The sequence below is a fragment of the Larus michahellis genome, chromosome 5 (genome assembly GCF_964199755.1).
Source record: "Larus michahellis chromosome 5, bLarMic1.1, whole genome shotgun sequence".
NCBI lineage: Eukaryota > Metazoa > Chordata > Aves > Charadriiformes > Laridae > Larus > Larus michahellis.
Genome location: NC_133900.1, coordinates 25,112,512 through 25,184,600, shown reverse-complemented (window position 1 = coordinate 25,184,600; position 72,089 = coordinate 25,112,512). Strand labels below are relative to the sequence as shown.

Below are 72,089 nucleotides of genomic sequence, written 5' to 3'. Positions count from 1 at the left end.
ATCCTTTGCCAGGTTTAATTCCAAGTAGGCCTTAGCCTTCCTCGTTGCATCCCTGCATGCTCTGACAACATTCCTATATTCCTCCCAAGTGGCCAGTCCCTTTTTCCACATTCTGTAAACTTCCTTCTTCCATTTGAGTTTTTCCAGAAGCCCCTTGCTTATCCATGCAGGTTTCCTACCTCTTTTGTCTGTTTTCTTACTCCTAGAGATGCACTGATCTTGAGCTTGGTGGAAATGGTGCTTGAATATTAACCAGGTCTCTTGCATACCCCTTCTTCCTGGAGCCTTATCCCATGGGATTCCTAATAATTCCTAATGTTTTGGATTAGTCTGGATGATATAATGTGACAGTCAATCACATCACTAGACATTTATAAATGAAAAAATAAAACATATAAACTAGTCTTATTCTTAATCCCACTCACTGCAGTGCAGTCAGCAGCACATTGTTAAGTCAATGTGTTGCCAGTTCATTGCCTGACGAGGTGCTGGATGGTTTCTGATCTCTAAGAAGTTTCCAACAAGTGGGGTTGCTATCATGAAAGGAAAACTATATCAGTGAATAATAGTCATTATATCCCCAGTGATGAATCAGAAATGCCCTCAAAAATGCTTTCCTCTTAGATGAAGAGCTGGTTTGTGTTCTGTTGAGATGCTGCTTTGAAAAGACATGGTCATTCTTCATAGTGTGCCGGCTACCCCATCTTCAAGAAGACGCTGTTCTTTGGAGGCGTTCCAGTGCCAGATTGAATGAAAACCACTCAATAGGATGGACTAATTGTGCATGATTTTCTAAAACCATCTGTCTGCTTGATAGCTGCAAGGCTGAGTCATACCTTTTGTACTCCTCTTTGTGAATGTGATGGTGTCACTGTTTACATTATGAACGAGAGGCGCCACTAAGGTCCATTTCATTGCAGCTTGTGTTGTAAATAATTTATACTTCTCTATTAATCTATATAACAGAACATATGCAGTGTTCCTTCAGTAAACACATTAGTCAGCAAATTGTTCAGTCAGTTGTCAAATTATTCAATGGATTTTTGGTGTACGCTCAGTCAGCTTTAACGATAATTAAACCACAAAAAATATTAATTTAAAAGAAACTGGATGCAGAGTTCTCTTGATGCATTAGTAGAAGTAATAATAAATGCATTGAGATTGATATATGATTTTTTAAAAATATGATTTCTTTTTACTTCTTTGGAAAATAAAAATGCCTTCAGTGCAAAAATTGAAAAATTATCTCTTGATCCCAAATCGAAATATAGAAAAATCTAGATATTTAAAAATGTAACATTTTTAGGTTGGAAAGGGGAGATTTCTGTAATTCATCAACACTCAAGAATGATGGATTTTAAAATGTCTTATTTGTATAAGATAAAGCTTTCTTTTTCTTATATCTTTTATCTTTATATATTTTCTTTTATCTTATATCTTTAAAGTATCTTATTTTGATAAGATAAAGTTTTCATTTCATAACAAATTCTTCCATTTATGATTGACATTTAACATTACCATTAAAAGCAAAAAAAGTTTCTCTTCAAAATTTTAGTCTTCCATGGGTCTTCTGTTTTAATTCTAATAAATCTTTGCTTCAGAATGTGGGGGAGAAAAAGGACAAAAACCTCATTTTCCAGCATTTTTATGAAGTTTGAACTGATCATGACCTTCCCTTAAAATACTTGAGCTAAAATATTCTGCCTCAAGATAACTTGCTTTAAAGAATGCTGTTAAATTCTACTCACTCATTTTTAAATAGGGCTTTGGACAAATATGTTGTACTTCTCCCATGCATTTCATTTAGAACAACTGCAGTAACTCGGTAACAGTCAACTGAATTTAATCAAACACAGTTTATTTTGTGAAACTTGAGGAGGCTTCTAGACTACACATCGGTCAACAATTATTTTCGTTTATGCTTAGAAAGATTTTTTTCTTTTATCATGTCTCTTATGAGCATTGAGGATGCACAAGTCTCATGACTTCAAGATGGAATTCCTCTTCACCTCTTCCACCAATTCAAAATTGCTCTCATTTCAACTTAAATTTTCTAGAAAAAGCTTTCAAAGTTTAGGTCTGGCTGGAAAAGAATAACCTTCTGTGAAAACATGGGAATTGATAGCAATTCCTTACGGATTAATGCTGTAAGACTTTAGAATATTTAAGGCTTTTTTAATGTTTTGAAGCAACAGCAGATCACCGGCCAGATTATTGTGAATATTTCACTGAGCATATTAGGGTCTACTTTTCCTTCGAGTGGGAAGGAGCAATCACAGTGCCATCGGCTGAGAACAGAATGAGGCCAGCGCTGAGCCGTCCTGAGCAGCTCGTCCTCTGCCTCACGCTGTTTACGCAGCAGGTGTGGCATGACTGGTCTGCCATTCCTCACCTTCCTCTCATCTGCCTGGTGTTTCTTTCCATATAAACCCGCTCCCATGCACCAGTGCTGAGAACAGGAACTTTTACAACGTTACAAGATTATAGCTGGACCATATTAGAATTAATTGCCACAAAGTTTTCCTCCCCTGCCCCCCCCCCCCCCCCCGCCATTTGATCCGTATTTGGGTCTTGTAAGCGGCAGACCAAAGTTACCATTCTGTCAAGAAGAACATATCTACCCTGACCAAAAATTATAGGGTAGAGTTCAAGGCAGCCAACATCGGAACAAGGCTGGTGATACTATATTTCAGAAGTATTTTGATTTCTTCTAGAATAAAGAAGTATTGAGAACTTTAGCCTTTTTGAAGTAGAATTTCTGCTAAGTGTAACTTTGCTTTTGTTTCATGAAACAATTCTTAGCAATGAAATACATTTAATGTTTGGCATACATGTGGGGGTTTTTTTCTTTTTTTTTTTTTTTTTTTCAGTGGATGGATTTCATATCCTTACATTAGTCTGAGATTTGTTTTGATTTGAGAGTTTTCACTATGGACAAACAGCAAAAAAACCAAAACGAAACTGCCACATGTAGTTAGATTTGGGTGTAATGAGTTTAATAGAATAAACTACTTTAAGGATTACTTGGTATTCTATTTGATTTTTAGCCAACAGAAAACTTTTTACCAAGAGAGAAGTCTGAGATTTAACTGTAGAGGATGAGAAAAAAACTCTATTAATTTTGCCTCAGGAAATCAATGATTTGAGTTTTAATCTTTTTTAGGGGCATCTTTATTCTTTATCTCCCTGTCTGGCCTCAGAAATGAACTCCCCATATACTTTGTCATATGATTTACAGGTTGTTGGTTTGAGACACAGGGACAGTAAGTCAATAGCCTTTCTCTGAAAATCCTGCTCAGATTTAGCATTGTCTAATATGAGATGTGCAATCAGAGTCAATCTGCTGTCGAGAGGAGTTGTATTCTGTACTTTATACAGAAACATCAACTGGAATAATTTCCCTGGAGTGTTCTGAAGGCTTGTCTCTGAAAGGCACGAGGAAATTTGGATGGAGTTCTGGAAAGTCATCAAGGGCATAAGAGTATGACCTTGGTAAATCTTCATTTTTAGTTTCATTGCAGAGGCTGGTTGAGTTGATCTTAAAAAGAAAGCAAAAAAAGAAAGCATGATATTCTTGTATGCTCAATGTTTATATGGCAATATTTACTGTAAATGACTTCTTATAAAAATATGCCATTCCAATTAAAACCAGAAGTTTAACACTGACTTCATGTTTAAAGTTTTGGTCCAGTTTTGACAAAAGAATATACAGACTCTCTTGCCTTACTTTCACTTAGTTGACTATATTGTTACCTATAACAAAATCTTTCCAAGTAAAAGCCTATCATGTTTTTTTCACAAGGTGCTCTTGGGTTAGTCTTACAATATCCCCTGAAATGTACAGCAGGGGGAAGTTTAAATAAAAATAAAATTAATTTTATGACATTTTCCAAAAAAATGGCTTTTGACTTCTTGAGTTTCTTTGGTGCCCAAACGGAAACACTTTAATGAAGTAAGTAGCTTCATCCTTCCTGAGAATACAGCTAAATTAGTATACTGTAAGTTTCTGAAGATGATTTGGGAAGAAGTAGAGCATTTTCTTTTACTTTTTTTTTCCTCTCTTGGGAAGGTTTCAGGACTTTGAAGGGCTTCAGCACAGGAAACTAAATGAGCAAGAACAACTTATTAATTCTTGGTTTTTTATACAAGGGATTTTCTTGTAGAGAAGAGAATAACGTACAGGATTCCAAATGCAGTGAGGTTACTGTGGGCTTTAAAGAGATTTAATTTTGAAAAAAAGAAATCATGTGGACTTATTAAAATGGATAGGAAATGAGGTATTACTGCAAGCAATATTTGCTCTTCACTGTGGGAAAAAATATCAACAGGGTTTGGTTTTTTTTTGGTGAAAAATATAATAGACTTGAGCTGTCAAAATTTTGCTGCACATCTGAAAAGGTGGTGTATGTGAAGGAATGACAGAGAATTCACAAGCTCATGCTACTAGCAACGCTAACTGTGCTGTATCTTTTATTTCTTGCCAAAGAGAGTGAATATTTTTGAGAAAACTATCTCAAAAATATCAATAACAAAGCCTAACAATACAAGTTGCTGATGTGAGAGATGTCTTGAGTTTGTCAGATAAAAAGTGGAACTTGGTGTCCAGAATAGGTAGCAAGGCACGGGAATATAGTGCTGTTCTTTATATGAAAATAATGTCATATGATGTCTCATAGACAAAAAAATAACAGGCCTCAAACTCAGCATGCAAAATTTGTTAGGAGTTAAAATATTTCTTTTCTGAGGAGATTGAAGTTGTTAGCCCAATGTCTATTGCCTGCAATTTTATGGATTGGGGGACCTCAGAGACAGAGTCAGCTACATATAGCTGGGAGCCTTGATTCTCTTCCCCACTTGGAAATCTTTGCATGAGATGCCTAAACTAAAATTTCATCAGTAAGCCCTTCAGCTAACTTATTTTGAAGTTTATTGTGAGTGAATAAATAATTAAGGGATGTGATCTCCCTGATTAAAATGAATAAACCTTTGGAAATCCTGGTTACATTTTTGTCATGTTGCTGTAGAAAAGATTTTGAAAGTCAGCTCAACATGACAGTGTAATAGGAAATGATAATTATCAGTTGTTTCTTTTTCTTTTGCTTTACAGCACGCAATGTAATACTATTTTCAAGTCATTCCAGTAGCCCCGTGCCTAATCTATAATTACAGGCCTGATCCGATTGTACTTCAGTCAATTGACTGCCTCTCATAACAACTGAATTAGGATAAATAAAGATTAAAAAGTACTTTGTATTCCCAAAAAGACTTCAAAAAGTTTTATGGAATTAGTAAGATTCTTAGAGGGGTTTTAGTAAAACTACAGTGGACATACTCACCTGAGTCCAAGCTGTTCTGCCAGCCTCATCATTGGGAGCTGCCAAAGATAAATTTAACCTTCATAGATCAAAAGCAGTGATGGGTCCTGTGACAGTTTTCTGTGGATTGCAGTTCATGATTAATCCCTCTGCTTTGATATTAGTGAGCTAGCAAAGAGTTTGATCCCTCATAATCAATGATTCTTTGGCAGCTCCTGAAGTGAGCCGTGCTGGTTTTAGTTCCTGAGCCAAATGGGAGTTCATGCTGCCATTTATTTACTGTTTGCTGAAGGGAACATTTTAATCAATGGCCTCATCACATTTTTGATATTTCATTGGCTCATGACAGTTGTTATGCCATTTTCTGGATTTTAAATTCCTTATTTGTTTTAACCACTGTACAAATTAAATGAATAAATAAGGTTTGAGTAATTTAAACAAAAGAACAGCTGAGCTTTAGCTCTAGATGTTCAACACAAAAACACATTTTTTCTGAGTCAAGATTGAAATTTCTATAGAAGTAGCGAAAGAGGCAGTTCTGGAACACCACAAGCAGAGTTTGATACAACTAAGTGGAAAGGCAACATGGTTGAGAATTTTTTTCGATGTCTTTTGGCATTTCCAACCTTGTCAACAAAACCAGAATTGATGGCTACGGGGAAAGACTCAGAGGGGTAGAAAATCTTACCAAAACTCACAATTCAGGTCAGCTTCAAAATTAATCTCCCTGTTCAAAGTCCAGTGTCTTGTGAGGACATGCCTCTCGGTGCTACTCCTGATCTTTGAGCTTTGGGCGTGAGTGAAGCCCCAAGCAAAGAGCTGTCTGGTAAAGTCAATTTGTCCATATCTCTAGAAATGGCTCATCTGACAGAGTCAACTGCATTGTCATGAAGCAGTGGTAATTAATAGTGTACTTCTAGATGAGAAGCCTCCTCTCTGTTTTGTGATACTCTCTGTTATAGTTTAATAGAATAAATCCTTAATTTATGTCGTCTTAACAGCTTTGTCTTTTAAATTAATTGCCTTGTGGAATTCACTACATATTAATATTGAGTAGAGCTTCTCTTGTTATGAAATACCAGAGTACTGATCCGAAGAAAATTAATGATATGAAGCATGAAACAGCACTTAACAAATTGTCTTTATAGCACCTTGAAATCTTGCTCTATGTGTTTCATTTCAATCTGTGCATTGGTTTGTAACCCTTAGCCCTCACTGTGAGAAGAATATGTAACCTTCCTGAGCTGTTCAGTTTGCATTTGGAACTCCATTTTTGCTGAAAGATGTGTAAAATCCCAGTAGCCAGATGATTCCGTAGTGAACACACAGCTGATAATACTGAAAAGCCGAAGCTATTCAATTAAGTGTTGGCATTTATTTATGTTTGCAGCTTTCCCTCTGGATGCAGCTCTTTGTGATCTGGTAATATATTTTAGGTTTCTGCTCATAGAGATTTTTTTTGCATTTCTTGAAATCACACCTTCTAAATAAAGGGGATTTTTCAAGCAGCTACAATGGCAGATGAAAACGAAGATATTCTTGGGTAGCGGTGCCTTTGTTACCAAATGATATAATTCAGGGGAGAAATTAATCAGAAGACCTGACTTTTATTCTGAATCTGTTTAAACAAGGCAAAGAAAATACTTTTTTCTTTCCTTGCTCTTACATTCCTCATCTCTTGGATCTGTCTGGGTAAAAGGTTTCCAGCTATAGATTACCGGAGAATAGTCAATGGCACCAGGAATAGTTAGGTCTTAACTTATGTCCTCCTTTCTTCTGTTCCCGTATCTTACCACCCTTTTCCAAAGTAGGAATACTTCAATTTTGTACTACCCATTTCCTTAATCTCCTCCGGCATCCCCTACAAATTCTTAAACCAGGAACCAAAACCAGTTTAGGATCAAATGCATCTTGGGATCAATTGATTTAGTTTAAAATCTTTTTTGTTATTTTTAGAAAGGTTTGGTCTAAAAAGCCCCACAGTCTTAATTATATTTATAAACAATAAAAGCCATGAAGTACACTTGCTGGGGTCACTTGGAGAAAAATGTGAAGTATGTTTCAGCAGAGTGTTCAGATCCAAACTGAGTGAAAATACTCCCAGTTTGGAACATAGACCATTTGCTCTTCTACCAAACTCATTTTTCCTTCCAGAATTACATTACCTGATTCCTGTGCTGCCAGTTTAGTCCCTTTTTCCTGTTACTTTGGCTGCATCTTGAAAATGATTGTGAGAGGAAATTTAAATAATAAGAGAACACCATTTCATAACAACTGCAATCAGACCATGATTTGAAACTTGGGAGCTGTTTTCATATTTTTGAGAAAAAAAACCCAAACAAATCACCACCATCAATCAGTTCAGAGCATGAATGGAAGAAAACTAAGGGCCAGAAGAATATAGTTTTCATATGACGTGGACTTTAATTACATATATTTCTCTGAAAGGAAGGAAATGTGTAATACTTTTTCTTCAGTGTGAATGGAAATAAGGACTGCGGTCTGTTGCATACAGAGCTCTTCAGAGAACTTAAAAGTTTGGAGAGCTTTATTACCAGTACATGTGTTATGTATGTATGTTATTTGGTGCTTTACCTAAGACTGTGTTTGAGGATTTGAGCAGTTTTATATCTGTGGTTCATACGTCTTCGCTGTGCTCCACTACCTGTGGTGAAGGAGGACGTCACACATACTCGAGAGAGAACAGTTTGCTCTACTCAGGTGGACCATACCCAGTGAGAACAGCTGTTTCTCCCAGTCTTTTCCTTCCTGACAGATAACAGAACAGATTTCCTCTTGCTATCTAACAAAAGGTTTCTAGCAGCTGTACTTAGAGAAGCTTAACTTTTCTTACCATTTCTGAAAATTTCAGCATATTGAGTCATTTCATTTGACACACCTAAACCCCTCCATTATATTGTCCGTTGTACATTGGGCAAAGAGATTTGCTTGTAAAGAGAATGGAAACCAGTCTGTTTATTTATCTCTTCCTTATGGAATTGTATTGTATTTTAAAGCAACCAAAACATCCAACAACCTGTGTGAAGATGCACATTACCTGGTTGGTTGGTCTGTAGGAAGCTGCAGATGGTTATTTACATGCTGTGATGCATTACTCTGTCTCTTTTTACGGTCAAGGGATGTGATGGATCTGATTTCATTGCATAGAGTTGCTGAAGCACTACCATGGGACTGCAGCAGTAACTGCTGAGCCTTGTTTTAAAGTGTGAATATGCTTTGAAGCCTTCCACTGCAGTTTGTTCTTTGATTTCTAAAGGTCAAATAGTGACTGCATAGATCAAAATTTGACTTGTTTTCAATAAGGATCTAGCTTAGTCAATCAATAGGCTGCCATCTTTTAGACTGCAGTCCAAAAGCCCTTGAAAAAGCTTTCTTCTGTTGCCATCTCACATCCCTATTCGAGGACAGTTAAGAAGCATATCATAGTTCTTCTTTCTCTGTAACAAAATAAGAAACATTTAGAAATACTTTTATTCTGGAACATCAGATAGGTTAGATTAAATCTCCAAATGTGAAGGCCGTTTGTATTGAGTAGCTTTGTTAGGGCTGTCTAGAGCATCCTACAACTTAATGCGTGCTGAACTTGAACAACTTAATACTTGCCGAAATACAAGTTGTGATCATAAACCACTCACTGAATATTTCTTTCCTTTCAAATCTTATTCTAAACATTTTTTCCTGCTTGGTAGCCTTAAAGTGCTCTTGTCCTCTGTCCTGGGTTTTACAACTGAACAAATTAATCACCTGTTGATACACTCAGTTTTCTTTCTTGTTGTTGGAACAAATTTGTATGACGTCAGCAAATTAATAACTTACATGATATTTAAATATTATTTTTTTATGAAACTTCCAGGAATGTGTAAGAGCTGATTCCTCTGAATTAAAGTAAGTTAAAAATTCAGGGTAGGAAACTATAGTTAATATTTTTTTCTCTTTAATCACTCAATTATTCTGCCTTTTATGCAACAACCAATGCAGAGAATAAAAGTGCAATCTGAATTAATTTCTAAGTATTTTTAGACCATGAACACATCCTCCTAAGCTTGTGTTATTTTTTCCTTACCTATGTAATAGATCTTATTGGTATAATTTCCTGACTTTGTTCAAAATCTGTATTTAATCCAGAAAATAGTGCTTAATTGTTAGGAAGATAGCATAAGAAATCCCAGCCAAGGCAATGCTCTCATTGTGTTTGGTGTGACATAAATGAATAACAGATACAAAACCCCTATATATTCATTTTTTTGGAAGCCAAGAAATTTAAGAACAAGTTCTAACAATGGACCTGGAATAGCTTTCACCTACTTACCTGAGTGTCATCATTTCCAGCTCCAGCACTTCAGGGATGATGAACTTCAAATCACTAGTCTATGTACTAGTTATGGAAGAGGAGCCAGAAGCCTGCTTACTGCAAAGGGCATCTGTCCTTCTCATGTGTGGAAAGTGTTTAGTATGGCTCCTGTCTTCAAAAGTTTCCCCGGAGGTTCTGTGGCATTTAAAACTTGGTGTCTTGAACTTGTAAAGCCAACTGGGGTTTTATATTCTGAGTCCCAAAAAAAGAATTCTTTTAAGTACCTGCTCAACAACCAGTTAAATATAGAGGTACCTGAAGTCCAACTTTTAGGGCTGAATTTCCTGTAGATATTGAAATACGTGCTTTAGCACATCAGCAGATGCATCTTGTTTGTTGCAGGGGCTGAGTCGGTTAGCAGCTGTCTCTTGACGTGTGCTGTTGAGATTCAGAAACTAGGCATCTATTCTGTCTACCTGTTTTGTCTAAAGGACTTAATCCTGGCATCTTTTCTGATGCACAGCTACTGGTTTGGGCTCTGTACAAAGAAGTGTTTGCTGTGGGTAATTTTCTTCATATTGTATAGTACTTTCATATCGCAGGACAAAGAAAGGTCACTGTGCCTCTTTTTCTATATGGCATGCTGAGAATGTCACACACCAGCCAAGTAGATACTGGGCAGCTGTCTGTGGAGCTGCAACATAAAATTAATTAGTACTGGCACATGGAAGTAACTATACCATTTGCAGCGTGTTGTGTAGATGCACCAGTTCACTTGGGATTGGTTTCGAAATCTCTGAAATATAGAAGTCCATGTAGATGGACTTTTCTTGCATCAGGATTCCACCATTGGCAGAGGGTATTGCTCTGCGCAGGCACTTGCATCCTCAGTTTTGATTTTGTGGAAATGCTACCAAACCGTGGCCGTTAATGGGATTAGAGAAAAAAGCAAAAAGCGAAAAAAAAACCCAAACATTGCTTCTGACACTGTCAAATTCAGTGGACTGAGATGCACTGCACATAGCGTGAGGTATTTTAAAAGAGAACTGAGACCTCCAGACTGATTTTACCCTGTAGTTTTGTTGGATAGCTTTTGGAAGTTCAGACTCTGGGATGCAGTTTAGAAGTAATTAAATTCAGTCCTCTGTATCTCAGAGGTGCTCTTTGAAAATTTAATCTTTAACCTAGGAGGCTCTAGCCCTTTTAATCTGTTGTTTTGTAGAGAACTGGTTATGAGGGGGTTACTTTAACAAATGCTGCTCAGCAGGGATGTACAGAATGCTGATCTGATAGGGATGGTGCTGGGGAAACGGTACGAGGCATACCCACACCGTGGACTAGATGGGAAAAGAGGAGACCTGACATTTCTTCAGTTCGTGTTGCTTTTTTCCGAAGAGCTCCCTGGCTGATCATGATTTTATTGACTTCCACTTCCATCTGAAATGTTCAGTCTGTTAGCTGATTTTGCATTGGCATGTCTTTAAAAATTAGTTATTTGAATGTGTGATACCAAGTAGCCTATGTAATACCGATGGGAGAGATTTAATTTCCGACTATTGCTTTAGACACAGTGCATTTTAAAAAAAACCAAACCATAATATGCTGTGGAAATCAGAGAGATTTTTAAACCGAATGAGACTAGTATTAATGACTGCAATATTTAACTCGACATTTTGTGTATGTCTGTCTATGTTTTTTTTAAGAATCCCATTTCAAACAGTTACTTAAATGGTCATGTTTAATATCACATCAAAACTCTTCCGAAGAGATTTATTTTTGTTCTGGTGCTGGTAATGTTAAGCAAACATCCTGGGTTCTGGTCACTGGCTTCAATTCATTCTCTGCCTACACGTTATATTTGAACTTATTAAGATATTTCAATCTTCTTTGACAGCTTTATGTTTTAAAGGACTACCCCAGTTCTCTTATCACTGAAAAAGCACCATCATGATGTGAAGAGGCTTCCGTCATGTGTGTGAAGTATGCGTGCTTTAGTAGAAGTGCAGTAGTAGTCACAAATGTGTAAATGAATAACCAAAGGAAATGAAAGCACAGAATGAAAAGTAACATATTGTAACACTGTTCTCCTAAGCAGTGAAACTGGACTAACGAAGGAAGTTTTTAAACACAGAAAATCTTGATAAAAAAAACCAAAACAAACTAGGGCAAAGAAGATGCAGATAAGATAGCTTATGTACTGAAAAGATCATGAAATTTGTCAAGTTAAATGCAAACAGGTCCTAGCAGGTGGCATAAAATAGCTTGGGAAGTAGCTCGTGAAACATTAAAATTTTAGTAGATTTTTTTTCATCTCAGGAAACATATCGGTACTCTGTAGATTACATAGGTGAGTGATGGACAAAGGGAGGACTAAAAAAAGATATAGTCACATTCAAGTAGAAATTATTTCTGTCAGACTTTTTATAAGGGCCTGAGATATTGCATCGAGAGACGCCTGAGTCAGAGACGTTGCCTCAAATTGAAGCGTCAATGTAATGGGATTAGAAAAACTTGCTAAAATAGATAAGTAACCAGTTGCCAGGTTCAGGTGGTATTTGCTGAAAACTGGGAGGAGAATTTGCCAAAGTATTAATGGTGATATAAAACCTATTGTTCAAATCTGCTTATGTCCAGGAAAATAGAGAGCAGAATATGCAATGAAGTTTTAAAGAAGGGATCCAAAGAGATTTAGAGCACTATGGACCAAGTCAGACTTCCATCATTGATGGCTGATATGATTAAACAATGATAAGGGAGAGAATAGAAAATCATATTTAGCAGCTAAAGATGCCTCTCAAAACTGAGGGGCTTTTCTTGAAAGGAATCGGTAAACACTGGGGCAGGGCCATTGTACTTAGGTTTTGAAGCGTCTGAAATGAATGTCCCTCACTAAGTATTTTTAAAGACTAAGTATTCTTAGAGAATAGGTGGCGTGTTCTGGATTAATGGTTACTAAAAAAAATATGAAATAAAGGGTTGATTCTACATCACATAGACCAAATAATCATAGAATGGTTTGGGTTGCTAGGGACCTTAAAATCATCTAGTTCCAACTCCCAAATATGCAGTTTTATCCTGTGGACATTTTGCTGTTCATTATACTCATGCGGTCTGCAAAGCAAGTAAAGTAGTGTGATGACAAAGTTAATTAATAATTATTCAAACTTAAACTGACTGTGAAGATTAGGGTGGTGGTTAATGAAATGGCAGCCAAATTTCATCACTGTCAAATGCAAAATGATGTATACGGAAAACAGTTTCAGGAGTACAAGTGCATAGTAGGGTGCTTTTACTGAGCTGCTCAGAAAAGACATCACGGAGTTTCTTATCTGTATTCTAAAACCTCATTTCTCTTTTTATCACTGTTCAGAAATACAAATAGAATGTTGGGGATTTGGGGGAAAAATTAAGGGAAAAATAGAAAACATAATTTTGTCACTTTAACAGCATGGTATTTTCTTTGCCTTATCTAAGAAAGGCTTTTGTAGAACTAGGAAAGGTACAAGGAAGAACAAGGGAGGTCAAAGATATGGAGCAGACTTTGTATGAGAACTGATTAAATAGACTTGTTCTCATCCACTTGGAAAAACGAAAGCTGAAGAAGGATACTACAAGTTGTATATAAAAACGTGTGATGTTCAAAAGGCAAACAGGGATCCTTCTTTGCTCTTCTTCCATAAAAGGCATCAGATTTCCAGTACATACAGTGAATCCCTTTCTTATACAATGCAAAACTAAACCATGGAATTTTATGTTGCAGCAAGTTTTTTATCCGATTTATCGCAAATGTAATAAAAATGTGATTTTATATAATAGTGGAAAAAATAAACATGAATGGCATTAAAAATTAATTTGAAACCACCTAAGGTGCAGCCTCTGGAAGTGTATAGCGTGCAGCTAGTTGGCTATTGGGAGGATGTACACAGGTGAATTATCATTGTACACTTGCCACGTTCCTTATATGTGGTCCCTAGCAATGTAATGTCTGCTGACAGTGATAGCTCTGCTCTGTTCCAGCACAGTCCTCCTTTGGTTCTAAAAGTTTAATTAAATTATTAGTAATTATAACAATTTTGTGCTTTGATTCTTATGTCATCGCTGCTGGAAAAGTGTCAATTTTACAACTGGCATTGTTCTGACAGTAAAAGTAGTGCTGTAGCAGGCTGCTTTGTCTCAGGACTGCCATGCCTATCTCCTAATATAATTGAAAATCCTCCCTTCCTGGGTGGGTTCAAATGTCCTGGCAGGCCTTTTTGTTTCATGGGACTTATTTACAGCGTACAAGAAGAGTTGCAATGGGGATGTTAGTAAGCATGTGGACAAAATATATTTGGGGTTTCAAAAAGCCTTTGACCAGTTTCCGTGCCAAGGCTCATTAACAACATTGCCATGGGACCAGAGGAAAGATTCCTTTATAAAATAAAAGATGGTTAAAGGCTAGGAAGAAAAGATCATTGATGACATGGTGGTTTTAGGGTCATTGGCCATTGTGATTTTTGAAAATAATTTTGAGGGGCTGCTTGTCCTGGATTCAGATCAGTACTGCTGTTACTAATGCCTCTGGGATCTGTCAAGAAGATGAGGGTAAGCACAGCACAATGATTTTGCCTCATTTTTGAAACAGGCAATGTGGAGCTTTTCTAATTTTCCCTGCCCAGCCAGAGGGACAAGCAGGTGAGTGGAAGAGCTGCTAATCCAAACAATTTAAATAGGCTCTGCTCATTTACCAACAGACAACCGTGTTCCCCCATGTTTTTCAGAGGGAACAACAGTCCCAGCACATGTTGTGATACGTCCTTGTTCCTATGGTGTAGAAAAAAAAAGAGGGCTTTTGAGACCCAAGCCGCAGTCTGCAGTGTAACATAAAGTCTGGCCTTTTAATTCATCCTTTATTGCTTTTTAAACACTGAGTGGTGGTGAGGAACTCTCAGAATGGTAAAAATGTCATTCTTCCCTGAGATTTTCCAATTTTCCAAGAAACTCTTGTTTTGTCATCTTTCCCAGTGCACTTTTCTAGGAAACAACTGAAATACTCAGTTAGGTATCAGTTCAAACTCCATCTAACTTGTTTGTAAATACATAGAAAGTGTTAGAAAGCTTCTTGTTAGAGATATTACCTACAGCACAGTCCTTTGCTAAACTTGCCTCACACTTTTCATTTTGAGACCAAGCGTTCGCTTTTTTGAACCTGGAAAAAGTTTAACTCTGTGGGTTTCCCTTACTGGGTATCTGCCCAAGGCTTGGATACTTTGGTTACCGGGGATACGGTTGAGACAAAATTCATTATATTGCTCATGTTAAAAAGCACGCAAGCAAGTTTGCGGGCTTGTCACTGTTAACACGTAGTTTAGGAAAAACAGTTTGCAACATTATATTTTCATGGAATTATTCCCATGATGTTTCTTCATGTAGTTATCATGGTATAAAAGAATACACAATAAAAAATCATGTAATTAGAGAAGCATGAGGAACCTGAAGCAAAATTGCCTGGACTATAATTTCCAGTTGTCAAGTTACTTGGCCACAGTAACTTTAAAAAAATTTAGGACTTCCAAAAAAACATTTCTGTGCAAAGGTGAAAAAAGCAGTCTGTCCTGGGCTTTTGGTTCAAAATGTGGAGTAGAAAGCCTGCAAGTGAAATAATAAGACTCTGTAGGCAGCTAAATTGCTGTGATCAGACACCGGAGTCATCACATCATTAAACTCAGTTGAATTTTCAGCTTCTAAAATTGTTCTTTCTTTTTGTGTAAAGTCAATGTGAAAGGACTGGATCATAAAGCAGCATCTGTCTTTTTTTTTTTTTTTTTTCATGCAGCATAGCATGTTTTCATAGTTTAACAATCAGAGCACAGGTGTGTTGCCCTAGGGAAGCATCAAGAGCAAGAATAAATCACATCCCCAAATAAGATGTATTTAGTAAATCAATCTCCATGAAGTACACCCTTATCAATGTTACCATTGACATGTTAGAATATTTTTTTTTAGTCAGGGTAGTAAAGCGCCTGAAGAAAGTGCACGGCAGTCCAGGCCAGCACTTTTTTAATTGGAAGGTAGTAAATGTTTGTGATTGTCTGCACGTCAAGATTTCTGAGGGCAAAATACCGGGGTTATTCTAACAGCAAGTTGATACTATCCCAGGAAAATGAGATATTTCAAGAGGTTACCTAGTTACCTAGTTTGTACCTAACAGACCTCCTTATTCCTAAATTTCTCATGCTTTTTGTCATGCTCAACAAAAGCACCATTCAGCTGTATCTTGCCTGACAGTTAAGACACATGCAATGACCATTTCGTTCAAATGAATAGCAGTAACCTTTATTTTGAACAAATAGCTAGTCCACCAGGGAAAATACAGCATTGCCTTTGCATTTCCTCTGTGTTAGCTCCTCATTGGTTACAGCTGAGAAACAATCATGTATTCCTCCTCTCCATTTTGCCAACTCCAGTTCCAGTCTCTGTAAGGGATCACTGTGTGGCTCATTAAGTTTTGTCCATGTAAACTGATATTTTGAGAGTTGTTATTAAGATCTACAAGTGATGGGATCTGGCCAAATTTCTTGTACTGCTTTGCTCAAAGTGTGTTTCCTCATGATAGCGCTGCGTGAAATGACTCTATATTTATTGGGTGTTAAGTCCACATTTAGAAAGCAAACTTTTTTTTTTTTCCTGGATTCTCAAAATTATGCTGAATTGTTGCAGAAAACATTTAAAATTGTGAAGGACAAGATTTTCCAGGGAGTGTGATATTGCCATCCCCAAAATGCATGAGAGTTTTATTACATGTACACCATAGCATATAGAAATGGAACAGGGTTAAAATGGTTTTATTGTTTTCAGACGAACTATAGTTAAAATTAAGGCAACTTTATAGGCAGAAATATAGGGTGATAAGGAATATGGAACCTGGTAATTTAAGAGTCATAACGAATATGCACCTTTGAACATTTCCACTATGTGCTTAAGTTGAAACATACAAATGGGCTGTCTTAATGGGACAGCCTCTGAGTAAATATTTATAGGACAAAACCATAGGACTGCTTTGTTGAAAAACATGATTTTACACTTTACGGTAAAGACCACCAACACAAGGAGGCAGGGCAGAGGAAGGGTTTATTTGGGCACCCGTCAGAAATGCTCACCAGCCCAGCTAGTGGAGTGCTTGAGCGCTCACCCCCTCCTCAGCTTTTCACCCGCATGTCTGGTCAGGTGCTGGCAGTTCCTTTCTAGGCTATGCAGACACTTGTTACCAGAGCCAAAGCTCTGCCTGAGCAAATTTGCCCTGCTGTTTCCGTGTATAGCTAGCCTGGCAGGGTGTGGATACCGTTACGCAAGCCTCTGAGGTGGCTCGCGCCGCTGAACTGTGACTCACTGTGCTTCGTCCGTGTGTTTGTATGTGTCTGGAAGCACGGTGCTGCAGCCGCGGCTAAAGGAGTTACAAATTTAGGACTAAAAAGGCCATTAATTATAAGACCGCTTTTTTAAAAGCAGGAGCTAGAATCTTCTAAAAGATGACCATCATTTTTGGTTATTCAAAGCCTATATCATTTCAGGAAAAGAAAAAGATTTAAATGAATATATAACGATACTAATATATACAGGTATATGTAAAAAATACATATGATATTAATACATTTGAAAATTTTACCTAGTCTGATGAAAACTTTAATTGATGGTAATCTGGACCCTGCCTCCATGTGTTCAGTAAATACATTAACTAGTACTTTTCTAGCTTTTTAAGTTATTGTGTATGAAATACTAATTATTTCTGCCACGCATTAGTATTTCAGGGTTTTGTGCTACAAAAGATGCATGATTTGAATAATTATTTATGGCCTATTGTTCAGAGTACTGGAAATGCACAGAGACAGCCCGCTCTCAATTTGGCAGATGGAGTTCATGAAGCTAAATAACAGAAGATATTTGATTGAAATAAAGACCCATGTAGGATGAAGCTTTGCACAGATGGAATAGCCTGAATTTCCATGGTCCAAGACCATTGACCTTCTAATTATGTTTAATTTTGCTCTAAACTTAGTTAACATGTAAGTACTCAAAGTATGGCTGTTATAACTAGATCATGATGATCAGTGAGTGTTCCTGAAGTGACCAAATAAAAAAAGGAAGTTAATGTTGCACAGAACTGTGATCTGTTCCCTGTGCTTGAAGTCCTAATTTCTGGTAATGTGTTTTCCTTAGTATATTTGGTTACTTCCAGAAGTGCAGAGTTTTTTGAGTTTGTAGCCACCTGAGAGACCTCTAATAATACACTTAAGATATGTCATATTCTTCATCCTGCTTCAGTAAATGCATGAAAAGGATTTCGCGTGATGTCTTGTGCTTATGTTAGTACGCATAAACAGACCAATTTTCACTTGTGTTAATATCTCCCAAATCTGAATCAGGGTACTGTTCTCTTTCTGAGATCCCTGAGCAGTGCTTTCTGGGGAGTAAGGCAGCTTGAAATACATCTATCACTGTTGTCCTAAAAATTTGCAACACAATGCAAACTGACAGCCATAAGCATAGATCAACGCTCAGGCTGCCTAGCCTAATACCAGTTTGAGATACCTCTGTTCCCAGACTGTAGGTGCCATGCTTCTGATGAAGAAAAAAGGACTTCCGTGACAAGAAGTTCTTTAGTGATTTCTATGACTAGGAGAAGTTCTTTAGTAACTTCTTGTACTGTTCTCTCCCAGTAGGTTCCCTTAATTCTTCTCTTCACTTGTTCTCCTGAAGGGATTCAGGCTTAATAATCATTTTAACATCTTTCTCCCAGTCTTTCCCCCTGGGCTGCTTAGTATGCATAGGTAGAGGAAGGACCAGCTTCTCGGCGCTGCAGCTTTTTTGCACGTAGCTTAATAAGCTGAGGCAACGTCTCCCAGCACAAGCTGACTCTGGTTTTGTCGTGGCAGGAGGAAAGAAACTTAGTAACCGGCAGCAAGTTTGATGGTGTAGCTGGGGATGCAGAGGCTTGGAGTTACAGCAACAGATCGTTCAGCCATGGGTTGAGAGTTTCCACATAGGGTATGTGAGTTGGTGGCCACTGCATTTGCTGTTGCTATCTGTTGTGCTTCCTGTGTAGCTGATGCTGTATCTGTAAGCAAATATCTGTTGCTGTGTCAAAGGACCTGTAGTCAGGTATTATATATGATGGTAAGGCCTATAGGGATTTTGGCACCTGTGGAGCAACCTCATGGCTGTGACAGTTTCTCCCACAGAAGCACGTAAGCACATGCAAACCCTCTCTCAAAGAGTGTCCTAGGCTCTGGGGAAGGAAGTTTCTGGGCATTTTGAGCAACCAGGATGGTATCCGGGATACAGTTTATATTCTGAGACCTATTTCCCATTGGAAACTTCAGCATGGAAGACTTGTTAATTCTTCACCTCCTTTAAATCACAAAGTCCTTGTACAGCAAAGAACGGGTCAAATGTAAAGCAGTGCTTAATTGATTTTGTGGTTTGAGGGTCAAATGAATTATCTGGCTATGCTGTCCTTTCTTTGTCACATTCAGTGAGGTAGTCTATTTAAAAAAAAATCTAAATCTTTTGCTGTCTTTTTTTTTCCCCCTTTCCTTTGTCCCCTTTATTTATATTACTCCAAAAGTCAAATAAACAAGGTGTGTTTGGCCAAAGATGTGGAAGAAGGCAGTTGTCTGCAAAGTGAGATGCTGAAAGTTACAGTTTAGAGTATGCAAATCTAAGGAATAGCCTGCCTTGCTAATAAACTATTTCATTTTTGCATGTCTCATCAGTACTGTAAATACAGAGCACTTCTCTGCAGCTTAACCTGCCATCTGGGACTGAATTCCAGTAACAACCCACCATAAGGAGTAAGTAATGAATAAATGTGAGTCAGCTCTGTTGTTAAGAAATACAGCTTTGCAAGTTCCTGCTGTAAGTGGTACAGAATTTTTCCTCTTTTCTGAATTAAAGATCTGCCAAATTATCATGAAACAATTTGGATAGTCTGCAAACCGAGCTGTTTTCTGGATAGCATAGTGAAATTTCTAATAATTGAGAGCCCTTCTGTCTACAGAAACTTTTGCTTGTTTGTTTATTTTAATAACATGGGAGGCAGCATATAAGAGCACAAGCTGTGATTAGAGCTCTGCAGATACCAAAATGGCGTCTAGCTGTATGAAAACCAGCATACAAAAGTACTTCCATAATGATGACAACAAAAATATGTTGCTCTCACCAAGGCACTTCTCAACTGTAAAATGCTTCATGAGAGCTAACCACTTGGATGTGTTTCCAGATCAGCAGTCAGCATCTCAGACGCCATCTCAGATACATGCCTAGGTGAAAGCTGGAGCGAAGTGTGTAAGTCAGTAAGTTGCCACATTGCATTTTTTGTTTAAGTCTCTTGCAAATCAGTATATCGTAAACTACCAGATGCTGATAGAAATAGGGCTAGATCTAACAGCTTTTTCTGAGAAGTTGGCTGTGATACGAAGGGCTAGATGCAGCTGTGTATGGGGAAGGGAAAAGGGAACTAGCAGCTGTGCTGCCTTGTAGTGTGAGTGGGAGAACGTGCTGCAACAGGTTGTGTCAAGGGCTGGCTGAAATCTTTGAGCCTTTTTCCTAAACTTGCTCTCACTGAGACATATTAGCTGGTCTCGACCTTTGGTAGGGGAGGTGGAATTTTGCAAGTTTTTTAAACACTGTCCAGAGTATGAGAGGAAGTTTGTGACTTGTATAAAGCAGTGCCTCCCACATTGCCATAGATATTTGGCAAAACCTCAGTATGTTACATGCAACCAGGAGAGAAGAGGGCAAGAGCGAAGCATCCATTTGTATGAAGCAGTGCACCAGTGGAAATTCAAAGCGCAGAGCTCAAGGACTGACACACCGCAAGAAGGAAAAGTGCTGGCGCCATTCCTGTGGCCAGGTACTCAACAACCAATTTGCAAATACCACTCTTGGTCTGTGCCTCCTTTTACTTCCTGTTCAGAAAGAATTAACACTGTTTCCAGTTGGTATTATTTATGCTAGTTTACTAGTATTAGTCTTTATAGGAAGGAAAAAAAAAAGGCTATTAACAAAGCATACAGCGTATAGCATGTATATTACTTTTCTGCAAAGAAACATTCAGCTGTTCTTTCAAGAGAACGGTCAATGAAATTTGAAGCCAGCTAGCCACAGAGAAGTCTGTAACAGTACTCACTGTGCACCACCATAAGTCTATAGAAGCCTTACTGATTTTTCCACCCAATTCCATCCACTGTTTAAGGAGTTCCACAGTTTTGCTGCCCCTTTTCTAGTTTTCATCTAAATTCAGAGGGAAGATGTACCGAATCGGGGAGATGAGGTGTGTATTCTGTATAGTCTGGTAACTTGGTGTTTGGGTTGGCAAGTTGGAGCACAACATTGTCAGTCATTACTAAGAAACAAAATGATCATTTATTGATATGTATAAGTTTTACTGCACTGTAACATCACCTGAGGTGTATTGGGGAATTCTTAGAAGTATGGTTAATATATTGAAAAATATAGAAGAACATGAGCAATTATTTTTTTTATCCTTTTGGCCCATGTTTTAGTTTAAAAATTGGTTGTCCTCCATGGTAAAGTGACTGCTAATCTCAAGACACTTACAGTGGAGGGAAAGGGAGCAAAATATTGAGGAAACAGGAGTTTAGGATATTATAAAGGAGGATGATGGCAGGGGAGAGAAACATCTTTCAGCAGAATTCAGCCAACTAAAGGATGGTTAAATTTTCACAGTACGAGGAGCCAACATGGATAATTTGTCAGGATGAACATATTCCCAGTGATACCCTGGAGAAATAGAGGCGGAAATGATGAGTGACTGTATGGCAAAGCGTGTATTTACCTTCCCCTTCAGGTGTGTAAAGGACTGACGGCTCTCTGGCAGAAGAAAGACAGAAACACAAATGTAAGCAGAAATAAAATGGATGACAAGTGTGTGCCTTGACCGTCTCCAGCTGTGTGGTATTTCTTGGCTTGTGTGCTGCGTTCCTCAGGAGAGTCAAAGACAGCAAACAGGAGAAGGTAATGTGGAGAACCAAACATTTAATGGCAATCCAGAGCAAAAATATCAGATAGGAAAAACAACTTTGAAATAGGCAAAAATGGGGAAAGATGGCATTATTTAGTAGTTGCGAAGGAGCTCTGTACAAGTGGCACAGTGGATCCGCTCTGAAGCAGAAGTCAAAGTGCTCGTATGCGATCAGGCTGAATGTCTCAGCAAGGGTGCAACAGACTATAGGAACAGGGGTTAGGAGTGACTGCAACAAACAGCTTCGGCCACTTCAACCATGTATGCACAGTCATATGCACCTGTGGTGGTTACGAGTTGAATAAACAAATTTCCCTTAAGTCACGCAGGCACCTCTGGATAGTCTTACTGCTGGAAACTTAAGCTTAGTCTCTTATTTCAGGGCTGTTTCTTTTTGATTTACATGCTGTTCCTCCAGTAGAGGTGAAGCCTGGCAGTCATGTGTTCACAGCAATGAAAAAGCAGAGAATTTTTTCTCACTTTGCACATTCACAATTACTGTGGTTTAATCCCAGCTGGCAACTAGAACCATGCAGCCACTCACTCAGACCCCCATCCTTTTTCTCCCCAAGAAGCGTGGGGAGAAGAGGCAAAAAACATAGAGGCAAGGAAGAAAAAAACAACTCGTGGGGTTGAGATAAAGGCAGTTTAATAAAAACAATAACAGAAAAGGAAAAATAATAATAATAACAGTAATAATAATAATAATTACATGGGTCGCTCTCACCGCATGGTGAATTGGCACTGTCCTGAGCAGTAATCGCGGATTCCTCCCCCCGGCTACCTCCATTTATATTCTAAACATGACATCTATGGTATGGAATATTCATTGGCCATTCCGTCATTCTGTCTATGTCACTATGGGAAGCTGAAAAAAGTCCTTGAAGAGTGTAAACATCACTTAACAACAACTAAAACCAATATGTATTATCGATATTCCTTTCACAACAATCACTAGAAAGAAAATTAACTCTTTCCCAGCTGAAACCAGGACAACCATACAGTAAGTATAAAATAACCAGATATTTCCTTTCTGTAGACAGTGATGCAAGGAAATGTTGCAAGTGATGCAAGAACATTTTGCACGCCAGTTGGTGCTCTCAGGATGAACAATGGGTGTTACTTGCATTTTCATTATGAATTTGCTCTCAATCAGCCATGGAACTGCTCCAGGACCCACGCTCTGACACTTACCCTTGGCACAGGGAAGCAAGCAGGATATGCTCCCCTTACATGCACCCTGGGCTGGTCCCTAATGTTAATTGTAATTTTGGCACCACAGGGCATGTAATAACAGGAACTTCTCAAAGGCATCTGCAAAGTCTAAATCCCAAACGATAATAAAGACTAGTTGGTTTCAGTGTAATTCACATTTGACTCACTGAAATGTTAAGTCTCTGAAAGTCTTAGGAATGAAACCAGAAAAAGTACACCTCAGGGAAAAAATCTTGTACTTCCAGAGAGGCTGGAAGTCAGCTGCTTGGCTCAGGATTTCAATTCTGCTTTTGTAATGTAAGGAGAGATGTTTATAATGTAAATCACCCACAAAGGAAAGTGGATGATCCACTTTCCTCAAGCAACAAATCCTGTTGTAATCTTGCAAACACCATAAAACCCAGTTTACTCAAGCATTTGATGCATTCTTTTCCCCATGTGTTAAGCTGACAAGGCAGGATTTACAAAGTGTTCCTTGTGGGATGGTACAAAAAGAAAAGAAAATTTTTCAAACTGTGTAGCACTTTAATTAGACCTTTGTGTAGCACTTAGTAATGAGGTCATTGACTCTTTCTCATCTGTCTGGTACTAAGGACTTGCTTTCAATCCTTTTCCAGTCTTCCTTTAGCTGTGACTGGAGTCATTGGGCAAATGGTGTTCTTACATACTGGATTAGTGACTTCCCCATACCACGCAGTCTGTGGAAAAAAATTATTAGGAATTTGATGACTTCATTTATTTCTGAGGAGTCATTCCAAAGAGGGGTGTTTGTTTCCCTCCCTTGATCCTTCCCACCGTAGCCCTCGTATTCCTTTGGGCAGCACATCACTTCTCTGTGTTTGTCTTCTTGCTCTTAGGTGGGCCTGTTGCAATCTGCAAGTAAATGCTAGCAAGGGATGTTTTTTCCACTCCTTGAAAAGATTTGGGATTAAAAATTAAATCACATGCCAAATCAGGCTAAAAGGCTGAAATGCTCTCAACTTCTGTGACTTCAACAGTTGAAGGGGAAAAAACAAAACAGCTGAAAGAACAAAATTACCCTAGCAACTATGGTAACTTTTTATCATCCTACTATGCATTCATTTAAAATACTAAAAAAAATGCTTTCAACTGAAAAAAAAAACCAACTTGTTTTAGGAAATGTTAAAATGTGATATTTCTGAGGATATTTTTTCAAAATGAAACATTCATAGAAAATTTCATAGAAAAACATTCATGGAAAATTTCAAAGAATTGGCAACATACAATAGAAATATGGGGGTTTGGGGTTTTTTTTGGTAAAAATTCCCTATTAACTGTGTATGTAGGCACTTCAGAAAAATAACAATCTCTTATGGTGCTTGGGCGATGAAGCCTCTGCACTATAATTCAAATAAAATAACAATACATCAAGGTTCTTTCAAAAACAACAGCCCCTGTATCTCATACTCAAAACATTGTATCTCATAAATCTCTATCATCAAAACTAAACTTATGAGCAGTCAGAGTTCTAATTAAAGTAGGAGATTTTGCCTATTTTAAAATTATTTTACCAGATCTATAAAGCAAGAAAAAAATAATGGACAAGAGGCGCCATGCTGGATCTTCATCTCACCAACAAGAATGGGCTGATGGGGAATATGAAGCTCAAGGGCAGCCTTGGATGCAGTAACCATGAGATGGTGGACTTCAAGATCCTTAGGGCAGCGAGGAGGGTGCACAGTAAGGTCGCTACCCTGGACTTCAGGAGAGCAGACCTTGGCCTCTTGAGAGATCTGCTTGGCAGAATTCTGTGGGATAAAGCCCTGGAGGGAAGAGGGCCCCAAAAAAGCTGGGGATATTCAAGGATCACCTCTTCCAAGCTCAGGAGCAATCCATTCCAAAAAAGAGAAAGTTGGGCAAAACATCAGGAGGTCTGCATGGATTAACAAGGAGCTCCTGCAAAATCTCAAACAGAAGAAGGAAGCCTACAGAGGGCAGAAGCAAGGACAGGTTGCCTGGGAGAAATACAGAGAAACTGTCTAGGCAGCCAGGAACCAGATTAGGAAAGCCAAAGCTCTGATAGAATTAAATCTGGCCAGGGACATTAAGGGCCACAAGAAAAGCTTCTATAGGTATTTCAGTGATAAAAAGAAGATTAGGGAAGATGTGGTCCCTCTCTGGAAGGAAACGGGAGACCTAGTCACCTGGGATATGGACAAGGCTGAGGTACTCAATGACTTTTTTTGCCTCAGTCTTCACTGGCAAGTGCTCTAGCTAAACCGCCCAAGTTGCAGAAGACAAAGGCAAGGACTGGGAGAATGAAGAACTACCCACTGTAGGAGAAAACCAGGTTCAAGATCATCTGAAAAGGTGCCCCATCGCTGGAAGCGTTCAAGGCCAAGTTGGATGGAGTTTTGAGCAACCTCATCTAGTGGAAGTTGTCCCTGCCCATGGCAGGGGGGGTTGGAACTAGATGATCTTTAAGGTCCCCCCCAACTCAAACCTTTCTATGATTCTATGATAATAGTATGCTAACAAAAGAAGGTTTTGGTTTTAGCATGAGTAACAGAAGGAACATGTAGCATCTTCCTAGGCATGTGGATAGTAATAGACTAACAATAGAGGACATACCTAAAGGCAACAGAAAAATGATTAATTTTTATTGAAGAAAGCCCGACAGGTATCTAGGAATAAAATTTGTGATTTATCACAAGCTGTGAGTGGAAAACAATAAAAGCCTGGAACAAAGAGGAACACTATATGCAGTATAGTGAATATAAGACGTGCATCCTTTTTTTACTACATCTTAATCTTGGCCTGTAAAGGCTATCCCAGATAGAAAAATAAATAAGGTTGTATTGTCTTGAGATCCTGGCGTAAAATTGATAATTCCTTCTGTGAGATTAAAGTATTATTTTTTTTAAAAAAAGAACCGTTATTTTATTATTTTCAATAGTTTTGCTCTAAGGAGTTTTAGCAGCAAATATAATTAGAAAAAAAAAAGCATTGGTTTACAGGACTGTCCTGATGTGATGAGACTGTTTTAATTTTGTTGCTGTCCTGTATATGTTGTGAAAGGCAAAAACTCCCAAATATCTTGCACTCCAGTCATGTTCTGTCTAGAAAAAAGGATTATCAAGAGACTCATTTACGCATTGTTTGAAATCTTTCTCAGAAAGGTCAGCTCCCTGGACAACAGATATTAGCAATTTGTTCAGAAGCATAACTAGCTGTTTGTGTTATTTATTTTTTTTTTTCTACTTGTGCTAGTTCTTGGACTAAATTAGCCTGAAATAGAACGGTTTGAGTTGATGTCTCTATTCAAGACATTTTGTTTTAGAAAGGATTAGGGGACAACTGCACCTGCTTTGGTCAGCACAGCGATCCAGAAACTGTGTTTGTGTCTGAAAGGAAGTGCCTCCTGCTTTTGCATGCACTATGAATTTCTCTTTTGTCAGTTCAAGTTAAGGTTGGCATTTTTTTAAGATCTTGTAAGTTAGTCCCGTCTGGGAGCTGCCATCTTCTCAGTACAGTTGCATTTGCTATCACATCTGATACTCTCTGCAGGGGTCCTTGTCAGTATGTGCTAGCTGTCTGATGCCTTAATATTAATACACCAATCCAATTGAGAATGTAAAGTTTTATAGAACATTACAGAAATATGTGCATGGTCCTTACATCTGGGATGTTGTGAAAGCTGAAGAATAAGAGACAGGTGAGCGGAAAATAAAAAAAAGAGGCTTCATGAATGCAAGGCTATTAATTCCCTAACAGAGCTGCGTGGTTTGATTAGCATAGGCAGGACTATGCTCAAGCAGGAATGACAAGGAAATTCAGATGTCCCTTGCACAACCTTAAATTTGATACGTTTCTGACAGTGTTGCTACAGCTAAGTCTGATATTATGGGCTAGATGAAACATGTTTCTGGGTCAGCTCCTCCAGCCTTTGCTATGCAGTCAGGATAACCTGAAATCTGTGAACCTCTGTGAGGGAAGGATGTAATTCTAGGTCCGGGGGGCAGGAATGGACTGAAAATGTTTTTAATTCATTACCGTATGTCCCCCTTCCCTACCTTGCCCCACCTCTGTTCTTAAATGGCAATGGATGCCAGCCTTTTCCAGACTCGTAGCTCATGCTGAGGAGTGCAGTTTGTTCTATGTTGGAACTTCCTGGGGTGCTTATCCTGTCCAAGGGATCAAATAATCCCAGAAATCCTGGGGGCAAGACAAAGTCATGGAGCTGGACTAGCACATGATGAGCGATTTGTATCCTCCAGATAAGACAGTGCAGTGCGCGTGTCCTATGTGTGTTGTTCCTTGCAATTTGCTACCAGTTTTTATCATCCTATAAAGCAACTTTTTAAAATTATATGATGATGGAGAGCCTCAGCTGGATATGAAATAATGCAGCGTAGGTTGTCCCAACCTCACAATACTGTGAAAATTGGTTATAGTCACTGCAATACTGTGAAAATTGGTTATAGTCACTGCAAAACCCCTTGCCACAGGGTATACATGATAAGCGCTAAGAATGATTGCTTGTTCATAGCAGTCTTCCGAAAGGGAAAAGTGATTCTTACTAGCCTGATCTAAAGATCGTTACCAGTAGGTATGTGCTAGCAGATATCTTTAGAAAGGGCCGGTGCCTGATAAAGCAATGGAACAATTTAGTTCCTAGAACAAAAAATGAAGGGTACCTGTCACTTCAGGAAAGTAGCATATGATTTGCATTTTGAACTCTTGAATTACAAAAAGCCTGCTTTTTAGCCTTGGTATGTACGTGCAAAATTACATGTCTGTTAAAACATTCAAGAGCTGATGTGCTTCTGTCTATATACTGTACACAGTTCAAGACATCTTGTGGAAAGTGTTTTAAAGCATTTCAATAGAGCTTGGACTGAGGGCCCTTCTTCCTAGACTTTTGAAAGCTGTCTAGTCTTAGACATTGAGGTTTCTTTAGAGAATTGTCCACAGATGTAAGTACTGAACACTTCTAAAAATCCCTCTTGGTGTATAATTCTCTCATTTGAAATATATGTATAATTAGTGAATGTGGTACTTACATCCTTAACATTTAATATATTGAGCTGTTAATCTACTTGTATTGATTGCACCCTGCTTTAATCAGGATGCAAGAAACAGGCTATAAAAATGACTGAATTAATAATCCATTTTTAAATGGCTCATTCATAGAGACACTCTTCTCATGTGCTTTTTCTTGGTGAAAAATTTTACTGTTATGGAGGACGGCTATTTATAGCTATGTTGTTTAGGCAAAAAGTAGACCTGGTTGTATAATTTATTGCAAGGAGTATTAGCTGCAAATTTAGTTATATTTTTTGTTCACACATCATTCATGAAATGGCCTGATTCTTTTTGTGAATGAAAAATGTCAGCCTATGGGTTATTCTATCAAGCTATTTGCCTGATTCCTTCTGGGTACGAGAAATTTTACATCTGTAGGTAGTTTCATCCAACAGCTTGTTTTCCATGGGATTTAATTGCCTGCCAAAAGCAACCTCACTTCTTTTACTTCAGTGGACAACTGAACTTTGAAAATCACAAATATGTTTCTGCAATAATAGTAGTACTCACCTGCAGACAAAGGTATACAGGTCAATCTGAAGAATAACCCTTCCTCTGTCTTCAATGTAAACATAATACCTTCCCTGAAAAATGGCAAAAATAGCTGACAGTACATAGCAGAAAATCTGTAACTAAACCATAGTCTAGTTTTGATTTATGTGCTTAATTTTGAATTAATACGTTGTGTTCATTTTTCACCTATGTCTAGCAAGAAGTCCTTTGTCCTCCGCAAAGGACATTTAATGAGGAATTCTGAAATATGATTACAAACAACCTAATCATGTCACCTGTAGTCATCTAGGTGTGTTTATGAAAAACTCATGTGTATGGGACTAAAGGTTCAAAGCAATGGGAAAAAAACATGAAAGTGACAATTTTACCTGGGCACCGGAATCCCATTACTAGAAGCAACATAGGCTTTTAGCACTTAAGTCCTCAAAGATATTTAGGTGTTGAATTCAGTAGTAAGTACATAATGCCTTTAAAGAGCTGAGCCTCAGTAAATCTGTTGTAGTTTAGGCCTAACTGGCCAATGATGGATGACAGATGCTGCCCCCTGACTTCTCACCCCAAGGAGAGAAGGAGGAGAGATAAAGAGATTTACAAATTTAGAAGGAACTGAACTACTTTAATGGAATATTTAATAAAAAAATAAAAAGGAAATAATGAAATAGATACAATATATACAAAACCGTATTGAGCTCCCAGGGTGATGTCACCAGCAGGCACTGGGGAAGCAGCAGACTGGACTCGCTATGGATAGGAACTGGATTCCAGATCTGCAGTCAGGAATGCATGAATTGGAATCAAAAGCAGATGAATAGACAGTTCTCTTCGGACTTCGGCCATTGAAGAAAGGTTTACCCTTTGATCCCTCAGCTTTTACACTGAGCATGGGGCAGATGGCATGGAATACCCTGTTGGTCAGTTTTGGGTCACCTGTCCTGTCCGGTTCTCCCCACAGGTGGGACCCCTCTACGCTTTTCCATTTCTGACCCTCCAACGGGGCAAATAATGAAATTAGCTGACCTTGGTTGTTATAGGAATAAGCATAAGCAAGAGCCTCACTGCATAGCATTTCTTGGCACTAACTATAAACACAGGTCTTATCATGCTGAGAACGAATAGTTTTCTGCACAATATGCTGTTGATTTCAGAGTTAGAAGAGGCTTAGCTAAAAAGTAAAATTACTGAACAGAAAGTTGTTTCTGTTCTACCTCAAACAAAGGCATAACCAAAGTCTCTATAGAAGAAAAGATAATCAGATTCCTAAGTATTAGGCTTCAGCTGGAGGCTTATATCTTATTATGAATTAGCTGAGAGACAAAAATAAAGCAAAAGGGCATAGAGGAAGGACTGTTTCTCCTCTTTTAAAGCTTTCATGTAGGAAAAGTAGTTCAGAAAAAAATCTGGTTTGTAATGCTGTATTTTCTAAGGATTGAATGGTGCTGACACAAAATAGTTTTTTTGTTTTCTTAAAGTCCATGAAAAACTATTTGGTTTAATTCTTCTGTTTTGTTCCTGGTCTTCTCTTAGAATCTGGTTATTTGCAGCAATGTTAACAGCAGATTCAGTTCTCTTCAAACTCTGCTGAGATTATTAAAATGGAAAAGCAATCCATGAACACTTCTGAGGATAATCTTAACACTACATTGCGATTTACATGGTGCTCTATGTTCCCAAGCTCTTGTCAAGATCTCTTCAGATATTTTTCACTACACCAACTATAAAGCAAATATTTTCCTGCTAGTAATTAAGTCCATTGCCATGTCATAGCATGAGTCCCAGAAGTTGCATTTGCCTCTCTAAAATTACTCAAGTTAGAAAACTGATAATAAACACATAATGCATAGTGAATCTCACTACTGTGCAATTAACATTGCAGTTTAAACCTTAATTAGATTTTGCCTTTGAAGGCAGCAGATTTCAATGCAATTTAATGGTTTGTTTGTTCAGTGGCTCTCTGCTTCCGTTTAATTATGGCACTTTAAAAAATATTTTTTGTTATTAAAACAGTAAGAAGAGCCTGAAAAGGGTATTAGTGCTGCTCAGTATGGGAAAACGTAGGCGGTAAGATTCTTAAAAAGGAGGTCAACATGCTTGAGTGGAACTGCATGGACATACACAATCCTACAGTGTAGCAGTACTGTTAAAACTATGAGGCAGCATTTTGACTGCTGTGTGGATAGACTGGAAAGAATCAGCTTTTGTAGTCCCTGAAACTCTTGCCAGTGAAATTCACCCAGGCCCCATCCCTGGAAGTGTTCAAGGCCAGGTTGGATGGAGCTTTGAGCAACCTGATCTAGTGGAAGTTGTGTCCGTGACAGGGGGCTTGGACCTAGCTGATCTTTAAGGTTGCTTCCAACCTAAGCCATTCTATGATTCTATGAAATAAAGTCCAGTTCTGCTCTAAGCAGATTTTAGTCCAGATCCCAGTATAAGTATAAATGTCTTGCAGGTGTTAGATCAGAAAGGCGTTAACAGCATCATCTTTTGAGGCCTTACCTTTTGTAAGTGGTGGTAATCATCCTATTCCTGGCAAGAGGCTGACCAGCTGTCCTGCTAATTATGAACTCCTAGTAAGAGGTGGCATGCTGAAGTAATACTTCCTCACTCATTCTATCACTGGCTCAGACACACAAGCAATTTATCATGGCTTAGCAAATTGCTCTTCAAGCAATAGGAACTGTCTGTGTGAATGCTTTTAGCCCATGGCAAATACAAATTAATTTAACTTAATGTGGTCTGAAGTGAAAGAAGGAGAACCACAGCTGCATTAATTCACATTTCTCTAAAGCAAGGGGTCTGAACATGGTTGGTTACTATTGTTCATCTGGTGTCCTGTAACTTCAGAGATAGTAATTGGTCACATGTCTGTCTTCTGATTAACACTTTAAGCTGCATTTTTTAAAAGAAAGGAAGGTATTTCTCTTTGCTTCTCTTTGTACTCCTGTGTGCCAGACAGAGCATTGTTTTAGATGCTCACAGGATTTCCAATTTGAAGTAACCGTGTTCCTCCAGGTGATTATCATGGACAAGTGAGAGGACATTGCAGATAAGAATTTGATGTGTAAATTTCATTCACTGAGATTTTCCACGTTGAGGGATATGAAGCTGAAAAATCATCAAGCAGACCAATCATTATGTATCAACTTAGACATGGTAAGCTTATCTGTTTTTGTGAATCCCAAAAGGCCACACTTAGCAATTGCAATTCTGAGCAGAAATCTGATCATGAGTTTAGTCATCGAAGGCAGGCAAAACAGTCACAATAGGTACTGATGACCTTTGTGATTATTGCTTCTTTGCTTCTTCCTACTCCAAGAAATACCTTGGAGTAGGAAATAGGAAATAAGAAAGTATCTGCGAGGTGGATGCAGGCATTACACTGCCGTATTGATTATTTTGATCCTCAAAGGTGTCTCTCTTAAATTTGAGGAAAACCCTCTGCATGCACCATATAAAAAAGGTGACTTGTAGAAACCAAATGATTGGTAGATGCCAGCTTCAGAAGAGAAGCAGAGACATTTTGCAGATAGAAATAGAGAAATTCAGAAGGCAGTAGTGGGAATCCCAGTAGCCCAGCCAACCTGTAACTGTAACATCTCAAAGGAGGATCAGAAACGTGGTGTAAAAAACCACATAGCCTTACCCTTGATCTACTAATATGATCCTCAGACTTATGATAGGACAGAAGGAGGACCATGATCACTTCTTTATTAATAGAATCTAGATTGTGGATTGGAAGCATAGTCACCCAGATGGGTGAATGACATAAGGACTCTGCACCGCTGCTGCAATGTTAGCTTCCAGATGTTTTTAGTTATGATAGGATAAGTCATTTATAAATTTGGAAATTTCTACTATCTAGAAAGTGGCAATGGTTTTAAACCAAAAGATGGGAGGTTTAGATTGGATATAAGACATTTTTTACAATAAGGATGGTGAGACACGGGAGCAGGTTGCCCAGAGAAGTTGTTCAAGTCATGTTGGAGGGGGCTTTGAGCAACCTAATGTAGTAAAAGATGTCCCTGCCCATGGCAAGGGGGTTGGACTAGATGATCTTTGAAGGTCCCTTCCAACCCAAACAATTCTGTGTTTCTATGATTCTATGATTTTTATCAAGAGAACTTACTATGACTGCAGACATGCGTAAGAACTAATTTGCTACAGCTGAAACTATATATGGTTATCCAGTTACGACTTTGAAGTAAGTTGTGCTCTTCAGGATTGTCCTGGTGAGGTCCAAAGCCAACCTGTTGACAGAAGTAAACAGGTACAACATAGAGTTTTGGTATAAAATACTTTTCTTCTGGAATAGACTTGAATTACTCTGAAAATTTGGAATTAAATCACTGGCTTGTTCTGAGCGGAGAAACAAGCCTTACTCATTAATGGGATGATGCCAAGGATGTTCTCCATTATCATCCTTATTCCTTTTGTTGTTGTTTAATATTTCATGGTTTTATAGATGCAGAAAATACACAAAATCTTCATGATTTTGTAATCAGATTTCCAGCATCTGGTTCATGCATCTTCACCTAGAGATTCATCTCTCAGAAGCTGTGTTCCAAACCCCAGGCAAGCCTCAGATAAAGCCTTCATCCTGAAGAGCTTAGGATAGGTCAAGAACAGAAATACAGAAGGGGTGAGTGAAGAGGAGAGAATACATCAAGTCATGCATTTTTCTCTGCATGTATTTCCTCTTCTTTTTTTTTATTTTTTTTTTCTGAGTGTTTATTGAAACACTACCTCTGCAGTTGCTTTTCTCCACTGGTCCTTGGTCCTTGAAAGAAGCATCCAATAAGTGTGCTGAGGTGAGGTGGTTGGAGTGGTGTTTGTGTCTATTTGTATGTTTATAGCTGCGTTATCTTCTCTACATTGGTTTAAATGTTACTGCCTAGGAAAGGTATAATTTAGTGGGAGCAGTGCTTCTGGAAGCAATGCAGCCTGACTGAAAGAAAATGCCCTATTTCTTGCCTACTTATTTGGGAAAACAACAAGTAGAAGTGCAGTGTATGTTGACTTTTTTTGAGTTTGCTGCTGCCCCTGTTGGTTATTCTTTTGGCATTGGGGCAGAAATACAGGTTGCTCTTTGAACTGGACAAGAATCACAGAATCACAGAATCTTAGTGGTTGGAAGGGACCTTTGAGATCATCGAGTCCAACCACATAAAAAAACAAAAAAACAAAAAAACACACAAAAAAAAAGCACCCACCAACTAAACTCCACACCCACAACCCCCCACACAACACCCCTCCATAAACCAATAATCTGGGGCACTAGAGCATGCCCTGAAGAGCCATGTCTACACGTTTCTTAAATACCTCCAGGGATGGTGACTCCACCATCTCCCTGGGCAGGTTGTTCCAGTGCCTGACCACTCTTTCAGTAAAGTAATTCTTCCTAATATCTAATCTAAATCTCCCTTGCCGCAGCTTCATACCATTTCCTCTGGTCCTGTCGTTATTCCCTTGGGAGAAGAGGCCAGCCCCTGCCTCTCTATAGTTTCCTTTCAGGTAGTTGTAGAGGGCAATGAGGTCTCCCCTCAGCCTCCTCTTCTCCAAACTAAACATGCCCAGTTCCCTCAGCCTCACCTCATAGGACTTGTTCTCCAGACCCCTCACCAGCTTGGTGGCTCTCCTCTGGACACGCTCCAACACTTCAATGTCTTTCCTGTAGTGAGGGGCCAAAATGTGTGTAATCCTAGTATGACTGACTGTAAAGATTCTGCAAAACCTCTACACTCAGATCAATCTAAGACTTATTGCCAAAATGAAGAAATGTTTAAATGGAGTGGGGGGAAGTACTGCACTTTCAGGTGTAGCTCAGGAATGGTCATAGAAGCATAGCAGCTTTAAGTTGTTCTCTTTAATTCCCTGTCTTGTCAGTAATGTTTCTATTGCAGAGGTATCAGTGGGAAATTCTGTGATTTTTGGCTTACAATCATGATGGCTCGAGTTGTCAAGTTCCAGTCTCGAAACCTGGCGAGAAGGCACATGTAGGGAGAGATACCTGATACTACTTGTACATAGAAACAGCATTAGAGACAGACCTTAAAGAAATGAGTTGACCTGTCCATATGGCTTTCATCTAGACTAAAACCATTTAATTTTCTTAAGTAATCCTTAAAAAATGAGTTCTGATTTTATAATTTAATTTTCCAAAAAGATGACATTAAAAGAAAAAAGAAGAGAGAGAGAAGACAGAGGAAGGTATTAAAATATGAGACCATAGCATACCTCAGGAGAAAAAATCCAGTGGGGAAATGAAATGTGAAGAGATGAATAAAAATACTGGCACAAGCAGCTGGAACCTATAGTAAGTTGTTCTTTTGGAAATGTATATGCACTGGAAGACCAACAAAGTTCAGATTCCAAGGCTTTCAGGAAATCAAAGATAAGGAAACTAGGCTTTCTGATTTTAAATTATAGAAGCAATCTGATTGGGGAGATCATTTACTGAATATAGCCTAGAACATCTCAGACTCTGTGGGACTCATTCCAGTGTTCTGAATAGGCTTAGAATGTCACCTTTAATGCAGTAGTGGTGTGTCATGCTTCAGAACAAGATATGTTGAACGTAGCTATCATGTTTTGCAGGTTGCCTCTGGCAGAAAAATTACGTGTGCTGGATAGTGTTGGAATCGCATGATATGTGAATTAGAAGCAGAATACAGATGAAACAGTAATTTGGGGAAAATGGAAAAGAAGGTGTGGGGTGAGGGAGATGGAAAAGAACAAAAAGTAATAAACTAGAGGAAATCCTTACCATGGAAGAAGTGGATCCGATCAGCTGGGAAAGGGGGGCTGCTCTGTTGTTTTATCAATCAGCACAATTTTGGTCTAAAGCCAATGCATGAACAAATGAAGAGCAGCAACGTACCAGAGACTCTGCTGCCATTTTGCTGTGCTACTTAGAAATAAATGAACAAGCATTGAGGTAGCTCTACAACTACTGCTCCTGAATACAAAGATTATCTGATTAAAAATAGGTTTCAAGGCACATTTAATCTTTCTGCAAGTCTTCAGGCAGCTTCTCTGCTACATCAAGTTATTATTGCCTACACGGCATGGGGAGGGTGGACAGCTTGGGTGCAAAATCAGATTGTTCTAGTGATCAATGTGAAGAATCTGTGGTGGATTGTATATAACTCAAAGGAAAAAAAAGAGAACCGAATGAGTGCACAGCTTTCATATTTATTACCTTTACAGCTTAAAAAACCCAACTCATACAGCAGAAAAACAGATGTGAAAAGTATCACTTGTGCTTTCCACAGATTTGTTTGTTTGTCTGTTTTCACCTGTGTGTGATTTCATAACGTAGTCCAAGACTTCTGTGTTTACTTTACTTTTTAAAGTTTAAAAATACGTTTGAAGCCATTTGGAAGCACAGCAGAAATGAAAGGTTGCCCAAGTGTGTTTTTCGTGTGCGTATAGGTAGGAAAATGAATGAATCACCACAGTACACATACACCATGGGAAGACTGAAGTTATTCCCACTGACACTGGAAGAAGTTGATTCCTTCCTCCAAATTAAGTAAAATGAAGTGATGTCATGGATCGCTTGCATATTGGTAAATAAGTAATGACCTTTGTTTTAGGTGGTTGCCCTGCCTGGAGCACCTACTCTTGTATAAGGAAGTCACTCGCCGAGGAGACCAGCTCCAGTGCGGGTAAGTCCGCACTGGGGAAGGGAATCGCGGCAAAAAAGGGTCGGCCGGGGGCTCGTTTTCCAGGCTTTTAAAGCCAGGAAAAGCGGCCAGGCCGAGCCGGTGCCCGGCGCTTCTCGGGGGCGGAGGCAGCTGAGGAGCCGAGGGCGGGGCCAGCGCCCCTGGCGGCAGATTTAAACGAGGCGTAAAGACGGCAACGGTCGCTCGCTGAGGGGACCGGCTCCAGGGCGGGTAAGTCCGCACCGGGGAAGGGAATCGCGGCAAAAAAATGTGTTTCTTCATTGCACCTCTCTAAAATGTCCCAATACAACTTGTGGCAGTTAACGTGCATTTGGAATAACATGTGGTTTGTATTTGTTTTGCAATCATTAACAAATCGTAACCGCCCTTGCTTGGAGTTGCTGGTTTTGTGTTGTGCTGTGAAGGACGGGTGTTTCTTTTCCATTTTGATACTCATTCTTCATTTCATTTCTTTCGCCCTTGCCCAAATGCATTGCAATCCTCTTTCGTTGTTGCACCCAGTCTCAGCTCTACACTGTTGCACCTAACCAGCCTCTACATCCTAATAACACTCCGCTATTTAGGCTGGACGTCGTGTTCCAGAAACTGTTCAGTCTTTCTTTACTATACCTGCTTTTTCCCCCTCACTGTACCTCTTACTAGAAACAAATGCTGACTTCTTAATATCATACTGCCAACCTAAATAGCATATATTGTCAAGAATACACCTTGCATTCGTAGGAAAAACAACTACCTGTTGCAAACATGAAACAAATTCTGTTAAGTCCACCTCTTTACTTCATTTTAAATGCGGTCAATTTAAGTATCAAAGACACGCACAAAGAGAAACTTTCTTTGGTTATGAGTTTTTGTAATTAATCGTCTTTATTCTCCAGACTGTTAGATCTTTCTTTTCTTTTCTATTCAATATACCTACCAAAAAGCATCACCTGAAAACATCACACCCCCAAAAGTGGGCCTCAGGTTTACCTTTGGTAGTAACAGGTAACAAGTGTTTGATAGCAAAATCTGTAGAAAGGGGGGAAAAAATATCACTAGGTAGCTTATTTCTGTCAAAGGAAGAGAGGAAGTACAACTGGATTTCTCTACATACATATTTATGTCCAAAGATCACTTTTCTTCTGATTTATCTTTCTTTGCATCCTTTCTAAGTGCACGCTGCTGGCTCGTGCCCAAATTCTGTCCATCAGTATCCCCTTCTCTGCAGGGCTGCTTGCCGTGCGTTCTTCTCCCAGTCTGTACTGATATTAGGAATTGTCCCTACCCAGGTGCAGGACCTTGTACTTGGCCTTCTTGAACCTCATGAGTTCTGCACGGGCCCACTCCTGAAGCCTGTGAGGACCCCTGGATGGCATCTCTTCCCTCTATCAACTGCACCACGTCCTGAGCGTAAGTAGATTCTAACTTGTTTCCAAGACTGTCAGAGTTTTGCAATGTAGTTTGAATTCAAAAATAGAGAAACCAGAGATGAATAATCCAGCTTCTGTGCTCAGGATAACCTGAAATGAGCATGGTTTGGGCCAGGTAGGTGTGGAAGACAGAAAAAGAACAACTCGTGTATTTTTCTGTGTGCAAATGTTATAAAATATCTTTTTAATTTTAGTTTCTTGCTCATATACAAGAAATATTTTTTGAAATATTTATTAATTTAGTAACTGTTTACTAAGCATTTTGCTGGTTAGTATTCTTGCAATATACTACCTCTAATGTAGTAGCATCATTTTGACTCAGTCAACTGGCTCTCCTGGATTCCCATCTCAGAGGCTGCTGAGATGCCTGCCTGGGCGTTGAGGATTCAGTGTGGCAGTAGGATAGTCAGGGACTGAGAGCTGGACGGATTGATTTAATTGCTTGTTATTATCTTTTTCATTGTGCCTAATTTACTCAAATTAACATAACTTCCATTTGTCTTTTAGCCGCTCTTACTGGGGCACATTTCTTGTAACCATTGCCAATCCAGATTTTCCTGTGCTCTGATTTTTAGATAGCTATTTGTCACTTAACACAGGAACGGAGGTGGGTGATGATGTACAGATTTTTGTAAAGCCACAACTGCACAGGCAGGTGTTTTTTCAGAACTGAAAACATAATACTCAAGCCCATTCCTGTGCAAAAAAAAAAAAAAAAAGTCACTGAAGTTGTGATCAGCTTTACAGATGCTGTGGAACATTTTCTTTGAGTAAAGGCACATGTTTGTATTGGAGCTCAAATTCAGATTAGGGCTAGTGCATGCTGTTGGACTAAGATAATGGATATCAATGAATATACCTGTTCCTGCTTTGTGTCGAGTGGAGGCTGATGGCATCCTTCTGAGTATCAGCCTTAAAGACTATAAGCTCTTCTTCCTATAACTGTCTCTAGCACAGGCTGGTGACATTCCCTTTGGTGTCTTTAGCTCTGAAATTATTCCTCGTTAATTCCGTGTTATTTTCGGATCTAAATTGCAAGAAGCTGCTGGAGCTGTAACGTGGATTTCTTTCTCCCATATGGCACTTAATCTGTAACGCTTGACATCCTGCTTTGCCCTGTTATGTTTTTTAACTTTGTGTCCCCAGATTGCCTACCAGGGTGTAAGCATTATGCAACACTGAAGAAGATGGCTGGGTGGTTTAGGTCTGTCTCGTAACAGATTCCCCAAACAGTCACTAGTCAGTCCTCATAGCAATTTTTTGTGCTGTCCTTTTTAGGCACTTCCAGGAGCTTTTAAGAGGACCTTTACTGAGAATGAAATAAATTATATAATGTAGGACTGCTCTATATTACACTCTTCACATTATGTGTTTCCCCTGTATTACATATGTAAACCTAGAAAGCTTGAAACAGCACTTTCACTCACTTGCAAACCAAGTCTTGCAGTAGATTTAAGGTCCCTAGCATGTTAACTGTATTTAAAAGAATGACCTTCTACATTAAACACTCTTTCAAAGGGTAAGCACCTCAGAAGTCCCACTTTGCATTTATCCCAGTCCCACTGGGATATACTGTCTTGAACTTGCTGTGTGCACTGGACCTGGGTTACCCTGTAGATGCGAAAGAAGGAAGACAGAAATCCTTGTGCAAAAGAAGACCATTAGATTAAAGTTGGTAGTAGTAACTGGATGTCCTCTCAAAGTATCTGTAAGATTATCACAGAGAAAATTTGGCTTGACAAGTCTGGGTTTAAGGCTTAGTTGTATTCTGACACATGCAGTTACATTGCAGTATATTTTGAAAATTTCTGTTCATTATCACTCCTGTGGGGCTTTAAACATGTACTTATGTGTCTGTTTTTGGGCCCAAACAATTTGCAAAAAGCTTCAACCACCACCAAATAGTCAACGAGTCTCACGGAGATTCCTGATCATTGTACGCAGTGGGGTGTGGGTGCATTGAAGAATTTGATTTAAAAACAAGCCATAAAAGTAAGATTGTGGAAAAGCTTGATGTGTAATTTCTTCGCTATGTGGCATAGTCACATAGAAGATTTTTGGAGAGACTAAGGCAGCCATTCCACAAATTTGGGACTTTGAGCAGCAAGACTAGCTTAGAGAAGCTTTGTTTCCCTCAGTTTTTTCCCCATTCCCCTTCAATTTCTCCACCTTTTACCACGTACCTTGCCTGGGCCTCTGCAAAGAAAAGGGTTATATTTAACCTGGATCAATTCACTGGTCTGGTTCACAATATGGTTTTGTAAAATGGTAGCGTCAGCAGTCTGGAGGAGATGACATGCTGCAGCAGGGAGCAAGAGCAGCTTGGAGTGAGAAGGGAACCGTTTTAGCTGATTTCACTCTTGCAGTCCCTGTACTGTGCAGCAGCCTGAGTGTCTCTGTCTCTTAGCAGCTATTAAAAATGTTCGCTGTATCTTTTGGATTCTTGAAATTGAGATGCGGAGCCTTTCAAGCGAGTTGTCCTTCACTAAGCACAGACTTCCTCATAACTTGCAAATCAGTGGGAGAAGAGACAAAAAACTTTCATTCAAATTTCCAGGTAAAAGAAGCAGCATTTTTCTAGATGTGTTACAGAAAATTAAAGCTACAGCTATTAAAAAAAAAAAAAAGGAAAAAAAAAAAGGTCTTAATCATTTTTGAAAACATATGCTACCAGTGAAGGCCAGCCTGGATTTGAAGTTTCATTAACATTTAAAACCACTACAAAGGAAACTTCAAAATACAAAAAAAAAAAAAAGAATTGCACTTTGCATCTTTGTCTTGTGCTTTATTACTGTTTTCAGTGCATACCTTAACTTCATTGGACTGACAGTGACCTAAAGCTTTGCAGTAAACCACAAAGTTTTGCTGCCAGTTTGCTGTGACTGCTCAACTACATTTGGTAGGAAGATAGATCTATTATAAAATTCAGAACTGTCACCTGAACAGGCATAAAATGTGACATGTTGCAGATAACAGGGGAAACAATACAATGATAAATATGACAGGTGTAAAAGATAAAAGAACGGTATATCAAGTAGTGAAAATATGTCCCAGTAAAGAGAAAGATTTTCAAAACAGGCATTGATTCCTGTAAGATGACTTCAAATGACAAATTAAATTAAGATGAAGTGATGCTCTTGCAATAAGCAGAAGATATGACACACTGATGTGATAGACAGAAAACATAATGAAAGCAAGACAGCAGCACAATGCAGAAGAAAATTAAAATGCATCTGAGATATCTGGTGATTAAGACTTTTTGATCCCACTAACAAGTATGCATGTATTTAGCTTTCTGAATGGTTTCAGTGATGCTTTCACATGAGTTCAGTGAGTACATACAAAAATAGCAGAAAATAACAGACTGAAATGCTTGCCCTAAAAGAAGTCTAGAGGTGCTGATAAGACTTTACACTCAGAAACATTTTTTCTTAGTCATTTCTCTGGGAAAAACGAATTAATCAAAACAGTACATTGGATATTTGAAATCTGGAGTGTTGAGCACATCAAATGTCTTTAATCTTCAACTGAAGTTTTTGACACAGGAATTAATAAGTCACTAAAATTCTTAGACTTGTGTTTAATCCCTTGAACAAAAGTCATTCTTCTAGAAGGTTAAAAGTTCAAATAGAGGAGGATGCGAATCATTCATGGCTTAAAACTAAGCAGAAAAAGACAGAGTGTTACAGAAAGCTCACTGCACTTAACATTTTCTGAACGGTTAAGAGGCTCACATGTTGGAGGGAGCAAGAGAAGTGTTACAGGAGGAGAAGTTTTCAAAAGCCTGGTTCAAAAATTCTTAGTATAGCAAAATCCTAAACTCGACTGCTACTTCCTAACCTTATTTGGGACATAGGCTCCACCCTTCTGAAAATCGTGGTGTAGTCTCATGCTCAGCTTTACATCAGTGAGTTTAGCCTCACTGAAAGGAAGTAACTTTTGTATGCTTTCATGGAGGAGGCCATGTTCTTGTATTTGGAAAATGTTATTTTGTCTAGCACAGATCTGTTCTTTCTTCTACAAGGAGATTCCAGAGGCACTGTCTGCCTGAATCAGACCTACATACTAATAGAGTTGGGTTTCCCTGTGAACATACTAACTGAAGATATTGAAATAAATGCTTTGTTTGCTTATAAATTTTATCTTCCATAACAAGGAGGATTACCTGAATATGGATTTCTCCTAAAATGGGCAGAAAATTGTGTGGAAGTCTACCTTACTAGCTATGTATTGCTGATAGAAGGAGTGCATAGTGATCTTTGCTTTCTTCAGGGGCTGGGCTGGTCCACTCAGAAAAGTGGATGCTAAGTCCCTGAAGGCAGGACATATCTGCACAGCGTATACTCAGCGTGATGTGTCTGCTTTTTCTCATTTTCTGTCTTTCTACATGTTATACTATCAGGCCTCTTTTTAAATACCTTGAAAATAAGAGATTTAAAATGAAAAGGGGGAAAAGGAACAGTCTCACTACAGGATTTATGTTGTAAATAACTTGGCATTGAAATTAATGTTTCTGAGCTCCTGTTTTCTCTAAAGATGATAAAGCTATCTTTGATTTTTCTTATCATTTGTTTTTGTTTATATATTAGAGTCCTTCCTGACTTTCCCTTTTTTATCAAAAATAAGCACAAAGTCCCGTGGGCAAAGTTGTTGTTTGCCAATAGAACCCTGCAGTAGCCTCAAATGGAAGAACCCACAAACCTATTTCTGTTTTATATAATGCTCTTAACTTGAATGAAGACCCAGAATTTGTTCATCCTGAAAATCTGCTTGTCAGATTGCTGGACCTGGCTATGCATCCTTTCCTAGAGTGTCACAGTTCTTTTCTCTTATGCATAGGCAACTGGTAATTTAGAGCTTCTAAACCAGGCTTCTGGTGGCCAGCTATAGTATCTTAGTACTATAGTATAGCACTCTGGGAACAACCCCTGCAATTCCCCAGCGTGCCTGCTTCTAGCTTGTGAAATCAAAGTGCTGTGAAGTCTTGGAATGAATGGCAAGCAATGTGATTATCAAAATCCTGCAGCTTTCTAGCACAGGTTCAAAGCAATTGGCAAAGAGAGGTGACAATTAAAGAGATAGTACTGATGCTACTGTGTAGAGAGACAAAAAATCACAAAAGACACATGTTGACACAGCCTATGTTGATACTGCAAGTAAGTCCTACAGGAAGACAGACATGTAGCTGGTGTCAGCCTCCAAGAGATATTGTCCCTTAAGTACAGTGATGGAACAGCATTGCAAGCAGTCATGGTAACTGCAAGAAAACATGTGTCTTTACAGTTGTCTCCCAGAAGAAACAGATAAACTGCAAGGAAGCATTGATGTCTTTAAAAGTGTTAACAGTAAGAGATGTATAGAGGATGACATCTTTCCTGCACTAGGCACAGGAACCAGGATAGGCACTAGAATAAAATATCTCATAACAGCCCCTTTTTAAATCAGATTTTGATATCTGTAAGGGAGAAAGTAGTTTGTTGCAGGAATAATGAGATCCTACAAATTTGATATCACTAAAATAAAAACGTATTTCTTTTTTCAGCAAGGACTATTTACTCTGGCTCCTACATGACATGGTTAATACTTGATTAATATTCTGCTTTTAAATGCCAGAAAAGAAAACCAGCAGAGTTTTACTTCTTAATTAGCTTCTTACTTTCCATTTGCAAAGATTATATGTCATCTAACATGCTGGGTTCTGTCTCACTGGAGAAATTGAGCACTTTTAAGCAGAATATACTTTTAAGTTGTTCGTAGTTGGAATAATTGAGTCTACGGGAACTTCCACTGTAACAGAGCCAAAACTTCATTTAAAAAAAAAAAAGGCAAGCAACAACTCCTCTTCTGATTTAAAGCCATAAGAAAAAGTTATATTTATTACAATGAGATTGTGTGAAATATGGGACCTCATATATAAGCTTTAATATAAGAAGTACATCGATAGCATAAAGGGATGGAAGACTGGGAAGAGAAGAACTATTCCAAAGTGTTACTGTGAAGGAGTGCCACAAGAGCTGATGGAAGGCTTTTCTTCAAGAATGAAAATGAATATAAATGATTGTACAAACTACGGAGTTTAATATATGGGAGTATAATAGGAATATAATAATCTAATTTAAACTTGTCACTCATCCCACATGTGTAAACTCTAACGGACTGTTAGAAACTCAAGACCTTTTATTGTCTCACTGCGGTCCATACATATCTCTTTCTGAATTTGACTCAGCAAGTCTACATGGAAGGGTATCTAAGTTGGTGTAATTTGCATGCTGAGAAGGTGTAGGAGGAATAGTTAGAAAACATGCAAGTAATAAAAAGTATATAAAAGTATGATACCTTATACCATTATTTGGGTGTTGGCTAGATCGTATTGTGTAGCTACAAAGTTTGTCAAAGATATTGAAGACTCTGAGCAAGCTTTAGACCAACCAGTGAGAGTACTCTGAGCAGACCAGTTTTCAGGTACAAATCAGAAAAAAGCCAAGAAAGAATTAAGTGTTTCATGGATAAATTAATTGCAGCACTCAGATACGCTCATTTAAAGAGAACTTGAACACGGCTAAATGAACACTGTTTGCAGCAATGACTATAGTGGGAACAAGGTCTTGGGATCCTAATCTTGGATTTCCATAGTCTTAAGTGTGCCCCTGAACAAAACCAATGGCTCACTGTTTTGCCCTGTGTCTACCAGTGCCATCCTGGACAACGGTATGTGATCACAGAATCGTAGAATAGTTTGGGTTGGAAGGGAGCTTTAAAGGTTGTCTAGCCAACCCCCCTGCAATGAGCAGGTCTAATGGTGTGGCACCAACCTCTCAACAGAGATCTTGTTTGGCAGAAGGCACTTGCCAGAGAAGAGAGACTGCAGAACTCACAGAAGGGTTTAAAATCTGTTTAAAAGAACTGTTAGAAATCATAGAGATGAACCGAGCTGTACCGAGCCTCCTAAGGAACACAAAAATAATGAAGAAACGTTTCACATCCATACAGAACCAAATGTCTGTGTTGGTATTAAATCATCATATGGAATGGTATAAATAAATTTGCTCTCTGGTAAGCAAAGCTAAAGCTTAAAGCAAAATCATTTGATAAAGACAAGGGAACTCTTAAGGTGAAAATTACAGTTCAAAAGCAAAGTGCATCTGATCATAAAGCAAACTAGCAGACATGAAAGAGGTAAATAAAAAAAAAAGTTGGCACAACCTAAGCTGAATTTGATTAACTGACCAGAACATTTGATACGGGAGGAAAAAGAAACAGGATATCTGTGATAGCTGTGGGAAGGTCTTATTTCCTACAGCTGTTATGGCTTTTTTTCTGGCAGTGAACTCACAGAATGTTTTTAATTCTTATAACTTTGTCTTTCGTGTCATAAAACATTCACAACTCTAGAGAGTATTCTTAAACAAAGAAGTACCTAATTACACCTCCCATATGTTTCCTACTCTCCTGTTTCAGAAAAGTTGTATATGCACAATAGCTTGCAATTGTTCTTTTTCCTAATTGATATAGCTGCCTTGTCATCCTAATATCTGAACAATTTTAACAAAAAAAAATATATATATGTCAGCAGTCATTCTACCTCATAGAGTCACTAATAATCTTCCAGAGTGTAAATTTCTTTGGATTAGGTGCTTTTGTTTAGGAGATTTCAATCAAGTCAATGTTGGTGTTATGAGTAATTGTGCAGTAAACTCTCAGATCCTTTTCCAAAACTTATTTTTTTGACAGTTGCCTAAGAGTTCCTTCTGAAAAGATAAATATCACTTGTACCCCCAGAAATCTGGGAAATGCAAGTTAAGTTATCAGTTGTTCTCCGGTGCACCAAGCTGCAAAAGGAAAACATCTCTTTCACAACATGCTAAGGTTTATTTTGGGAGTGTGGACTAGCAATGTGAACAAGATCAGCAGGAATGTTTTTTCACCTTCTGGCCAGTTCTACTAAAAGTATTCTTTGTGTCCTTGACAGAGAGCACTAACTTCACAAAGGCCTAAGGTCTGAAACGTAAAAGAATGAATTTTTTCATTAAGTTGTAAAGAGGAACATCGCTGGGAATGAAAAAGCAGTGTATACACTAACTGTGTGCATATTGTGTTCTTGGAGAAACAGGGCCCAACTCTTACATAGCAGAGAAGCAAGTTACTTTGATTGAAAACTTGTGAGCATGAACACTTGCAGTACTGAAAAGACTGCTTTCAGCTGAATAGGGAAGTAAAACTTCATCCCACTTCCTAATGGAGAAAGACTTAAAACATGCTGTAGGAACACCTTCAAGTGTCAGGGACTAGAAGGTGAGTTGAAATGTGTTATTCTATAAGGCAGTCTCTACACTATTATTTTTGAATAGTTGAGGCTGGAAGTCTTGTTGCATATATGAAAATGAACACTCAAGCTGTTTTAAGTGCAGATAAATTCATGAAGTAGCAGATTTCTATGTTTTCTCCTTTTTTTTTCCAATTTAAGGAAATGTTTTGGGGAAAAAAAAAAAACACCTCTCCTACCAGGGACTTCACAGACATCAAGAAAAAATTGTTTTTTCCAGAAGGTGTCCTCCTTCTTGAGTTCAAAAAATAGTATTGTATGTATATAAATACTGCAAAATGTTCTGCAAATGCATTCTCTAATAATAATTCTGATATTTTAAAACATAATCCAGTACTTGGCTTTGTGAGTGTAGAAATGTCTAAAAGATTGAAAATTATAGGATTTTCAAGAGTTCTTTTGCAAAAAATCTTTTTGATGTCAAAGTATGAATATTGGAGACCATAACTTGGAAGAGTTACAAATCTCATATGTTCCTTAAAGTAAGGCTTCTAAAAGCAATTGCTGTGGTTTGGAATTCACTCTGAAATCTAGATTTGAAGCTTTTAACAAAAGATGGTTTAATTTCAAAAGTCCTGGAAGTGGAACACATTTGTTTAGAAGGCAATTGACATTTTAGGGTGGTGTATTCACATTCTTTTGTTTGAATACCTGGCTCAATGGCTGCAGTACATTATTCTGCACTATCAGTCATATTTGCATAATGTTAGGATAATAAATGAGTACATTATTTTCCACAAAAACCACAAAGAGATTGCAACCTTTTTTTTTTTTAAAAAAAGATAAAAATCACAGTTCATACTTAAATAGGTGGCTACAAGAATCAAGAAAAAGAGACCTCTCCCCTCTTCCTGAAGTAGCTACCTTTTCAGTGGTAAAGACTACAGCACTTGAAAAAGCTACTAAAGCCAAGGGACTTTCTGTCAAATAAGGACTGAAAGACAGCTGTGCTTTGATCATTAAATGCCATATTTGTGCACCTTATAGGGAATTTAGTTGGATTGTAGCTGTCATTTGAAAGTTTAGTATCTACCTAATGCTGGTGCTGATGGAGCCTTTGTATGACAGATCTTTGATGGGGAGGAACTGAAGTGAGGGCAAGGCATCATTCAGTGAATTCATTCTCTGTTGCACTTCTGGAATTCAAGTTTTGGTCATCAGGTTCATTGAATACTTTTATAACTGTGGTCTGTAAAACCTGCACAGACGTCTCAAAGTGAACGTGCTTTGTTCACTTTGACATGCAGTTCCTTTTGATAGAGCATGCTGGTATGAAGACCAGAAGAACATCCTGTTAATCATTTCTACTCTAATTTTAGTGATGAATGGGGAAAAATTCTAGGTTCCTGAAGAAGATTTACCACAGAGCTGCAGTATACTCTTTTACATGGACTTCAGAAAAATAAATAAAATCAATTGTTCAACATTGTAACTATTTGCCAGAGTTTCAGTTAACTGTGTTAACTGTACCTTCTGGCCTGAAGTTTAATTTTTGGGGGCCATAGGCACCCAAATATATAGCGTATAATATTCCTCAAAGTTAAAAATCTGAATTCTTCCTTTCCTTCTCCAAATATAATTATTCGTTACACATTTACTAATTTTAGGGATTTATAGAGTACTTACCACTGTAAGTACCTGAGGACCTAATACCATAAAAAACACATTAGGTTACATCCAAAAGATTGATAGTTTCTTTCCTTCCAACACTGCTTGACCTGACTTGCCATACCTGATCTGGATTCTGATCAGGATGTTGTGACAGCTTGTAGACCTTCCACTGCTCTTTTGTGTGACACCACAGCTAAAGTGTGAGTCGCTCACCACTTCATTATTGTTTTACGGTGAATGAGCTGTTTATGCTTTGCTCATCCTTAGATTGCTTAGAGGGAAACCTAGTGACAAGTTATATCTGGACTCCAAGCTGCATGTTGAATTCTCTTTTGAAACTAGAAAGTGATGCGGAAAGCTATACAGCTTTCCAAGGTTTGAACTAAATTATGGCCTTGACAGCAGTGGCAGTGACCTTTTCAGGACGAAAGCCAGCTTGGGGGAACATGATTAATGTACCTTCACCTTAAGAAGCAGCACTTTCAGCTCCTTTTCATCCTGTTTTTACCAAGTGTTGTACTGTCTAGATCAAACCTAGACAGTCTGCAAGTTCAAATAATGTGTGGTTTGGTCTCTGTCTGGAGTTCCTGAAAAGTGTTCAGCTCAGTGGTTTGTGTCTGGTTTTGTTTAGTAAATATCAAGATGTTTTCCGGCCTTCCCACATTTTTGTGGGGTTTTGTTCACTTTCGCACTCATTTCAGGGACTGCAGTGGCCGTGAAAGTGTTGTGGACTGACAGGAGATGAGGATATGCCATGTTGTCCCTGGTGTAGCTCTGAACAGCACAAGGTTGCTCTTAATCATTTTGACAGTAAGGGTAGCTTAATAAAAGTCCATGGCACTCTGAGAAGGAGCTAAGCCAAGACAGGTGGTTGATTCCTGTGTCTCTTTTCTAGGCATTAGATGTTTCCTGTAAGGAATTATCAGCAAAGTAAAAGTGAATTTTGAGTTCAAAGTTTTGCTGACATTATAATGTAATATACTATAACAGACCAAAAGAACAAACTGTGTCAAACAGGCAAAAAAAATGAAGTGAAATCGTTTTACCTTTTCAATATGAAGTATTTCTGGTAGAACATGTCGATTTGATTGAATCAGCATTTTCTAAAAGAAAATTATTCTGTTGGGAAAACTTCTAAGCAGTTTTTCTGTAGACACAGTTCCAAATCAAACAATCTCAAATTTATTTATTTTTTTTAAATGTAACAAATGTTTCTCATTTTATCCAGTTGACCTGTACATCAATAAGATGTCTATCTGAATATTTGGAAATATTTCAAATTGGAGAATAATATATATTCTAAAATAATTATTTGCAGATGATAGACCAGAGAGAATACTAGTTCTTTGTACTAAATCACTTGAGATGGCAGCGTGAAACATTCTGGAAACTGCTGGAAAATATTGAAATGAGAAAAATAAATGGAGTCAGATGATGTATGCCTTATTTTAGCACTAGAGTATGAGTGGAATAAGCTTTTTTCCTCAAAATCAATTACACATTGTGCTTCTGAAACATACTTAGTAGCAGTGGTGCTCATTTTTAACAAGCATCTGTAAGTCCTAGCTCTCTTCCAAACAGAGGTCTTGGCAATCTCACCACCAGCCCAGCCATGAACTTTCCTTTCCCTCCTTTATCTATAAATCTGCTTATGGCTGAGAATATTGCTAGGATTTTTCCTTGGCTTTACTCTGCTTTTGTGAAATCTTTTTTTTTTTTTTTGTGAATAACGTGCCTTAATCTTTTCTTGTCTTAATCCATCTCTAGAATTCTTTCTTTTATGGCCTTTTTAAACTCCAACGTGGAAAATCTGTCCCTTGGAAATCAATTGGAGTTTTGCCATTGACCTCAATGTAGCTAGGAGTCTAGCTTTTATTTTTTTCCATAAATTATGTTCTCCTGAACGCTGAGATCTCATGTAGCACTCAGTATGAGAAAGGTGTCGGGCTTCTCAAATGTCTTCCATGAGTTTTGTGTGCAAAAGATGGGCAGTCCTTACCCAACAAGACTTCCAAAGAAGTATCCTATAGCAAAAGGAGAATCAGAGATAACAACTGTCTGTTGCTGGACTAGGTTGGTCACCAAAGATAGGGACGTAGACAAAGTGGAGAAGTTTAATGCCTTCTTTGCCTCTGTCTTCAACACCCATGATGGGCTCCGAGACCTCCAGAGCCCGATGTTGGAAGACCAGGACTGGAGAGATGATAAAATCACCACCAACACAGAACTTGTTTGAGACCTGCTGCTCCAGCTGGATGTGCATAAATCTATGGGACCTGATGGGATTCATCCCAGGGTACTTAAAGAGCTGGCTGATCTCATTGTGTGACCTCTCTCCATTATTTTTCAATGGTCTTGGGAGTTTGGAGAGGTCACAGTTGACTGGAAGCTGGCAACTGTTGTCCCAATTTTCAAGAGGGGTAAGAAGGAAGACCATGGTAATTACAGGTCTGTCAGCCTCACTTCAGTGCCTGGTAACATTAAGGAGCAGGTTATTCTGGGAGTTAATGAAAAACACTTGAGAGACAACGCAGCCATTGGTTGTAGCCAGCATGGATTCATGAGGGAAAAGTCTTGCTTAAGTGACTTAATTTCCTTTTATGACAAGGTCATACATCCAGTTGACCAAGTGAGGCCTAGATGCGGTGGTTTTGGATTTTAACAAAGGTTTTCATAATGTCTCTCACAGCATCCTTCTGGGTAAAATGTCCATCACAGCTAGACGAGTCCATATTTTACAATGCATATAGACAAATACAAATTGGGGGATTGGAAAGTAGCCCCACAGAAAGAGATCTGGGGGGTTGGGCTGATGGCAAGTTGAATACAAGTCAAGAGTGTGCCCTGGAGAGGAGAAGGCTGAGGGGTGACCTCATCGCACTCTGCAACTTCCTCAAGAGGGGCAGGAGAAGGGGAGGTGCTGATCTCCTCTCTCTGATTACCAGTGATAGGACACGAGGAAATGGAATAAAGCTGTGTCAGGGAAGTTCATATTAGGAAAATGTTCTTCACTGAGAGGGTGGTCAGTCATTGGAATAGGCTTCCCAGGGAACTGGTCATAGCACCAACACTGTCAGAGTGCAAGGAGCATCTGAATGATATTCTTAGTCATATGGTTCAATTTTAGGTAGTCCTGCAAGGAGCAGGGAGTTGGACTTGATGATCCTTATGGGTCCCTTCCAACTTGAGATAGTCTATGATTCTATGAAATTCTAACAAATTCTCAAATATCACGTCAATGAGTTGTGCTCAAATGCTACCCTTTTTGTTTGAGTTTATTTGTCAGGATTTGTTTTGACTTGTTAAGCTACCAGGAGGTATATTGATCTAACTGAGGTAGCTGAGGAAAAACTTGGAGAGGGGGCTGACAGAAGCTATTCTTCCTTCAACTGCAGTATAAAGGCTATCTCAAACATGTAGTCAAAGAACTGTAAACAGTAGGAATGGTAGCCAAATATTCCATGACTTCTGTATCTTTTACATCACTGCTTAAAAATGATGCTGAGGATTTAATATGCACCAAAACTCAGCATCTATGAACTGTAACACTAATACCTTAAAAAAGATGTATTTTCTTTGACAAACAAGTATGCATATGACTGTCTTGAAAATAAAAAATCCACAAAGATAAAGTATCAAATAAATATAATCTAAAAGGCATTAATTGTATTCAGGGCTCACCTACCTTGGCTACTTTTTTTTGGGTGGCAGGAGATATCCCCACTGGGTTGTGATGCTGGTTACCTTCATGCCAGCAGTGTAAAGAATGCCATGTCAACTTTATCTTCTTTAACAGCCTCTTTCTGTAATAAGGAGAATGTATCTTTCCCTGACTTCAGTAAGCATCTTCTGAACAGATGACAAATTTGCCTGTAGCATATTTCTGTACTCTAGTCAACTTCTGCAGTAATTTTTAATGGAATAATTAATTAATGAGGGGAATGTTTCTTTTATAGCTTCTTTTTTTTTTTTTGCTAATTAAGTTAACATGAATATTACAAAAGCAGAAGTTTAACCTCTAGATGAAGAATTAGTCAGTATTACTGCTTATGTATAAAGTAGCTGTGGGCAGGTCAGCTGTACGTTAGTTGGGATTTTATCTTCAGGCTTCCAAAAGAAAGCTTATGTTGCTGTGGGCAAACTTGGAGATAGATATCTGATGGCACGTGAAATCCACAGAATCATAGAACAACCCAGGTTGGAAGGGACCTTGAAAAATCATCTGGTCTGAACTTTCATGGGAAAGGGAGCCTAGATGAGATTACATAGAACCTTGTCCAGTTGCATCTTGGAAACCTCCAGTGATGGGGACTCTACCACATCGCTGGGGAGGTTGTTCCAATGATTGATGAGGTCCTCACTGAGCCTTCTCTTCTCCAGGGAGAAAAGATCTAAGTTCTTCTGAGTAAGATCAATATCCTAATCACTATTACTGTTTTCTAGGAGACCTCTATATCAGTATATAACATTGCAGCATGAAAAAAATCCGTTTTTAAAGATGCTACTTCATGTGCTACGTGCTCTTCATAAGTGTCTAAGTCTCTTCTTGATCCCATTGACAGAATTGAAGGTGTTTGACTATGCTCTCATCCCACAATCTGAGAACATCTCCTTGATGATACTCCCATTGTCACAGTTTGCTTTTCACTTTGTCATGGAAGCTGCTGTCATTGTGATAGAGCATCAAAAGATGGCTCCGTTTTGTTTAAAAAGCATTGAGAACATATTTCCCATGTTTCATTGAACACAGCACAGCCCACCTTTTTAGCTCTTCTACTTGTTATTTCAGTACCATTGCCTGCTGTGGGGAAAAATGATAGACATCTATCGTAAATGAAATTGTGAATTCATATGTAAATGCAACAGAGGATGAAAATACTCATCAGCTGCTTTGTTTGGTTGCAGTCTGTATTTTTAGTTAATATTCAAGAAGTAAAGACATTTGTTCAATCTCTCTGTACCTGCCAAGCTGGAAAGCTGCCTGGCAGAAAAGGACCTGAAAGTGTTGGTCAACAGGCAGCTGAATATTAGCTGCCCGTTTGCCTAGGTGGACAAGAAGGCCAATAGCATCTTGGCTTGTATCAGAAATCATGTGGCCAGCAGGGCTAGGGAAGTGATTGTTCCCCTGTACTCAGCAGTGACGAGTCCACATGCAGAATACCTAAGCCCTCACTTGTACTCCACAGGAGGCTTCCCTTTGCGCAGTCTACCCTTTCCTTTATCCCCAGCAGTAACCTTTTTGTACTATATGGAATCAATATATTCATATTTAGTGCTTAGAATAAAATACTCAAGAGCAATGTCTTTTAAGGCCACACAAAAATGCATGTCCATTTGGTCTCATCTAATTATATGCTTTAACAAGAAATTATTTTGATAGGCAGAACAGAATCAGTTTGCATTTCCCAGAAGCTCTTCAGTCTTGAAAGCTTCTCAATTCTTTTTTCTCTCTTTTCCCGTACAAGTTAGTAGGATTGCTTCACTACAGGGCAGGCTAGGATGATGAAGAGTGTGAAGAGCTGTCTCTGAAAAATAGCCATGAGCAGGTTGATAGATAAGAGACCAAGGGAACCTTGTGGTTTGTGTCTATTACAGAATGCCCGATCAAGGGGAGCCTATTGATGAAGCCTTCTTACTCCAGCTACAGGTGGTATTGCACTTGCAGGCTCTTGTCCTGCTGGGGAACTTCAACCACCCTGACATCTGCTGGAAAAGTAGTACGGTGAGCTGCAGACAATCCAGGAGACTCTTGGAGTGCATTGAGGATAACGTCTTAAGCCAGCTAACAGCCCACCAGAAGACATGTGATAGTGGACTTGATGGTCACCAATGCAAGTGAGCTAATTGGTGACATCAAGACTGGAGGCAGCCTGGGCTGTAGCGATCATGCACTTAGAGAGTTTGAAGTCCTGAGGGATATGGGTCAGGGAAGAGTAAAGTCAGGACCCTGAATTTTAGTAAAGCAATCTTCTAGCTCTTCAAGGAGTTAGTCAATATAACCCCCTGCAAAACTGCCCTCAGGGACAAGGGAGGAGAGCGGAGCTGGCAGATCTTTAAGGACGCTTTCCTTAGAATGCAAGAGCTCTCAGTCCCCAGGTATAAGAAATCGGGAAAGGAGGACAAGAGACCGGCATGGCTGAGTCAAGACCTGCTGGTCAAACTAAAAAGCAAGAAAAGATGCACAGGCAGTGGAAGCAGGGACAGGTGTCCTGGGAAGAGTATAGGGATGCTGCCATGTTGTTTAGGGATAGGGTCAGGAAGGCCCCAGGTGAACTGTTCACTGGATGAGGGATTGGTTGGATGGTTACATCCAGAAGGTGTAGTCACCAACAGCTCAATGTGCAGATGGAGATCGGTGACAAGTGGTGGCCCTTATGGGTCCGTACTAGGACCAGTACTGGGACCATTATCTTCATCAATGACGTAGACAGTGGGATTGAGTGCACCTTCAGCAGATTTGCAGATGATACCAAGCTGAGTGGTGTGGTTGACACACTTGAGGGATGGGATGGCATCCAGAGGGACCTGGATGGGCTCGAAAACCTGTGTGAACCTCATGAGGTTCAACAAAGCCAAGTGCAGGATCCTGCACCTGGGTTGGGACAACCCCAGTATCAATACAAGCTGAGGGGTGAAGGGATTGAGAGTAGTCCTGCAGAGAAGGATTTGGGGGTACTGGTGGAAGAAAAGCTGTACATTAGTTGACAATGTGCACTCGTTGCCCAGAAAGCCAACTGTATCCTGGGCTGCATCAAAAGAAGCAAGGCCAGCAGGGCAAGGGAGGCGATTCTGTCCCTCTACTCTGCTTTGGTGAGACCCCATCTGGAGTACTGCATCCAGCTCTGGAGTCCTCAGCACAGGAAAGGCATGGACCTGTTCGAGTGTGTCCAGAGGAGGGCCACAGAAACGATCAGAGGGCTGGAGCACCTCTCCCATGAAGATAGGCTGACAGAGTTGTGGTTTTTCAACCTGGAGAAAACTCTTGAGAGACCTTATTGTGGCCTTTCAGTACTTCAAGGAGGCCTACAGGAGAGATGGGGACAAACTTTTCAGCAGGGCCTGTTGTGATAGGACTAGGGGTAAGGGTTTTAAACTAAAAGAGGATAGATTTAGACTAGGTATAAGAAAGAAATTTTTTACCATGAGGATGGTGAAACACTGGAACAGGTTGCCCACAGAGGTTGTATGTGCCCCATCTCTGGAAACATTTGAGGTCAGGTTGGTTGGGGCTTTAAGCAACCTGATCTAGTTGAAGATGTCCGGGCTCATTGCAGGAGGGTTTGGACTAGATGACCTTTAAAGGTCCCTTCCAACCCCAACTATTCTATGATTCTATGATGACTTTCCTCAACGTGAGCAATTTTACAGTTGTTGGAAAAGTCTTCCACCCTCTGCCTTTGGCTGCTAGGCTTTCTCTGCTATCCAAACAATCCTGTTGGGTTAAATATTATACTGTTTATGTTGGTAGCAGATCCCTACACTGCACTGATACTAAGTGCTAAGAGCTCAGCTTGTGGTTTTTTCCCTCCAAAAAAATCCCAAAACTGATTTTAGAAACTGATTTCTAACTTACAAAGGAAATGATGTAATTTGCACCGGTTCAAATATATCATCCATCTGTCACGCTGTTTAAGCTGAAGTGTCTTGTATCAGAATACAGCCTGTCTTGTTCTTGAAAGACATATTGTGACAGTACATAGACAGTGAGATTTGGGTCGCTGTGCAATCCGTGATGTACCCTGGGATAGGAAATTTGATTATACTTTATATTCCATAGTAAAATATTACACAATTTAATAATAGCTTTCATGTGAAGATCATTTTTAGTGTAATGTACATATTTGGTTGGAGAGTGGAAAAATTTGTGGAAGGCATCTATTCAACAAATAGCTGTACACAGAGCTGGATAGTAAAGCAAGCATTCTAGCTCGGGACATGTAAAAATAAAAAGCATTCTTTTCACTTACCCCTAATCATACATCATGATTTTCTTCAAATTATTTGTACTATTCAGGAAGGTTCACCCACAAATAAACTAGGTATTTATAAAGCAATAGATTAATAGAAAATTTTCCTGTTCTCTGAAGAGAGAAATCTAAACCCCACTTAAAACACATCTGGATAGTCTCAATGTTACTGAGAAGAGATAGAAATGACTGGTGAAGAAAGGGCTACAAGTTTTTAGGACTGCTGTAAGAGGGTTTCTTCCCCCTGCTCCATTACAGAGATGTACCAGGTAATAGCCTCTGCTATGTCTCATGTCTGTACAATCAGTGGATTTCTGTTAATCAAAATAGTGTTGTCTGTGCACTTCTGTTTGCTCCTGATAAGATTCTTTGCTGTTTAAGATCAAAATAGCACAATTAACATGTATTTTATCACTTCAAAGTGCTGCATAGGGGAACTGAGAGAAAGGAGAGGAAAATAATAAAAGGAAATTGTCTGGGTTTTTGTTTGTTTGTTTTGCTTGTATTGGTTACTCTCCCACTGGATTTTATTTCAAGAGAAAGGCTGTTCAAATATAGCTCCTTTCCACTTACAGTTTATCTGTCATCTGCTTAGAGTTTGTACATTGCCATTGACTGTGTTTTGGTCAGGCTGACGGACAACAGTGTGCTTAGTGCTTACAACAGTGGGATTGTAAGAAAGAAATTCTGTTGACTTTCTAACATTGCCTCCTCTTACTGATGTTTCATGAATGTGTGAAATAATTATTTGTCTCTTCGCTTTTGAAAAAGATGGACCCAGTCTCTTTTCAAAAATCACAACCCCAAGTTAATTGTCTAAAAATTTAAAAGAAAAGTGCGTTCTAATAATGCCCTGAGAGCTCAATATCTAATCACTGGAACAGTGGGGAAGGTGAAGGATCCATTAATGAAAGCTTCTGTTTTGCATTACTTTGATCAAAACAAACCATTTAAACTGACAGCTGATGCTGTCACACATCTTTCTTTGTATCAGTAGCTATAAGCTTCTAGCAGATGTCATGCCTCCCTGAGCAGCCTTGGGTACAAAGGACACGAACACACAGTACTGGGCTGTCTCCCAACCTTTTTCTATATCATACAAGCAGTAAATTGGGTAGCAGGCTGGTTGTTGACTAAAACTTGTTCAGTAATGGTAATTTTTATTTTAGCTTCTTTTTTTTTTTCCCCCCACACGTCTGTTCAATTTTTCCTTTGTATTCCTCTCCGCTATTAAAAGAAAAAAAACCTATGATTGAGCGCTGATGCTTTGACTAGACAGTATTTCTGTGTATCCTCTTTAGTCTCATATCTGCACAGGTGAATACTACTGCTACAGAGTCTGCTATGATTTGCTGATAGCAGTGAGAAGGAGCTGCATACACTTATGGAGTTTGCAGGCATTATAGAATCCATCAGCTGCTGGATGCTACTAGCAGGGACTTCATGCAGCGCTCATTGGTGTCTGGGTAATGGAAGTCTTTACTATGGCAGATGTGCTCCTGGATGCTCTGAACCCATCTCTAGCTTGTTCTCTTGCAACCTCTCTGAGGCTGGCCAGCAGATAAAATGCAATTTCTTAGGGATTTCCTCTGTCTAATGAATGCTGAAGTAAATTCTACAAACTCCGTCTGATTTGACTTATAACAGAGAATCATTTTGTGATTTTTTTTAATGGAAGTTCCTGTGCACAGATTTTGTCTAGGAGTCCAGACTAAAAAAGTTTTGTTTTTTCTTTACCAAGCACTCTTTGGTTACATGTGAGTGCTTCTTTTGGCCGTATTGGATTTCTAACAATTTCCAAACTCTGTATGGCAAGTGCAAGAAGTTTAGGGGTCACTTTTCTCCAAAGGAGTTGCAATCTGGATTACAGTCTCCACAATCTCAGATAAAGCCATTAAATAGGGATATGCATGCATAGAAGAAGCAGTTGTCTCTCTGCATATTCAGAGCAAGTGCTTACTATTCTGGAATCATAAAAGAAGCAGGGTTGTTTTTCCGATATCTTTCCTTTCAATGTTTTATTTTGAGAGTGAGTAATTCTACAGATAAACTTTTGAAAGACACCAGTATCTTAGCTGGGGTACTTGTGCAGCTTAAAGCAGGGAGTCATAATTCTGAAGTTATAATGAGCACAGACATGCATTAGCTAGAAGCAAATGTTTCAACCATTTTGCAAGTGGGAAGCCGAGGCATGCAAAAAACCAGTATACTATAGTAGTGTATAGAATACTACACTACAGTGCTACACTACTATGCTGCACTGTAATGCCAGAACTGTGCACTGTAGTTCATAGTTTAAAATGAAATTATTCCAGTTTCTGTTTTTTCCAAATTTAGGAACTCCGTCAAAATATGAAGCAAAGTTTGTCTTACAATATTTGCTCTCATTAAAAACAAGTTTGTGGTTTTCAGTGCTGATATCCTCTAGGTCTGCTGTGATTTGATTCCTTCAGTACAAGTGCCATTAACGTACTAAGGACAGAACTCAGAATTATGACTTGATAATTGCTATGCTTTTTCTTCTCTATTCTACTTTATTGTTGTTTTTATGTCTTGGAATATTTAGAAGGCACAGAAAAGAGAAGCCATGGCATTAATTGCAATTTTAATTTAAATACATAACTCTTTTGGTTGTGAGTTCATGGTTATATTACCAAAAAAATAAGAGAATATTTCAATCTGAACCTATTTCAATCTGAGATGTAGGGATGAACAGTTTATGATCCTCCTTTGGTAGTCCTTTCTCTTCTTTTTTTTGAAGGAGTCCCCAGTTTTCTACTGGGCTTAAAAAATGCTCAATACTTCATAAGCTCTGTACAGACTTGCATTTGAAGGGAAAGTTAACTACCTGAAACAAAATGACAAATGTATTGGTCACACTTTTGCATTCTGTATACAAGCAGGGAGAAAGGGAGATTACTTTCTAGGTTTACAATTAAAATTAATGAGGTACTATAAACCAAAATGCCTGCTTCAGGATGAGAAGGAGAAGTAGTAGGTTATAATCTATTTTTATGTGTCTATGTAGATTATAATGGTTCCATTAGATTACTTTTATATTCATGTTATTAATGGTTTCTCTGCTTTCTGCGGCATTTTAAGCTCACTGAGTAGATTCAGTACCTTGAAACAGCAAATACTAACTCCTAAGGAAGGAAGAATCAACATTTTTCCTTCCATTTAATTGAAAATAAACCAAAACCTTACAGATCATAACTCTGATGGTACCCTTGTAAAATCCTGAAGCAGATTTGTCTTCGTTTAGGGCTTGTTTGTCTGGGAAGCTACCATGCAAGGACTGCAGTGAATTTGCAGCATGTTTGCTGCTTCCAAATAACTTCCTCTGGACACAGCCTTGGGCCACAGTAAGTCTGAAGTTGCCCACTATTTCCAAGACAAGTTTGATTGCATACACATGGTGAAGGCAAGGCAGGTACTGTGCTAGCAATCCTCAATCTATTTCACTGTGAGATGACTGATCATTCGCTGTGAATACCTTTTAGTAAAGTTTCTATAAATTATCATGTGGTTTCATCCATGGGTGATACTGGGTGCTTTACCCAGGTTTTCAAAGAAAAAAATGACAATAATTGAAATAATCTTTAAAAGGTCCCAAAATAATAAATGGGCCTTGGCCTTCCCATAAATATGCGATTTAGAGTATGTCTTCAAATTTTCTTAGACAATATTACCGAATCACAGAATAGTGGAGCTTGGAAGAGACCTCTGGAGATCATCTCCAGTCCAACCACCCTCTCACACACACTCAACATGTATCAGACAGATATCAGAAAATAATAACTTCTCATTCATAGCTCATCAATGTAGAGGATTTAATACCTTTTGCTTCAGTGGGATTAGAGTTGCTTTTCTGCAACAGAAGATCATATATTAAGTAAAATGAAAAAAGAACCTCTTCAGATGTAAAATAGTTTTAAATCAATGAAAACAAGGCAGTACAGTGTCATACATGGCAAAGAAAAGGAAGCTTTTTTGTTTGGAGCATCTGAAGTTTTAACCACTCTCAGCATAGGATTACAGAAGGCTAACTGCCACTCCTATGTAATCACTGTACTAAATTATGTCTAAAAGATAGATGGATCCTGCTAAGACTTTTTAAAACCCGTAGTGTTAGACAGTTTAAGTATTAATATAGGTGAATTAAAAACAATAATAATTTTGTTCTAATTGGTCTTATTTCATATTTAGTCCTACCATCTGTCTCCAGCTCCTGATCATATGAGTAGAATGATATTGAAAACACAGTAGCATAATCTTAAATAATCTTTTTTTCCATCTTCTGCATCTCTCTCTCTTTCAGTACATAACACGTTTTTTACTAGCAGACACTGGAATTGTTTTTACTTTCATAAAGGAAAAACTAAAGCTCTGACAAGATTTATAAATATCTGGGGTGACTGACTCATAGCAAAGTGATCAATCATAACACAGCTCATACAATAGTTGCTTCTGTAAATTGTTGTTTTCTTTTTCACAGTGAAGGAAGAAAACTAGATTAGCATTCCAATGAGTTCTGTCTAACTTTGTGACTGCTGTGATAATTTTTGCCCGTTTACCATTGTATGTCTTTTACCATCATAAGTTGCAGCCTTCAAACTCTTTTGTAAGTTCTTTGACCAGGTTCACTTCAATTTGTTTTCTCTTTGTATCTGCCAAAAGTTTTTATGTTTTTTTTTTTTTATTTATTCTTTGCTGTGATGGTACACAGTATGTTTATAGCAATGAGGACGAACATTGTTACATCAGGCACATTGGATTGGATTTTGATCATACTTACAGAGAAGTGAAAAATGGAGTTATGCCTATCAGTGGGAGATCAACATCTCACCTTTGAGTGTAAGTCATCAGCAGAATATAAAAAATACTGATATTTAACATTGACAAAACCGACTTTAAGTATAGGATTATGATTCTACTTGGTAGATAGCAAAGCTGAAGTTCTTAGCTCAAAGTAAAACTTTGCAAGGCACAAGAGAATTAGACTCAGTTCCCTGCAGTGATACATCAACTCAAAAAACATCGCTTCCAAACTATTAGAGAATACACTTTCCAAATCACATATAAATGCCAAAGCAAGTACAGAAAGTCTTGATCTTATGATTTTATTAACAGTAATAATTTAATTCCCTATTATGCCATGCTAGAATACTGGCCCCCTGAACGGATGTCAGAAATGTGTAAAACAGGGCTGTGTGCCAGCTGTTGCCACAGAAAATTATGTTTTCTTTTATTTTCACAAACCACCAATCCTGCTCGTTATTATAAGGATTCACTTGAGATAGGCCCAAAATGTGCTTCCCTTTCACTGCACTATTTGCTGCAAATGCTGCCTTTAATGTTCAAGCTTAGAAATGAATGTGAGGTGAGACATTTAAAAAATATCTCTGAGTGAGATTTTTAGCGGTACTTAAGAATTTGAAGATCCCTTTAGGAACTCTGAAGGATTTTCGAAAACACGCAGACTCCCAACTCCTACAAGTCTGGTCCTTAAGGGACTTTGGGGCTCGCATTCCTATGGCCTCTATGAACCTGACACTCTTAGGTAATTGAGAGATTTGAAAATCTTTCTCCTAGCTTTGCAATTCATTCACTAAGGATTTTCTCATAGAAATGAAGTCTTTAGAGCATGGACAGCTTCTATATGTGAATGCTATAGTTAGACAGAGCACAGGGAGCGCAGTTACGCAGTTACTTTAACTAGGCATATATACCCCCATACCACTGAAAGCAGTGGCTCCATCTGCCTCTTGTCCTGGGCTGCTCATTCCCACCAGCTCCCTATGCCAATACCAGTTAGTTTCCAGCTGGATCACTTCCCATTAGTCTTGGTGTAAGGCCAAGGGGCAAGGCTTAGCAGCTGTGGTAGGGAGTGGAAGGTACCTATGCTCTTTTCAGCAGCAGGGTGGACTTCTGCCAGGTTAAAGCAAACATTTAACCACAGGCTAAAAAATACAATGCTCTGATAAAGATAAAGCTTCCAGTGCTGTTCATACTTAACACAGGCAACTTTCTGAGTCTTGCATCAGTTTTACATTATTATTGCTTTTACAAAAATTACCTCTACTCTCTAACCTGTGAGCACTGGGAAGTGAAAAGGGTTAGTAAGATGGAAAGTAATCATTTCAGTCTGGGAATTAATTTTGAAGCTGTAAATTAAGCTTCAGTTTAATATTCCCAGTCATCTGACCTGCAAACTAACTGGAAGAGTCAAGATATACAGCAAGAGAGACTTTTAAAGGAAATGTCAGCTGTTTCTTGACATATGGTGCAAGAAACTTACAGTACAAGAATGTCAGCAGCACTCGAAAGGTTAATGGAAGTGGGATTTGCAGAAACATGACTGATTCTTCTAGAACAGGTGAGAAAAAAAGACAATTTGGACAAAGACCTTTAAAGCTCTTTTGCATTTGCATCTTTCCATCTGAAGGGAAGAAAAACACTCGTATCTCTTTTAACTTAAATCACTCTAATTTCTTGGAAGGATCCATAACTTGTCAAAGAAAACACCTTCAGACTAAGAATGAGCCGTCAGAATAGGTGAAATACATTTTCATAAGCTTCATGCTGAGTATCTATCATGGCGTAGGAGATTGCTTTATAGTATCAGCAGAGTTGAGGTTAAATGTTTTGGTTTCACTGTGCGTTGCCCCTTCTCACACACACATGCACATGCCTGCATATGCGCACATTTCTGACTCAGCTTTATCACATCTAGTTGAACTGTAGGTCCTTTTTTTTCCTGTTTACATTTAATAGAATGAATTAAAATACCTTTACACAAGGAAAGCAACTCACAAAAGAGAACTATTTTGTTATTCAGGCCAAGTGTGATTTAAATCCCTCGCTTAGATTAAAATAAAAATAAGTAATGGTCCTGTTGTATTTTAAGTAGAAGAAACATTCTGCTTGCATTATATGAATTCACACTAAACTAACAATTAAATTAAAACATAATAATAGAATTGTAATTTTGCTGGCTGACAGCAAGACAAAGAAATCTAGAAAATAACCTTTTTTTCTAAGCAAGCCTTGTAACAGTAGCAGTAGTAAACATTAGTCTTCTTACTCATTTTAATTTCTAAATTTTAATCTAGACCCTGTTGTCCCAGCATCACTGAGCAGGTTGCAGATGTCACTGCTGAGTAGTGTTGGGCAAAACTCTTGCACACATGAAACTCTCTTTGGTTTGGTGGGGCAGAACAAAGCACATTTAAAGATGGGGGCCTCTTGACCAAAGTTGCAAATTAAGATATGTAATGGACACTACCCAGTTTAGAAGATGACTTTCTTAATATTCACAGTGTCTCAGCTTAGTAGGATGTAGCCCTGCGGGCTTAACTTGGCTTGTGATTTGGGCTGTAACTGCTTCAGTATGGCCTGGCTGTAAAAGATAACGAACGTTAAGCTACAGGTAATAGAAATAAGCTTTTCCTATAGACAAGATATCCCATAACTATTTCCTTTTGTATGTTCATGTCTCCCTCTACTACATACGAAATTAGGAGATGGCAGGCAATTTGCTCTGTATCCTGAATTTATTTGGCAGAGTCTACCTCTCCTTCTGTGTTCTTTTCTTGTAGCCCTTTTCTTATGGCCTGATGCAGGTAACTTTCACTCATTTCAAGAGAGAAGCGAGGCCAGGGATTAGAACTGGTTCGTTCTTGCACAGATATTTCGCTTGTGTGATACTGGGAGATAATTAACCAGAGTCTTTTCCTTCTGTGGTTGTCAGGACAACTTGTCATGGGAAGGGCCCAAGCTGGAAATGCCTCTAGACTCATACTGTTACCCACAGTATGTATTAATGTAAGAAATGTATTAATGAAAATGAAAGGTTTGTCAGAGGATCTGTGAACTTTGGGAAGCCAACTGGAGAGTGAGCAGCATTTATCAAAATAATGGTTACAGATAATCTGGTAGACTAAGGTACTAAAACCTAAATTCATTCTGAACCCAATGCATTTATCAGCAGTGAGAATAATTCATCACTAGAATGGTGTGCCTGGGATTATGCTTTGAGTTTCTAGCAGTGCTTTGAGTTTCAGCAAAACTGGTCTGGAGGTCCTGGGTCGCAGCATGGGACAGAATACACAATCCTATTTGTTCCTTCTTCTAGCCCTTGAAATGCATGAATGCAACTCTCTTCCCTTGGTAGGCAGTGACTTTCTATTGAAGAATACAACATCTCCTATCTCTGGGGTGACCTACAGGGTGTCATTTTGGGAATGTTAAATGAACGATTCTCTCCTCTAAGCAAAAGCATTCCCGTGGCTTTTTTCCCATTTATGTTCTGGTTTATGTAACGTAAAGTAAAATGGATAAAATGAAATTAATTTAACCATCACTTAGTAGACGATGGCAATTCTAAAACAGTTCCTTTGTCTTTCATATATATAACATTATTCACTTACAAGCTTTGTCAATACCTTAACACTGCAAGTTAAAAGCAGCTTAGTGTTTGTTATTAGATTTTTTTTTTTCAAATCTGTAAATCCTAAAACTAACATGAAGCTGTGTTATTCTCAACATTAATTTGTCTGCCAAAGGAAGACAGCATCACATAACCTAATTTGATGCCCAGATAAATAATGCAATTTGAGAGAATGCACCATTCAGGGGATTGATTGACTGATCTTGGTTGATGTAATTGTTGGGCAGGCAGCCTGAATTTTGATAGAATTTTTGATGAGGTAAAGGACTGACTTAAAAAAGGGTAAGTCAGGAAAGTCATGCATGGCTTTGCATGAAAGTCATATCTCTAGCTTATCCAGTGATCTCTCAACCCTAACCATGGACTGGAGAGTTCATATGGTTTCATGTGTCTTTCTGATTGTTTTCTGACTGTGGTTTTTAACACATTTTCTGCATGCCTCGTCTGTTTGATGTAGAGCTGGTGTAGCTTGCACGTTATGCTTAAAAAGAAACTGTATTATTTAACAAATTGGATTTTTGTTTGATTTGATTTTAAGTTTTTGTTATGAGAAACTTAACAATTCTTTGAAATATGGTATCCACATGTCTACTTGCCAGCTGCTACTGATTGTCTGTCTTCGTAAGTGTGAATATGTACGTATGCAACGTATGTTTTTCTTCATTTTATCACTGGTGCAAGAAGATCAATTTATCTATCCATTTAAAATCAAAGTATACTTTCCTGTGTATTCTATATACCCAAGTCTTCATTAGCAACAGAGTAAATGGGCCCCACTAATAGGATATTTTCTCCCAATGTCAGTAGCCAGATTTTTTTGTACTAATTGCAATGGTTCAAAAAGCTAAAAAAATCCTTACAGCATAAAATTTAGGAAGGTTTTCAGTCTCAAAATGAGCCTAACTCTTGTACCTGTGGGCCAAGGAAACACAATGAAACATTAGGAAATATAGTTTCAGATTGCCAGCATAAGGTATACTGAATATTGCATCTGTAAAGTTCTTACATGTTTTCATTTTTAAACTTCAATTTAAATGCAAATTCTGCCAATTAAATAGTATCTGCATGTACTTTATTACACTATAATTATTGCTTTCCGTCTTGCCAGACCTGGCATATAATAAGGCCAGGGGTCATTTTGCTAGTCCCCTGAAAGTGCAATTGAAATCAATCTTCTGTGCAATTGCACTCATCATCTGCTGTATTTATGAGTGACAAACATGTTTGAGGAAAGATCTGAGGACAAAGATAAGCAAATGCTCTAAGAAATACTGTGGCATTGTAGTTAAAAGAACACTTCCACTGAAAAGACAAGACCCCCTCCAGAAGTCATCTCGTCTAAACGTAATCCTATAAAAATTAGCCCGTTAATCTAGGGTAGTTATTGAGACTTTCTGCACTGTCCACAGAGGAAACTTTGTACTGTATTGGGTCACCTTTCTACTACTAAGTGTCCAAGACGAGGCGGGGGAAAGTGTTACTCTCTTCCTAATGACTGTAGCAGGAAGGGGGTAACTAGCATAAATTAGAAGTTCTAACACTGAGATATTAGGTGAGATGAATCCCACCTTTATTGTCCGTTGTTCCTTCTTGCTGTCTCACAGGTTCAGACCCTGTTTTTTATGGCCAAGATGCAAGCGTAAAGCCACCTTTAGTCTCTCTCAAGGACTGCAAGGAGGTCTCAGATCTATCATTCCCTGTTTTGTTAGAAGCCATGGAAGGATACTTTTGTAAAGGAATGTTTGTGAGAAAACCCTTGCATAGATCTTCTCCTATTGTCTGGGAGGTGATTCATTGCCCAGTCCCTTGTCTGTGTCTGTCCTTTACTCAGGCAGCTGTGAAGCATGGCTATTATGGTCTCTTTTTTGACTCTGTGCCATTCCAAAGAAAACAACAGCTATCATAGCCCACTCTCCAGGCTGCTCTCACCCACAGTGCTTGTAACCCACACAGGAGAGGAAGGAGTATCTTTATTCCTTTGTAGGACCTTGCATTGACGCCTGAGGCTTTCTAAATATTTATCCATGTATGAGACAGCCTGTTCCTTCTAGGAACTAGCTGCTCACAGTGCTCTTTTTGTCTTCTCTTCACCATCAACAGGAATATAATATTTCCTGGGATAATCAGATTTAATTTTTATCATTTGTGTTTTTCTGTAGTTAACCTCGTAGCCCTTGGGTTCAGATAAAGTTTTACCACTGCAACTTAAAAGGTTGTCCTGGGTCACTTGGCTGATCTGGGTTACTAGCCACATACGTGTTCCTAGCCCATAGCAAATAGGAGATGCTGCACTGAAGGCTAAACCTAATGCCCGTGCTTTTTCTGGGACCAAGTATGTACACATATTCAATTACCACTAGGCTTTGTGGGGCTTTCTATAACATGAGCTGCTTTGGGATCCTTCATTTCACAAGACTATTTTTCACATTACACTGCACATATGCATCTCTGATTTTTGGCTACATATGTGTGTGTGTGTAAATATATGGATACAGAAATGCTATTTAGGTTTATGGTTGTGTGCACTTATGTATATCCAAAAAGACAGGACTCTTAAAAACATGATCTTTGTATTTGGAAAAGACAGTGAAGGGCAACATACATTTTTGACATATCAACCTTCAGCATATTAAAATAATGATTTGCAGACATGAGGCTTTCTTTGTCCTTTTGTTGCAATTGGTCTTGACTGCTTTGCAAATGTGGTGGCCATTGCAATGGTAGGTGACACTTCCTTAATGACTTATCTTGTTTGAGGAGTAAATCTGTTGACAATGTGCATTCCCAGTGATTACTGAGATGGTCACAAGGGCATTAGCAGACTCCGGACTGGATGTTACAGTTGTCCCAATGGTACATGGTGGTAGCAATTTATACATTCCACTACAGAGCATATTCTTTAAATATAGATGATCTCATTAAGTACTTTTGAAACAACTGAGGCTTCTTCCCCTGTATTACAGTGTCAAGTCCACAAGAGAGCAGAGAAATAGTAGGGGGTGAGGGGTGGGGTGTCCTTTGTTTTTATCAGAGAAAGGAAAAAGGAATTAGGATGTTAGGGGGATGGAGACATGATAATGGCAGCTTGAGTAGAAAAAAACTTGTGCAAAGATTAAGGAAATAAACAGCCTGTCTCCATGCCCAAAGACATTGGAAAAGTAATGAAATTAAATTCCAATAATGTTTATTATGAGGAGACGTCTTACCTAAGAAGGGCTAAGCACTCAAATAGTCTGCAGGAGAAGCAAGGAATCTCTGTCAGTGAAGGTCTGATGGAGGTCAAATCAGGTCAAGCAAACACCTGCAAGAAATGTATAGATATAGCTGATCTTTTCCTCGGACACAGTGATGGGCTATCTGACTTCTTGAGGTCCCTTCCAACTCTACTGATAGATAGTTGTGCAAAGACTGACAGGTCACAGGTACACCACATTTCAAAACTGTTTCGAGTATCTTTGAAAAGCTTGCCCAGTTTTTTCCATAATTCATTCATGCATGATTGAAATGTCAAATGATATAGAATTTTACCAGTTGGGTGTGGAAACGTAGTTTTCTCATCCAGCTTGCTGAATATCTTGTGTCTGGGTAGTGTGCTTCATTCTCTTACCAGCATGGAAGGTGACTTGCAATAGAGCTTGCTTGGGAAGCAAAGCCCAGAGTCAAGCATTCACCACAGGCTGCATTTTATTCTATGTAGGGGAACTTCATTCTTTTTAAGGAAGACCTTTCTTTTCACCAGAAGCCTTGCACGTACAGTGATACTGTAAGGCTCAGCTGTACTCTTCCCATGTCCACTTCCTTGTATAAGCTCTCAGATATGTGACTCTTGCTGTGCCTTCTGTAACACTGAAGTCACATTAGAAACAGGAGTTGAGGCAAAGGCTAAAAGAGGTAATGGCTTCTCCCTTTGAACAGCACAGTGAGGTCTGCAGCAACCTCTTTCTCTGTTGTTTTTGGTGTGGTTTTTTTCCCCACAGGTCTGCAGCAAGTCTATAACAAGATTTTTACAGAGTATGGGTATCAAAAATACCGTGTCTGTGGAGACATTCCGGGTGATAGGCAGTAGTAGATAACATAGTTTATATCCCAATCTTTATTAAAGAATTTATGGTGTATGAACTGTTCATTGACTAAGTGATGGGATTGCTATGATTAAAAGGAAGAGCTGGTTGGAGAAAGCAAAAAGATGATACTGTTAAGATATATTTCTCTGCCAAGTCCTTGAGATCTACTGGTCCTGGAAATGAATAGATGAAGTACCTCCAATTTTAATAAGCTAGCAGCTGCTTGTCTTACAAGGCCTGAAGGCAGCAAGAGATGGGAGAGAATAAGGAGATGGCTTGAAGGAAACAATTCAGAAGTGCTAATTGTTGTCTGAGCTTATCCTGTAAGGAAGTTCCAGAGGCTAGAACTAACATATTAAGTGAAAAGGCATTAGAACAACAACAACAAAAAAAGATTAGCAAAACCACAGCTACAGAATGATGACAAAAGAAGACAAAAACTCTAGCAAATTACTAGAAAAGCCTGCCCTACCGCTGGCTGGGTTGCATTTAGCTCTGATGCATTCTTGTGCCTGAAGTGTTCTGGTACAGAGTGAGCACATCGAGTGGAGGTGACAGTGAACTGTATCCAGCACATAGATTGTCTTGGGCATGTTGAACAAACTGTTTGAACAAGGCAAATGAGTCTGTCATCACTGTGTTCTGTGCAGTGATCTCTGCCATGAGTTTAGGATTAAAATACAAGAATGTGCCTCATCAGTAAGTCTTGTGGGAGGAAGGAGTCCCACAAAGTAAGATGTTATTAAATGGCCCTAATACCCCCATAAGGAGAAATTCCTCACTCTCTCACGTGCAATATCCAGAAAGGATGAATCTCATCTTTTGATTTCCAGCATCTTTCAGTCTGGGGCTGAGTTAAGTCTGAGTCTTTTGATGGGTAAACGATCATATCGAAAAAACCCGCTGTCTTCAACAGAGTGTCAAATCTGATGTATAGCTGTCCTGTGAAACTGGTAATTGACTTAAAGCATCACCACATTTTTTACTGGTGTTTGTTGTACTGTTTTGTGAAGATGCAACATGGCCATTCTAACAAGAGTGAGTAGGCATAGAAATGGTTTTGTAGAGTTGGTTAATAACGATTTTACCTGGAACTTAGGCTTTTGCTTTGATTTGAGCAATACTATGTTGCATTGTCTTCAGAACTGTTTCAAATTTGCAAAGTGAAGTCTCTAAGAAGTTCAAGGTTTAAGATTTTCAATTAGGAACTTTGCAATTTTCAGTTTGAAATGAATCCTAGTTTTTTAAAAAGATACACTCCGCCTTCATTTCCACTAGAAATAAGTGATAAGTTTGTTCTTTGAAATTAATTTTATTCTAATTTTATCCTTTGGTACTTAATTTTAATTAAATTTTCATAGCAGTTCTACTGCTTTAGAGTCAATGTCAGAGTCTGAATGCCTTGGAATAAAGTATTTTCATCCCCAAAGTCCTTATTTCTTATCAAATTTACTTTTCTGTTGCTATTTTGTTGTCTTTCTTATAATGTAAGTGTAATTTCAATAGTAAGACATATTGTTCTTTGTAGGATTTTCTGCATTTTATGTATTTAAATGCAAGCACTTTCATTCTAATAAGTGTAGCTTAAAGAGTTCACAATACTTTTAACAAAAAGTGGGATAAAACTACAGAATTTCTGATTAAGAAAAAAAAGAAGCCCTCACTAATAAAATGCCAAAAATAAGATACTTGATCAGAGTGAAATTCATACCTGCTCAGGTAACCCATAGCTGGCGTAACTATCCCACAGGTCATGAGTAAGTGCATCTTTGGCTGTAATGGTGCCACGTATGAGAATTGATACCATCTGTTGTCCTTTGTTACTTCTGCCTTGAACGTCCTTTCATCTTTTAAAAGTCAGTTTAACACAGTGGCTGGACAACATAGTGGTTAACTGACATGCTTTCAGCTTTCAACACGTCTGGGAATTTCTTAGGCCTACCAGGAGGGACTTCACGGTCTTAGATACAGAGATCTGAAGGACTCTGTGAAACCAGAGAGTTTGTGCCACAGAGCAATCAGCATTGTGTTGTCAGTACAAAACCCAGGCTGGGTTTGTGTTCTTTTTTGGAAAGTTTTCTGGTCCAAAAGAAGGCATCTTGTGAGGTAAGCTACTGTTCTGAAAAGTACAGTCTACACTGTTAGGGGTTAGAGAATAAAGTATTGCAAACTCATTAACTCCTCATTGTTTCTGTAAAGCAAAATGGTTTTTTGAGTGCATCCTATGGAATGAATTCAGAAGAAACTAAAGTCAAAATGCAGCACTGCTTCTTTTAGTTACATCTATTAATAAAAATACAGGAGTATTCAAATTTGCATTTTTATCTCACATGCTTGATCCATTGTGTATTTTTTTTTTTTTTCAAAAGAAATGTGGAACTTCAAAAAAATAGAGCCTTTCACCCTAAAAATACGCAGCGTCTGCAAATTGCAGTTGACCCTTATACTTTCTCTATCCTTGGTGCCCGATCTGATTATGCATAACAAGTGCCTATGATGCTCAGTACCTACTTCTGTCAGATATATTCCTGGGAAAAAAGTACTTCGGAGAAGTTGTATTTATATTTGCTTATTTATATATCTATTCAGAATCTAAAAACATTACAGGAGAAACCTTATTAATGGTGGAGCCAGGAGTAGTCTGCTGTGCTTCCTATACAGCTTTTAGTTTCATATACAAAACACTGAAGACTCTACAGTAGAAGTGCCTTAATCTCACCCTGACTCACCCAGTCAAATCTTTGTTTAATTTAAACCTCTTATATGTCAGTCATGTTTCTTAGAGTCATAGAACAGCACAGGTTGGAAGAGACCTTGAGAGACCATCTGGTCCAACCCTTTGTGAGAAAGGGAGTCTAGATGAGATTATCTCAGGAGGCCTGCAAAAGGAGGCCTACAAAGGGTGGAAGCAAGGACCAGTAGACTGGGTGGAACACAGAGAAACTGTCTGAGTGGCCAGGAACCAGATTAGGCAAGCTAAAGCTCAGATAGAATTAAATCTGGCTAGGGATATCAAGGATAACAAGAAAAACTTCTATAAGTACGTCAGGGATAAAGGCAAGACTAGGGAAGATGTGGGCTCTCTCCATAAGGAAACAGGAGACCTAGTCACCCAGGATATGGAGAAGGCTGTGGTACTGAGTGACTTTTTTGCCTTGGTCTTCACCGGCAAGGGCTCTAACCACACTGTCCAAGTTAAAAGGCAAAGTCAGGGGCTATGAGAATGAAGAACTGCTCATTACAGGAGAAGATCAGGTTTGAGACCACCTGAGGAACCTGAAGGTACATAAGTCCATGGGACCTGATGAAATCCATCTGTGGGTCCTCAGGGAACTGGTGGATGAAGTTGCTAAGCCACTATCCACCATATTTGAAAAGTCGTGGCAGTCCGGTGAAGTTCCTGCTGACTGGCAAAGGGGAAACATAAATCCCATTTTCAAAAAGGGAAAATAGGAAGACCCAGGGAACTACAGACCGGTCAGTCTCACCTCTGTGCCTGACAAGATCGTGTAGCAAATCCTCCTGGAAACTCTGTTAAAGCACATGGAAAATAAGGAGGTGATTGGTGACAGACAACATGGCTTCACTAAGGGAAAAGCATGCCTGACAAATTTGGTGGCCTTCTATGATATTGCCACAGCATTGGTAGATAAGGGGAGAGCAAATGATGTCATCTACCTGGACTTATGCAAAGCATTTGACACTGTCCCGCATGACATCCTGGTCTCTAAATTCAAAAGGCAGGGATCTGATGGATGGACCACTTGGTGGATAAGGAGCTGGCTGGATGGTCACACTCAAACAGTTGCGGCTCAATGTCCAAGTGGAGTCTAGTCATGAGTGGCGTTCCTCAGGGGTCAGTACTGGGACCAGTGCTGTTTAACATTTTTGTGGGCGACATGGTCAGTGGTATTGAATGCACCCCCAGCAACTTTGCTGATGACACCAAGCTGTGTTGCACAGTCAAACACGCTGGAGGGAAGGGATACCATCCAGAGGGACCGGGACAGGCTTGAGAAGTGGCCCATGCCAACCTCATGAAGTTCAACCAGGCCAGGTGCAAGGTCCTGCACATGGGTCACGGTAATCCCAAGCACAAATACAGGTTGGGCGGAGAATGGATTGAGAGCAGCCCTGCCAAGAAGGACTTGGGGGTGT

The 72,089-nt window shown here is 38.8% G+C and overlaps 1 long non-coding RNA gene across 1 annotated transcript; it reads left to right on the top strand.

Annotated features, from left to right (window-relative positions):
* The first annotated feature begins 36,213 nt into the window (after nt 1–36,213).
* LOC141744030 (uncharacterized) lies at nt 36,214–58,821 on the top strand. Its single transcript, XR_012587318.1, has 3 exons — nt 36,214–36,315; nt 37,374–37,494; nt 58,681–58,821. It is a non-coding gene; the product is annotated as an uncharacterized LOC141744030 (long non-coding RNA).
* The last annotated feature ends 13,268 nt before the right edge of the window (nt 58,822–72,089 follow it).